This window comes from Macrotis lagotis, chromosome X, assembly GCF_037893015.1.
Source record: "Macrotis lagotis isolate mMagLag1 chromosome X, bilby.v1.9.chrom.fasta, whole genome shotgun sequence".
NCBI classification, from domain to species: domain Eukaryota; kingdom Metazoa; phylum Chordata; class Mammalia; order Peramelemorphia; family Peramelidae; genus Macrotis; species Macrotis lagotis.
Genome location: NC_133666.1, coordinates 337404957 through 337477045, shown reverse-complemented (window position 1 = coordinate 337477045; position 72089 = coordinate 337404957). Strand labels below are relative to the sequence as shown.

The 72089-nt window shown below is 33.5% G+C and overlaps 1 long non-coding RNA gene and 1 pseudogene across 3 annotated transcripts; one reads left to right on the top strand and one right to left on the bottom strand.

Moving 5' to 3' along the window:
• Positions 1–30849: 30849 nt before the first annotated feature.
• On the bottom strand, positions 30850–55305 carry LOC141502736 (uncharacterized). 3 transcript variants are annotated; one of them, XR_012472628.1, is made up of 6 exons: positions 55226–55305; positions 46859–46942; positions 41557–41648; positions 40110–40180; positions 33262–33362; positions 30850–30961 (listed from the first exon to the last, which is right to left on the bottom strand). It is a non-coding gene; the product is annotated as an uncharacterized LOC141502736 (long non-coding RNA). The 3 variants fall into 3 exon arrangements; XR_012472627.1 differs by lacking the exon at positions 41557–41648; XR_012472629.1 differs by lacking the exons at positions 41557–41648; positions 55226–55305 and adding an exon at positions 51933–52014.
• LOC141502857 (elongation factor Tu, mitochondrial pseudogene) lies at positions 34924–36290 on the top strand (annotated as a pseudogene).
• Positions 55306–72089: the final 16784 nt, after the last annotated feature.

Sequence of the window (72089 nt, the reverse complement as noted above, 5' to 3'; positions counted from 1 at the left end):
TGGTTTTTTTTTTAAATGAATCTATTCAACATGGACCCATAGGACTTCACACAGAGGTGATAATGAAGAATAAGGACAGATACCACAATGCTCTCTTGGTCAGTGGACCCTCAATGATTTGTATGGTGTTAGAACAGATTGCTGAAAAAATATCCTATGAACCCTTGAGTAGTCTTTGACTTCAAGGACTAGATGATTAAAAGAGCAAAAAAACTAATAAAAGCAAAAAACAAACAAACTATGTTTAGGATATATCAAAGTGAAATTGAAATTTCACAAATTAGTTTTTACTCTTAATATGCCAATAGATGCTCTGATTCTGGTATATCAGATTCATCATATAAATAACAACAACAACAACAATAATAATAATAATAAATATTATATTATTGATTATGATTAGCTAGCATTTGTATAGGGAATACTATATGCTAGATGTCATGTTAAAAGCTTTTGCAATCACTTTTGCATTTGATCCTCCAAAGAGCCCTGGGAGTAGATGCTACTTTTATTTTCAATTTGTGGATAGGGAAACTGAGAAAAAAGAGGTTCAATGACTTGCCCAAGATCACACAGTCTTCCTGACTGTAAGTCTAGAACTCTATCCACCTCACCACTTAGTTATTTAAGTAGAAACACTCCATGTGTCAATGGAGTTTCAGTTCCAACTGAAACCAGTTTTAGTCTGTTCATGATATTAGCAGGATATTGCACACCATAAACTGAGTTCCAATATATACATACTTTTTCCATCCATGTAGCCCATCTAGAGATTTACAATAGACATAATGGAGAACCTCACAAGAACACTGGCTCCTCAACCCCAAATGTGGATTTTGAGAATGACTGGTGCTTCCCAAGTACCAGTCAAAAGAACAGTTGCAGCAAGAATAAAGATGATCAGCCTATTCTCAGGGAAGGCTTGAATGATATACAAGGTGTGCTTGAGACAAAAAAAACCCACAGGATCCAGTTTAGCAATTCTGACTACTGTGTAGATAATTTAGGAAAATTCCCTTGTCTCCGATGGATAACCTCAGAAACCATGCCAAGGAACAAGACTGATGTGGAGATATAGCTCTGACCCTAAGACCACATAATACCAAAGCTAAATAGAATATGTAAGTAACAAGGCTGCAAGCAATGGAACATTACAGATGAATATGGAAGCTTCTATCAGACATCATGTCCTCTACCATGACCTCAATTCCATGTTTTTTCTCTTAATATACTTTTTTCATACCATTTCTTATACTCTGTATCCTCTTTTCCTCTCCAAATCCCTACCTACCCAAGGAAATGCAACTTAAATGCCATGTTTTTTGAAGCTTTATATTAATTATGCTCTCCCTCTTGGACCTCCCCTCAGACTTCACACAGAACTTAGATTTTCACCTTTTCATCTGTTTATATGTGTGATAATTATCTATGTGCTTCATTGTCCTATTTGTGTATAATTTCCATGAGACCAAGGACTTGACGTATTACAAACCTTTTATTCACCATTCAATGCTCAGTAGTCTATAAACTCCAATAGTTCAGGATTTTTTTGAATGATATCAACATTTTTATGTGAATTAATACTTTTCAATTGTTTATTTTTTTGTAGATATTTCCTTTACCAATATTATGATTAATTTATTTGTTCAGAATTTTATAACATAAAAATTATGATTCAAACAGGACCAGAATTTATCTGACCAGGGATACAAGTCTCATAAGCTTAGAAGCATATTAGTTACCTTTTTCCTTCATTCTACATATTTAGTTTTCATGTCCTCTATTATTCCTATTATGTTCATATTTTTTCTATTCTCATAATAATTGCCCAATTTCAAAGGATCATAGACCTTCAGCTGATGGTCTAATCTAGAACCCTCATTTCATGGAAGAGGAAACTGAAGCACAAACTGGTTCACCCAAGTTCTCTCAATTTCAGGCTCTTACCGCTTTTCCTCATTTTCTTATTCTAGGCATTCATATATTTTTGTCTGACTCTGGGCTCTTGTTGATTGTGCCCCCAAGTATATTATTTCTCTCATCCATCCTTTACAGTATTTCTCTGATCACCTTCCTAGTGCAGCAACAATTATAATTTTTGGCAAAAAATAGATATAGAATTAGAGAATTTTTAATTTGAACTCATAAACAACTGCAACTAAAACTTAATGTAGAACAACACCTCTATTTCACTGTGATATTGTAAGAATTGGCAGAGGGAATGTTATCTCATGTGTGTTCATGAGTAAAAGAGAGCAAGTTTTATAAGGTTTTACAAGATCATCTTGACTTGAGTGTCAGATAAATTGCTAAAGTCTCTTTCCTTTCCTTAGACAATATATCAAGTACATAAAATCAAAGCCAGCTTTACATGTAAATAGGTGAACTAAAGAACAGTTTAGAAGTGTTCATGAAGACACTAATGAAATAAAACAACGGAAGTTGAAGTTTACTCCCTTTTACTTATTCATGTATGATATATGTTAAATAATTTTAATACTTCTGTCTTTTGAGTTCTTTATTGTCTATGAATAATCTAGGCTTCTTGTTTCTTTTCTTCCCTACTGCTGTGTTTTGGGGTCATTTCATTGCTCATTAGCCTCTCTCCAACACAGAATGATGAAGAAAAAAGAAAAATGGGACTCTAACCAGCAATTTACTTTATATTATTGCTCTAATAAAGGCTAGTGTGGGAGTAGATTGAAGCTAATTGAAATGAAGTTTGTGGTTATATTTATACATGCCATTCCTCATTAGTGCTGAGTCTAGTCTTTCCTTTATTTTCTGAAATTTGTATTATTAAGCATTTGCATTTGCAGCACAAGTCCACAATATGGAATAGAATATTGGTGCACATTTCATTTATTATTGCCATCATAAACACTGAAAGTATTCTGTTTTCAAGGTTGCATCTTCTTTTTTTGATGTCAGCTTATTAGACTACTTTTAAGTATAACAAATTTGGGAATAAAAGTATTTGACCTGATTTTTTTTAAGTCCATAATTTTAGAGTAGTCTTTGGATGGGCATTTTCATGATGTTAACTGGAATAACTTTGAATTTTCTTGGGAAAAAAGACAATTATTGAAAATTTTGCTTTGCAATCAAATTTTTTAAGTGTAATAAGCGATAAACAGTGATGTTGATTGAAGCCTATAGTTACTGAGAAGCTTTTTAGGTAGATCTTCATATTCAGAAGTATTTGGGAAGTGTTGATATTACAGCTTTATTTCTTCACAAAACCTTCTTGGATTATTCCATTGTTCTAAGTACTTTGGTTGTTAGGTTTGTTCTGTTTGATTCTATATCTACTTGTATACAACTCTATAATTGTGCTGAATCACTTGCTTTCTCATTTGGGTTGCAAATTCCTAGAATATAATTATTTCTGTTATAGAATCATGAAATATTAATACCTAGATGAAATGTGAAATATCTCTATTTAACTTTATTTATTTTTAAATTTTATTTATTTAAAGCAATGGGGTTGAGTGACTTGCCCAAAGTCACACAGTTAGGCAATTATTAAGTGTTTGAGACAGGATTTGACCCAGGTCCTCCTGACTCCAGGAACAATGCTCTATCTACTGCACCACCTAGATGGCCCTCTATTTAACTTTTAGATATAAAAATAATATGACTCTCTGAGACTAGGTAGCTGGCAGGTCTCTGTTTGTTCTCTGATTAGAAATCACAGTCAGAAATATATCTGTACTGACTTCTAGTGCATTACTCTTTGTTTCCTGGAAGGTATTTTCTCACAAGATGAGAGATCTCTAATATTCTGTACACAATAGGCATAGAATCCCAAGAATTTTATATTTCAAAGATCTGCCAGAGTTTAATTTATCTGCAAGAAAACCCCCACTACAAGATATCTGGCAAGTTGTCATTCACCTACCTGATGATTTCCAATGTGAGAAAACCACCACTTCTTGAAGAAACTCAATTAATTTTTGTACAAAGGTAATTACTATGAATAATATTTTCCTCTTTGAAGATTCCATATATTGCCTCTGTTCTAATTTCTAAGGACAAACTGAACAAGTCCCTATGACAATTTTTCAGGTTTTCCAATCAGTTATTTTATTAAATGTATTCAAGGTCCTTCACTAATATGATTGCTTTCCTTTCGATAATCTTTAGATCCTTCTTAAATTAGAGTGGTCAATAAAGAACTTAATACTCCAAATGTAGCCTGAACAAAAACATATTATTTATTATTCCTTTATTCCTGGAAATACATATGTTTTATTGCAGGACAAAATTACAAGTTTTTTTTTTTTTTTTGGTTTGTTAGTTCATTTATTTGGTTTTTGTACTTCACTTGCCTAACCATATCCCTGATCTACCTTTTTTTTTTTAAAAAAAAAAGGCAAATGAGGTTAAGTGGCTTTCCCAAGGCCACACAGCTAGGTCATTATTAAATGTCTGAGACTGGATTTGAACCCAGGTACTCTTGACTCCAGGGTTGGTGCTTTATCCAATTCACCACCTAGCTGCCCCCTGACCTACATTTTTTGTGAAAATGTTTTGAAACCAAGTGTGGGATTTTCAAATTTATTTCTATTAGATTTATTTTATTTTATTTTCCATAGTGCTATCTAATTTGAAAGATCTTTTTAATCCTGATTTTGTTATTGGATGTTTAGCTGCCACCCTGCAAACGTAATAAGCATGTCTTTATCTATGTTATACTAAATGTTTTAAAAAGTGTAGGATCAAACAGATCTCTGAGAAACTGCCCCAGAGAAATAAGTTTATGTTGCATTACTATTGTCTACTCTTTGATTCTTAATAAGTCAGTTAATTATATAATTACTAACTTGAAATCTAGGTAAAATATATCTACATTTTCCTGCTCTGCTTATTTAATAATCATTAAAAAAGGAAACACTTTCAGCCTTGTATAACGTCTTATTGGATTTTGATAATCACTTCTTGATTTTCTTGTTAAACACTAATGATCTCTTTAATGACCTCTTTTATAATTTGCTCAAATATGAAAATCAATTATTTAGTTTATAGTTTACAAATACTTCTTTCCTTTTTTCCTTTTTTTCCCTTTTTTGCTATTCTCCACTCTAATGGCATCTCTCCTAGTCTTGTTTTTGAATATCACTATATATGAAATATGGTGTCCACTTCATAGCCACCAATTAATTTAGTATCGCAATATTTTCAGGCTTAGTTGACTAGAATTCCTAAAGGGTAACTCGGTACACTTTCCCAATCTCCTTATTTATTAAATTTATTAAATTCTTGTTATCCATTTTGTTTTTTTTCATTTCCAGGTCAAAGATATTTTTTCTTGACTGTGAAAATAGAAGTAAATTAAATATGACTACCAGTCATTATTTAGTTAACATTCTGTTACTATTATTAAATATATTAGTGTTTAAGAAACTGGGATTGAGTATTAAAGAATATCCAAAAAATAACCATAACTGAAATTGTCTCCATTACTAGATTTATTGCCCATAATTAAATTGATTGCACTCCTCTGAGCACTGTTTCCAGCAAAATCGACTGACTTATTGATAATCATAGACAACCTGCCATTTGCACAGGCTGTCTTTAATCTCCCCTGATACTGGGAGGTCCTCCCTCCTCACTTTTGCTTTGAAAAACCTTAATTCATTTCAAATCTCATGTCAAATTCTACCATCTATCTAAGGCCTTTCCTGATGACTCTAGTTACCAGTGCCCTCCCATAAAAAAACAATGAATAATTGGTATTTTCTCTGTGATTGGTTACACACACAAAATCACACCTTCATCTATCATCTTTATCTATGTATATGTATATGTATTTCTATCTATCTCTATCTCTGTCTCTATCTCTCCCTATACCTATACCTATACCTATACCTATACCTATCTATGTCTATATCTATATCTATATCTATATCTATATCTATATCTATATCTATATCTATATCTATATCTATATCTATATCTATATCTATATCTATATCTATATCTATATCTATCTATATCTATATCTATATCTAATCTATATCTATATATCTATATCTATATCATCTCTCTCTCTATCTTTATCTCTATCTCTCTCTATATGTCTATATATGTGTGTGTATGTGATTGTGTGTGTGTATATATATATATACCAATATATAATAACATAAATATTCTATTATATATATTTATGTTATTCCGCACAAAAGGACATACATTTCAGGAGGGTAGGGACATTTTAGTTTTCCTTTTATATCTTTAGCACCTGGCATTTATACATGTGCAACAAATATTTTTTTAACACTTATTTTAGAATTTCAGATTTTGTAGTTCTAAGGACAAGCATCCCTGTAAGCCTTGAAAGCGATTAGAACTATTGTGATCTTTGAGGCAGAAGGCAAAATTGAGTCCCTCCTAGCAGTTTTAAAAAATAGGCAAATGATACTTGAGAGGATAAATCAATATAGTGAAGCTAGAGGTTTATTAACTGAGTAGTGGGGTCACTGTACTCATTCTGTCCCAGATCATAATGAGCTGAGCTAAAGAGAAATGAGGACTCAGGTAACAAGAGGTGAAAAAAAAGTCAGTGAGTCAATAAACATCTATTATACTATTCCATACATTAGAGAAACAAAGAAATGTAAAAGGGCATCCATTTTTAAAGGTACTTGCAGTCTAATAAAGAAGACAATATGTCAATCATTATGTACAATTGAGCTATATATAGGATAAATTTGGACTAAACTATAGAGGAAGAGAAGTAAAAATAAATGGAATTTGGAAAATGGAATTTTAAATGAAATTTGAGGAAAATCAAGGGGCAGAGGTGAGGAGGGAGAGCATTTCAGGCATGGGGATAGCCACTGAAAATTCCCAGTCAGTCAGTTGGTCAATCAATAAACATTTACTAAGTAGCTACTATATGTTGGACATCCTGGCAAGCATTCGGGGTACAAAAAAAGAGGCAAAACACAGTCCATGCCTTACATGGCTTACAATCTAAAGGGCTAAGAACAAGCAAATAAATATGTACAGAGCTTTCCAAGAGTATAATCCCATCCCTCTTATTTCCCTCGCAAAATTATATACCACCTGATGTTTGGTTATACATATCTGTAGTGGACACATTTTTACTTCCTCAGCAAGAAGAGGGAGGCAGTTAAATGGAAGCTATATCATTTAAATATCAATTAAAAGTAGTGCTATTGTTGAATTTAAAATATTGAGGAGTCCTGAACATGGTAAAAATGAGAAAGGAATCAGTAGAGTAGGACATGAAGGATTCATGAGAGAGAGAGAGGCAAAATAGTTTCTGGAGCAAGCATCTAAAAATGGAGGTGGAGGAAGGTATTAGAAAACTGGAGTAGTAATAGGAGTCATATATTAAATGAATATGTATATATATACACACATATACAATATATGAAATATAATTTTATATCTAATATAGCTATAAGACATAATATACAATATATTTTAGTTAGTATATAATTAAATTTAAATTTACTATTCAATAAAAAATATATTCTTGTGTTTCATATAATTATAATTTATCATCATATATCATAAACTGTTTTGTAGTTTATATTATATGATAATGAAGCACTATTATGCATAATTTGTTAATTATACATATATAATTATATTTCAAAATATCCATATATGTTTCTGATAATAGAGATATGGAGGTAAAAATATTGATGCTGCTGAAAACTTTTGAGAATTGAAGTAACAGAGTTGAGCTTAAGCTAATAATGTTCAGTTTCCTCAGTGAATTGGAATGTGAGCCTTTATTTTAAGTATAGAAATTCTAGAGACCTGGATGTCTTGTGAGAAATGCAAAAAAGATTTGGAATAGAGTTACTCAAGGGAGTAAAAATAGATAGATAGGAAAATGTCTTTTCACCTAGAACTTCAGAATTCCTTAACAGATAATAAAATTACTTATCTCATTTTGTTTTTGTTGATAAAAAAGATGTCAAGTACTTTTTAAATACCATTATTTTGATAGATTATTCTAATTATTAATATTAAGCATATTTTGATCTCTTCAGAAGCAAAGTTAACATTTCAAGTAGGTTTGCACAATTTTCTGTCTTTGTATGTACTACTTTCCTTTTTTTTTTTATCAATTTGGTTTCTTAGGTTTTCGCTATATACCCTATTTCAAAGCTGACATTACAATTTTGAGCTTTAATACTGAGATTTATAGATGTTGCAGATAGCTGGTCAGTTCCCCTGTCTATTGAATTTAAAGATATTTTTCAGGTCTCTTTTTTCAGGCTGTTCAGTTTGGTTTAGAATCTCATGAACTTCTGCTGGTTATTTTTTTTTCACCTAATGAGACTATATAAATTCTACAAATTAATTCCAAATTTATGAAAATGTTGATAAATCTCCAATTGGGTTTCTAAATTTCTAAGCATTAAAATTGTTTTATATTTGATAGCTCTTAAGACTGTACCCTCTCCCCAAGAGGCAATTAGTTTTCAAAAAACTAAATTTGAAAAATATATGTGTTCCATCATCTTTTAGCTTTCAATGAACAGTGATGTCCATATGTAATCTTTTTCTGGAAGTGTTGGTGGATAAAGGAAAGACATTTTCTGTTGATTTAACTCACTAGGTTTGGGATTATACCAATAAATTCTAATTTCATAGATAGTCTTTCTTTACTTAGAAAAATAGGTAACATCCCCTCAGGAGGGACTAGTTGGTACTACTTTGTTAGCAATCAGATTTTAAAAGTATTGATCAATCAATTAATCAGATCTAAAAGTTAGTATGTTTCAAAGATATTTGGGCATATCATGGCTTAAAAAAAGATAATTGCTGCTACTTGATACCTTGGTCCTATACATTCTAAAACAAAAACAAAAAGAAAGCAAACATCTTTTTTCTTCTTTGAACTCAAGCAAGAGAATTGTTTAACTTTAAAATATTTCTTTATATCATCCTTATATTTATGAAGGCAATCTTTGCTCTCATTTGTCCTTGTTTTTGTGTTACCCATCTATATTGCTATCAGGTTATTTGGAGCCTTATATGAGTATAGTATAGAACATATTTTTCTACTTCTTAATGATGAAGACAAATGACATACAAAACAGCTCATTACCCTATGATTATTAAATGAACAATATAGATCATTAAGTACTACATAGGAATTCAGAATAAAAATCCACATTTCTACAATTCTTTAAGATTCATAAACCAATTGCTCAACAACCCTTTGAGGCTGGTAATTTTTATAATATGCATTTTATGTTTATGAAAACTGAGGTCCTGAAAAATTAGAGGGTACAGTTGTAACTGGGATTGGAAAATTGGAAATAAAGTTTTCAAACTCCAAATATGTAGTTCTTTCTGTTATTCTATAATCTATCTTATAAAAATAGCAGGTTAACTATAGACTGTAATGATAAAGGCAGGTTTTCATGGAGAAGTTAAGATTTGAGTCAGATGTTGAAAAAGGATTAAATATGACTCTAGAAAGATGGCATATCAAGGGCATATTTTGGAAGGGCATGAAAGTCTTTCAAATTCTATCTAAGCTAACATGGCAAAAGCCTTACCTATTTCTATACAATACTCCCCCACTACCTTACAATAAGAAAATCTAAGACTATATTTTCATTAATTGATACATAAACTAGTTATCTGAAAGAATGTCCTAATTTTTTTGTTTCATTATTTCTAGAATTACAGTATCTTTAAGTGGAAAAAGATCTTTGCAGTAGTTCTGTAATTTTCCCAATATGAGAATCTTATAGAATGTCTTTTAAGAAGTTTATTTAACAAATACTTACCAAAGAAGATGAGAACTTTACATAAAAGTAGAATATAGTTACTTTAAGGGAGGTACATACAAAATTCTCTGAGAATTCAGAGAAGAGACAGACTATTTCTGACTGGGATATTCATTCAACAAAAATTCAATAAATATTTATTCAATATCTAGTATTTACAGCGATCTGGTCTTAGTGATATGCAGAGTTTTGTGAGATGTGGTCCCTTGCCCTTAGACTATCTACAATAGTAGGAAAATATAACACATGTGCAAGTCACTGTAATATACAAATCAGAGAAATTTCCATAGAGAAGACATAGTCTGGACTCAACTTTGAAAGACAGGTAGGATTTGCATAAACAGAAATGAGTATAGGAAGACAGCTGAGCAGGCATAGGGAATGGAGTGGACAAAGACTTAGATGCAGCAAAGTATTCAATATCTTCCAGCCTCTTCCTGAACATTTTAACCAAGTAGTCTTTACTTTTCAGGGCAGCCATTTGGGTACTGGTCAAATTGCACAGGAATTTTTTATATTGAAGCAAAATCTTCCTTCCTTTATGTTTCAGTCATTAGTCCTTGCTCTACCCTTTGGAGTCAAGGATAATTCTTCAAGACATGGGAGACAGTTATGATTTCTCTAATATTAATATATATATATATATATATATATATATATATATGAGAGAGAGAGAGAAATTATCAGTCACTGAACAAACATTTATTAAGTACCTACTATTTTCTACACACTGGGCTTTGCATTAGGGATACAAAGAAAAATAAAAATACAGCAATTCTTATTCTCAAATTGCTACCACCTTTAACTTAGGGGGAAGGCATATATTACAGAGTCAGTACCAAATTTAAAACCATTGATGCTATATTATTAAATGATAGAATATTTTGGTGGATTGTATCTGCATCATTCATATGATGATTGATTTGATACAATGAAATATTGAGTAAAAACTGTAATCCTAAAATATTTACCCCTTAATGTTTTTCTCTTGGTATTCTAAAAATGACTGCCATACTTCTTCATGTTTAAAGCAGTTTAAGCAAGAAATAAGATACTAAGGATTTGACTTGGATTCAATCCCCCTCTATTAATCCTTCAAATTCTTTTATAAAATATTTTGTGTTAATTTTATAAGAATAAAATATGTGATTCTGTGAATATTCACATGGTATGAATTGCATAGGTCATTCTGCTCAGATATGCCACATAAGGTCTTGCATAAGGGCTGGCATTTTCATGTAAATGGCAAGTTTTATATCAATGTCAGATTAGCCAAGAGGTTGTTGAAACAATGAACCTTCCTGGCTGGTTTACAAGACAGGATTTTGTGGAAAAGGCAACATTTCTAAGTCTTCTATAGCTGTGACTATTTTGATGTATTAGCTGATTTTTCCCCTTTAATGAATAAGATATTGTCATTAATAACTGAAAAATAAATATTTGCTGATTTTATTCCACTATTATTAATGCTACTTATATATATATGTATGTGTGTGTGTGTGTGTGTGAGTCTATATATACTTACACACATATAAAATATTTCTTGCCAAATGTTATAATTTGATTTATAAAAATTTGACAACAGGCCTTTTGTTAAAATAATTATTATTGGCATTTATATAACATTAAGATTTTCAAGCTATTTTACACATATTATCACATTTAAGATTTACTTTAGATGATATATCATTTTTCCCCTTTGACAGATAAGAAAAATGAGACTAAAATACTTTAAGTGACATGCCTATGGTCCCATAGCTAAGTGTCAAAAGCACAGTTTTAAGCTTTAGGTTTTTAAATCCACATCATTTTCCCCTATTATCTTATACCACTTCCATGTGAATGTTGAATCCTTTTACCGTTTCATAAGTGATTGATGAAATGTCTTCTAGATTCTACAGAGGACCAGGCTACACGTTCCATGTTCCTAGTCTTTATATCACTTCTTAAACTTAATACAGCATTGTATATACACAGTAAGAGGCAAACCCATATGAGCTATAGTTTAGCGTTGGGTTAAGAACTTTGACTCTGGAGTTAGAAGACCTGAGTTTAACTTTTAGTTTTAATGCTTTATTTTCTGAAAATTTAGGCAGTCTTATAATCTTCATGAAACTGTTCCCTAAAAACTTTAGAGACATGGCCTCTGTGCTTCCTTCTAGTTCTCGATCTATGATTTTATTAAATTACAAAAACAAAGGTGGAGATATAATTATTTAATCATGTCACTGCATAAAACTGGCTTAATAATAAGAAATAACAGTCACTACCTAGACCAAATTCTATGATGTTTCCCAAATTCACTTTAGATAATATTATTTTAGATAGCTCCAAAATTTCTTTAAACAATAACTTTGTATAATTTAGTTGTATTTGAACTAAAAAACCAGGAAATAATGCTATATTTTGTGATTTCTTCAGTGGCATCAATGGGGTTAAAATGAACACCAAGTGTTAGTAGTGAAGCGAATTTGAACAGTAAAAATATTGGAAATGGTTGAAAGGCTGCTGGTGACTGATAATATGGAGTTGACAGTGAGTGTGAGATTGATGAGAAATGTATTTTTAAACCTGAAGTGCTAAGCATTTAAATAAGATTCAAAATTTAAAGGAAATCCAGATATATAACTCAAATAAACACAGACAGAAGGTTTAGATGAAATTTACATGAAAATGCAAGCATTGAGTTTGTAATCAGAATTATTGAGAAAAATATTTTAGCTATACTATCTTTGCTCAAGTGATTATTCCAGCAAATATTCTGAGTCAGTCTTTGAAAGCCATCCTGAATAAATTGTGTTCAGATACGTATTTGCCCTGAATACAAAAGTTGCTTCCATAAATCAACACAAACTGAATACTATAAATTCACAAAAAGCAAAGGAATAAAGCCTATTAATATGAAACTCCAACGCCAATCCATCCTGTTGTTCACTATATTTGCAGTACCTTTCTGTAATATGAAAAATGAAAAGCCTGAATCTGGTTGAATTGTGTACAAGACTTAGTGTTCAAATTTAGGCACTTTATCAAAAATGCCTAAGTTTGTCAAAGTACCCTAGAAGTACAGTATGTTTTTTGAGAACCTTATAGACAAGAGTGGCATTACCTTCTAAGAATGTGTGTTTATATCTATAAAACTCAGAAAATTAATTTTCCTTCTGAATAGATGAGAATATGTATAATTTTAACTGTGCACACTTGGATGTGCATGAATGTATGGAAAGAGAAAGAAAAAATTCATTGATAAATTATAAGATTTGCATTTACTAAGATAAATTATTTTAATTATCTTCATAAAGTAAGCAGGTATGACATATCCTTCCTTATATTTTTCCTTCCTTTTTTCCTCTCATTTGTAATCATTCTACATATTTATTAAATTACTATGTACTAGTCACCAGACTAATCTCCAATCCTAAAAATAAAAAAAAATGAAAAAACAATTACTAAATGCCAGCTACATCCAGTTTAACAGTGTTAGTAAATGAGATAAAAGTAATTCGATTTCAGAAAGTGTTATTTTATATTTCTGATGATGAATCTATGAATACTACCTATAATTGTGTATCATATAGTAAGTGTACAAGGAAGTTTAGAGAAGGCAAGCATATGCAGTGTATGGGCTATCTGAAATGGGGAATTCAACTCATATATGTCTGCACATTTTGAGGTCACATATGAGACTTGCTAATGGATTGGTGAAGGGAGGAGGAAAGGACAGTCCTGGAATGGATTCTTGAGGCAAGGAAGAATGAAATAACTATGAAGCTATACCACTACCATTTCTCTACTGGTTATGGAATTGTAGAAACTGGGCAGTAATTAACAATGGCAACAATTGTGTAATACTGTTTTATTTGTGGAAATGCCATATCAGAGGATTCAAGTAATCATTTGTGTCATCTATACAGAACAACAACGTCCACATGGATTTTTTTAGATTAACTGCAACCACTTAATTTTCTTCAGACTACTTAAGTGATTTCAAATCCGTTGCAAAAGTCATTGCAAATGATTTGAGAAAGAGATACTATCATATAGATACTTAGTCAACTGCCAATATAATGTCTCCCTTATATAAGACTTTCCAGCTATGTATTTGTGAATAATAAATGCAAATTCAATTAAACATGTTTTCTATTCATAGATTCAAAAATGTAGTAAATAAATATATTTATGTTATGGGTTGTTTGACAAAACCTCACTGAACATGATTCCTCAAAGTCAAAAGTTGGGAAACACAAACCTTGCTCTTTATGTCCCATTAATTTGGAATTTGTTTGACAATTTTCATGTTCATTCTGATGGCCCTATTCTGTTACCTGGATGTGAAAGATAAATTAACTTATTTCTATGCCCAAAACCTATTCAGAATCTTAACATGCTGTAGTCTTCAAGACCATTTATTTAGACATGGCAAGGGAGGAATGATGTGTTTGTGAAATATCTTCATTGTATATTGTACACACAGTGAATAATTCAGAGTATATTCTACACTATAGATAACATGTATTTTCAAATATTTAAGGAAACAAGCATTTTAATTGAGTTCATGCTCAGTCATTTCAGTCTTATCTCACTCTTTATGACCATATTTGGGGCTTTCTTGGCAGATAACTGGGAGTGATTTGCCATTCTCTTCCTCATTGTATAAATTAGGAAACTGTGGCAAACAGTATTAAGGACTTGACCAGTGTCACACATCTAATAAATATCTGAGGTCACATCTGAACTCAAGATTTCCTGATTACAGGTCTAGATTTCAAACCTGTATGTCACCTAGTTTGCCCTAAGCATTTAAATTAATTTGTCTAAATAGGTATTATACAAAAGTCAGTTCATTAACTCACTGTATCAAATAGATATTTATTTAGTCCTTGCTTGATTCCTAACACTGTGTTTGACAGAGGCTCAAAATTAAAGCAATGTAAACATTCAGTACTAAGATTATATTAAGGAGAGATAAGCAATCTGATATTGAAATCTGTTAAAAATATGTTTACACATATTACTCAGCAGAATTCACTTTTTTTCAACATTCAAATTCTCTTTCAGCTTTAGGAGATCAGGTTACTGAATTTGTATATTATGTAGAAATCTTCTCTGTCAAGGAAAGCAAAGTGACAATTCAAATATCCATTCTCTTTGATTTGATTTGGCAAGATCAAATAAAGAAATCACTCAGCATCTATTCAGCTAATACTAGGTCTCAGATGCATTGAGAATACAAACACCAAAACTAAACCTTTTTGCCTTCAAGAAACTTACATTCTTCCATGTGAAACTACACACACACACAGACACACACACACACACACACAAACACAGTAATTTTGTGAGGGAAACACTTGCAACTGGGAGATAGGAAAGAAATACAAAGACAGGAGGGAGTTCTTTTGGTGAATTTTGAAGGGATATAAAAATTAGTCTATGTGAAAAATGAGTGCCTTCCAGTCATGTGTCTGTGCAATGACACAGAACCTGAAGATGGGCTGTCATATGTGAGTAAGACGAAATCTCCTTTTTCCTAACCTCTAAAGTCCGTGAAAGAGAGTAATGTATAATCAAGTTAGAAAGATGCCTTTTAGACAGGCATGGTGTCCACTTGCAAGAGGCTTTCAAGAGTAGCTTGTTTCTTTTTCACTGTGAGCATTTTTGTCTCAGAAAACTGCAAATGTTAAGTAGTTTTTGACTGAATGTTCTGCTAATTATGCAGACTTAAGAAAGTGATGTAGAAAATGCTATTAAGAATAAACTTAAAGTGTGTGTGTGTGTGTGTGTGTATGTGTGTGTATTTTGAGACTAGTTGTTAAAATCATTAACATAGTATTTCTGTCAAGTTGTGAAGGTCTCTAAATGTCATCAAGAATTGGTGCTTAAACATGGAAACAAAAGAGAGCATTTAGAGCTTATTAAACAGACAAATGACATGGGGACTCCAAGATGACAATTTTTCGAGGAGTTGTAGAAACACAGGAAAAATAAGGGACTAACAGCAGAGCTGTGAACTGGTCCAAGACTAGCCACTCTGAGAACTAATTAGAGCTATATCCCATAGGTCACTACCCTATTCTTGATTCAAGATTGTACTCAGGTATGTCCATAAACTTAATAAAAGAGAGCAGCATCTTTTGTTGCAGGAAAGAATTGGAAGCAAAATATTTTCCCAATAATGGAGGAATGACTGAACAAATTATTGTTATGTGACTATTATTACATCATTAGAAATGGTAAAAGATGCAGGTTCAGAGAAGACTGAAAATTACATGAAATGAGTAGAGCTAGAAGGAAAAAAAACTTAAAATGACAAAAACATAAAACCACTTTGTTAGATTTAAGAACTATGATCAATGCAGCTAATCCTAATTCCAAGATAATCATGAGGAGACATACTTCCTAATTCTAGAAAGAGAAGCAGTGGACTCTAAATGGTATATACCAAACCCTACTTCATATATATATATATATATATATATATATATATATATATATATATATATATTAACTTTACTTTAAATATAAGGAAGGACTCTTATTTGGGGGTTTTGGTAATTTGGGGGCGAATAGATGGAAACTGATACAGTCACCAAAAAGTAAAGAAAAAAGAAAAAGAGGAGCATCAATGAAATATTTTTAAAATGTACTGAAGAAAATAAAAAGAAGTGCAGTAGGGTACATGTCTAAAGAGGGCAACATTTTTACTACTATGTTTAATTTAATATATAATTAAAGAAGAAACATTATTGCATAATAAAGATTTGTGATTTAATATATAAACTTTTAGTTTCTACTTTAGACATGGAAATTAATATTTAAAAATTTTGTCAGATTCATAATTAAAAAATAAAATATTTGAAAAAATAGTCATAATGGTTGTAGTCTCTAAATTATTACAAAGAATGAGGTAATAATGTGCAAAAAAGTGAAATAAAAGATGCTAAAGATGCACATGCTTGAGAAGTTATATGGACCAAGGATGTAGTAAAATGATTTTTAAAAATTGCTTTAATAAAGATAATATCTGGGGGTGGCTAGGTGGCGCAGTTGATAAAGCACCGGCCCTGGAGTCAGGAGTACCTGGGTTCAAATCCGGTCTCAGACACTTAATAATTAGCTAGCCGTGTGGCCTTGGGCAAGCCACTTAACCCCATTTGCCTTGCAAAAAAAGATAATATCTGGTTAATAAATTGCTCTTTTGTGATGGTAAATGCCATTGTTACATTAGCAGGTGAGAGAAATGTACAATATAATCTTATAGTAATATCTAACTATTAATTTGTGATCATTTTTCTTTTATTTCTGGCATTAGGATTATATATATACTAAAAACTGAGAAGATAAGCAATCAGAGAAATTGAGAGGTTCTATTAGATTATTAGCTTATTACAGGCTAATTTAGGAACTCTAAAATATTTTTTAAAATGAAGGACTTAAAGTTTTAGCATTATATTTATGAGCATAGGGAAAAATCATAAAGCATGAGTACTATCAACATGCATTGGTGAAAGGAATATCTACACTGAAAAATTTATATATACTTTCAAGGTAAAGAAAGGTAATCTTAGTTTAATAAAGTGATATTAAATAGACATAAATTTGCTATCACCTATACCTGGAAAATTATAATGAAGTTCCCAATTATATCATAATTTAGAATGTGCAAAATTGATCCCTTTCTCACAATGTTCTGGTGATAGGTATTAAAAACCTTGTTTTAAAATACCTTTTTTTTTTCAGAAATGTGACCAAAACCAAATCTATTAACTGTAATAAACATTATTTAACAGAAGGAGTGGAATTGGGATTAAGATGTCTCCCCTTCATTAACTAAGATATTTAGTTCTTTTCTTGGTATACTTGTCCTCTTGCATAAAATGGTTAAGCCTATGATCTCATTTCATTTCTAAAATTTAATCTTGAATGATCCTGCTAAGTGATTATTACACTGACCAAAAAAAATTCTCAAAATAACAAAGAAAAAATATCCAAGTTTGAACTGATAGTTTTTATTTTTTAAGTTTTTATTTTTAATCTTTGTAAATTTCCCCTATAAGTAGAAGTAAAATTCATTTAATGATTTTAGAGAAAACACTATATAATAGAAAGCAGAGAGGAATGGATGTAGAGACAAATTCCAGGTCCAGTATTTTATGTACAAGATAATCTTTCTGGTCTTGATTTCTTATCTATAAAATCTGGGCTTAGATGTTAATGCATTGTTGTTGGAGCTGTGAACTAATTCAACTTTTCTGGAGAGCAATTTGGAATTATGCCCAAAGGGCAATAAAAATGTGCATGGCCTTTGATCAGCAACACCACTACTGGATCTGTTCCCTGAAGAGATCATGAAAAAGGGTAAAAGAATTACTTGTACAAAAATATTCATAGCAGCTCTGTTTGTAATGGCAAGGAATTAGAAATTGAGGGGATGTGAATCAATTGGGGAATGGCTAAAATATATTGTGGTATACATATATGTTATGGAACACCATTGTTCTACTAGAAATCAGGAGAGTTGGGATTTCGAAGAAGCCTGGAAAGACTTGTATGACTTGATGTTGAGCAAGATGAGAACCAGAAGAACACTGTTCACCCTAGCAGCAATATAGTGGTGATGATCAACCTTAATGAACCTGCTCATTCCATCAGTGCAATAATCAGGGACAATTTTAGGGTATCTATGATGAAGAATACTATTTGTATCCATAGAAAGAACTATGGAGTTTAAATAAAGACCAAAGATTATTACCTTCATTTTTTTTTTAGATTTTTGCAAGGCAATTGGGTTAAGTGACTTGCCCAAGGCCACATGGCTAGGTAATTATCAAGTGTCTGAGGTTGGACTTGAACCCAGGTACTCCTGACTCCAAGGCCAGTGCTCTATCCACCGCGCCACCTAGCCACCCACCTTCATTTTTTTAAAAAACATTGTCATATGTACTATATAAGTTTGCTATCTCAATATTTTATTTCTTCCTCAAGGATATGCTTCTTCTCTCAACACTTACAATTTTGATCAATGTATAGCATGGAAACAATGTAAAGATTATCAGATTGTCTTCTGAGGGGGAGGGGGAGGGAAGGGAGATTGGGGGAAAATTGAAAAATTCAAAACCTTACAAAAATGATAAGTAGAAACTACTATTGTATATAAATGAAGAACAAAATATTTATTTAAAAAATAAAAAAGGAAATGAAGAACAACAAAAAATGGGCTTAGAGATGCACTCTAAGAGTTTTGTCAGTTCTTTTTTAAACTGATATTTTATTTTTCCAATTACATATTATGAAAATTTTTCAACATTCATTCACTTGTATTTTCATAAAAAACACATTTTTCTACCACTCTCCCTTCCCTCCCTCCCCCTGTTCACTTGACTGTGAACAGCCTGATGAAAGTTGTACATGAACCTTTGTATTTAACATATTTATATATTAATAATTTTGTATATCAGGAATTAGGACTAAAGGAAAAAGAAAGATAATAATGAGAAAGGAAGGAAAAATTAAATAAAGTTTTAAAAAAATGAGCAAATTATTCATTCAGATTGTATTTTGTTGTCATTTTTGTCTGGATGTGGATGGCATTATCCATAACAAGTGTCCCAGAGTTGTCCTAGATATCTTTGTTAGTTCTAACATTCTAAAAGATATATTATATATATATATATATTAATACATGAAAAGTGAGCTGTTATTAAAAAAGCATCTCATCACTGGATAGATGTTTATATTGTCTCATTTGATTTTCAAAGAAAATCACTTTGAACTCTCTCTATACCCTCCCCCACCCATTGAAAAGGCAAAAAATTCGATACTCATTACACATATGGAGTAACAGAAAATGTATTTATGCATCAGATCTTTATCTGGAGATGGATAAATGTTTTTCATTGTCAGCCCTTTGGGATTATGGTGGATCACTGTATTGATTAGAGTTACCAAGTATTTCACTGCTGATTATCTTTGCAATATTGCTTATTAATTATGTAAGTTGCTCTGGCTATACTCACTTTAATTTGCATCAGTTCATATTCAATCATGTTCATATACCATAATTTATTCAGTCATTCTCCAGTTGATAGGCATACTCTTACATTTCAAATATTTGCCACCATGAAAAGATACTTCCCCTGGTTCCTTTTCTCTTTGAGGTTCATGCAAGAGTGGTATTGCTTGGTCAAAGTAACCTGCTTTATAACTTTTGGGGAATAATTTTAAAGTGCACTAGTATATTGATTTCCCCAAATTTCCTCTAATATTTTTAATTTTACTTTTTTTGTTATCTTAGCCAATCTGATATCAGAAAAAACCTCATAATTGCTTTAATTTTAATTTCTCTATTAATAACAAAGAGCATATGACTATTGATACCTTTGATTTCTTCTGAAAATTTCTCTTCATATCACTGGAACAATGACTCTTATTCTTACAAATAGCTCAGTTTGCTATATGTTTGGGAAATGAGATATTTATCTGAACAATTTGCTGTACAGATTTTTCCCAGTTTCCTTCTTTTCTTTTGAATTTGATTGAATTATTTTTGTTTGTGTAAAGATTTCTTATATATAATCAAAATTATCCATTTTGTCTCCTTTGAATCTATGATTTGATTTTTCATAAACTTTAACTCTATAGATCTGATGATTTCTTCCAATTTCCATTAATTTGCTTATTTACTCATTATAAGTTTATTTTAGTATACTGTATTTTAATATTAGCCCATATCTAGTTTCTGCAGAAATACCTTTCAGTTTTCCCAATTTCCCAATGTTAGTGAGGATTTGAACCTGAGAATTTTGGGTCTATTAAACATTAGGTTACGTGTTCATTTGCTTCTATATTGTTTGTGTGTAATCTGGTTCACTGATTACTCACTCTTTCTTTTCCAATACCAAATTGTTTGATGATTATTGTTTTGTATTAGAATTGGGGATCTGGTAATGTTAGGACTCAAAGTTTAGAACCTCTTTTTATTTTTAGTATTACTGGAGGATTCATTATGTAAATCATCTTATTTGCAAAATGCTATAATTTTATTTTCTTGATGCCAATATACATTTCTCCAACTTCTTTTTTTTTGCATATCCATTATAATGCTGAATAATATTGGTGCTAATGTATATCCTAGCCTAATCCAGGATATTAAATCACCTTGATCCAGAATCCACCATGACTTACTGGTATAAATCCATCCTGGTCATAGTGTACATAGTTTTGCAATCCCCCTGAAAGAATTTCATTTACATATTTATATCAATATTTATTAGGTAAATTGGCATTTAATTTTCTTTTTCTGCTCTCCCTAGTTTATGTACCTAAACCATATTTGTGTCATAGAAGGAATTTGGTAGAATTCCTTTTTTATTTTTTTCAAATATATTACATAGTATTGGAATTTTCTGTTCTAGTTTGCTTACAAATTTTTTTGTTACATTTTTTCTTAGTTCATTAATGGTTTATTTAATTTCTTTTTCTAAGACCAAATCATTTAAGTATTCTATGTACTTTTCCATTATTATGGGCAATTTATATTTGTGTAAATATTCATTCATTTTAATAATGATGCTTCATTGGCACATAACTGAGCAAAAATTTTCTTATTGTTTTATTTCATCTCCATTGTCTGGGCATTCAATTTTTAATTTTAAATTGCTTAAAAAGTAAATTAAGTGTTTTATCTGTTTTCTTTTTTCCTTTAGAAACAGATTTTTTCATTTTTTTTAGTTTTTTGCAAGGCAAATGGGATTAAGTGGCTTTCCAAGGCCACATAGCTAGGTAATTATTAAGTGTCTGAGAACTCAGGTACTCCTGACTCCAGGGCTGGTACTCTATCCACTGCACCACCTAGCCATCCCTCATTTATTATTTCAATGGGTTATTTTTAAAAATTCAGTTTCATTATTATTTTTATCATCAGGACTTCTACTTTATTGTTTTTTCTATTTTTTAATTGCATGCCCAGTATGTTGATTTGTTCTTTCCTTTCTGTGTTCACAGACATTCAATTTCCCCCTAAATACTTATTTGGCTTTATCTAAACATTTTGGATAGCTTTTAAACAAAAAATAAGATTCAGTTTTCGACTCACTCATTCTTGTCAATTTGGTTATTTAATGTCCATTTTATTTTAAGCAGTGAACTGACATTTAATTGAATATAGCTTTTATTGTATTATCAGAAAAAAGATGCACTTAATCTGCTTTTCTGTATTTGCAAGATTTTTATATTTTAATACCACCAATTTGTGTGAATGTGCCATGGATATTGAGAATGGATATATTCATTTCTATTATATGTCAATATTTTCCAAAGGTCTATCATATCCAATATTTTTCTAAAATTCCATTCATCTCTTTAATTTAATTTTTCCTTTAATTTATGGACAGATTTATCTAGGTCTGAGGTAGATAAGTTGAGGTCTTCCATCATTATTTTTAATCTCTATATCCTTCTGTAACTTGATCTTTCCCTTCAAAAATTTAGATATTATACATTTGTTGAATACATATACTGACAGTGGTTGCATAAATTTTCATTAACCAAATTGGACTTTATGTGAATAATTTTGAAAGAAATCTATATTTTAAAAAATGCACTTATATTAACTTTACCATAGCATGCTATACTATGGCTATTTTACTCCTGTTCCTTCTCACAGCATCCCATAGCACTCCAAACAAAACAACCACCTTTTTATTAAAAGCCTCTGAGGGAAAAAGAAAAAACCCATAGAACACACATTTGGAGACACTGTAACTACAACTGCCCTCAGATTTGGTGTTTGACTTGAGAGAGGAAACCTTTGCTCTCCATGTGTCCAACTCCCATGTGTCTGTCTTCGACTGTTCATGTGTTGTCTTCTATCTCTTGTCTGTTTCCATGTCCAGCCTCCACATCTGCCCTATCTAGATGTGTTTTCTCTTGTCTCCAGCCAGCCCTCTCTGATTGGCTCTGGCTTTTCTTTGTTCATCCTTTTGCAGTCATTCATTTTCCCCAGCCTTCAATAGTCTTTGAATTTGCCCTCCCTTCATGGGGTATGACCCCTTTTCTATGGCCATTCTGCTATCCCCTCCCCATATCTACAGGCAAAGTCTTTTTCTGTAGGAAATACTTTATGTAAAGATGGTATTTTGTCCTTCATTTTTTTTAGGTTTTTGCAAGGCAAATAGGGTTAAGTAGCTTGCCAAGGTCACACAGCTAGGTAATTATTAAATGTCTGAGGCCAGATTTGAACTCAGGTACTCCTGACTCCAGGGCTGGGGCTCTTATCCACTGAGCCACCTAGCCACCTCTTGTCCTTCATTTTCTTTCTTTTTTTAAAGATTTTATTTATTTTGAGTTTTACAAGTTTTCCCCCAATCTTACTTCCCTCTCCCACCCCACCCACAGAAAGCAATTTGTCAGTCTCTACATCATTTACATGCTGTACATTGATCCAAATTGAGTGTGATGAGAGAGAAATCATATTCTTAAGGAAGAAACATAAAGTATAAGAGATAACAAGATCAGAAAATAAGATATCAGTTTTTGTTCTAAATTAAAGGGAATAGTCCTTGAACTTTTGTTCAAACTCCACAGTTCTTAATCTGGATACAGATGGTATTCTCCATTGCAGACAGTTCAAAATTGTCCCTGATTGTTGCACTGATGAAATGAGTGTGTCCATCAACATTGATCATCATCCCCATGTTGCTGTTATGGTGTACAGTGTTTTTGTGGTTCTGCTTATCTCATTCAGCATCAGTTCATGAAAATCCCTCCAGGCTTCTCTGAATTCCCATCACTCCTGGTTTCTAGTAGAACAATAGTGTTTCATGACATACATATACCACAGTTTGATAAGCCATTTCCCAATTGAAGTAATCCTTCATTTTCAAAGAAGATGATGACATCAGGGAGGTGATGTCTTGACATGCAAGTGAATAGGATTTAGATGAGGGGGTTTTATGCTAAATCACCAGCTTACTTTCTCCTCCAAAGTCATGTGGGGACAGTTGCCAGAAATAAATTTGGATGACTGGAGTTGGCCCTAGAAAGAAGACAATCAAGGTTAAATGACTTACCCAAGGTCACATAGCCAGTAAGTGTCAAGTGTTTGGGACAAGATTTAAACTTAGGTCCTCCTGACTCCAGGTTATATATTTTATCTACTGTGCCACCTGTCTGCATAATGGTCCACTTATATAAACAAATATTAGTTGCATATGTAGATATGTAGATAGATATAGCTATGTAGCTATATGTATATATTCATCATTAATATTAATATGCTGTTTATGATAGTTTAGGAAAATGTGGTTTTCCTGATTATCTCAATTATGAGATAATTTTTTTTTGCTTTTCCACAGATTATTGCTTTGTCTGACATAATGATTGCTACTCCTGTCTTTATTTCTGCTGAAGCATAATAAATTCTGCTCCATCCCCTTATAACTTCAGAATCTAAATCTACTGTCTTTCTTGTAAATGACATGTTGTAGGATTCTGTTCTTTAACCATTCTACTATTCTCTTCTGTTTTGTGAGTTCATTCCATTCACATTCATATTTATTAATGATAATTAAGAATTTATTCCATCATAATTTCTTATATTTATTTTTATATTGTTTTTGTTCTGTTCCTCCTCAAAAGTCTTTTTCTTTGTTTCTGATCCCTGTCTCTTATCTTCTCTCATTCCCCTACCTTTGCATTTGCTTCTTTTCCTCATAATTTCCTCCTAATATTCCTATTGGATAAGTACATTTTTTTATATCCATCTTGGTATATTCTTCCCTTGGACTTGCTCAGATGAGAGTGAAATTCAATTGTCACCCAATTATTCCTTTGCCCTCCATTATATAAGTTCTAATTTGTATTATTCTTGTGGAATAACCCCTCCCATTGTTTTCCTTTTCCATTTTCACAGTGTATAACTCTTTCTAACCTTGTCACTGCTATTTTGAGATGATCTTAACATCAAATGTTCACTCATATGCTCTGTTTATGTAAACTCCCTTCTAATTACCTTAATGATAATGCTTTTAGGGTTAACATGTACCATGTTCCCATATAAGATTGTAAACTATTTAGTTTTGTTCCTTAAATTTTCTCACTCATATTTACATTTTTATTCTTCTATTAATTTTATTTTTTGATGAAAAGAGACAGACAGTATGTGAGAGTAACAAATGCAACATGTGGTGCAGAGTGCTGGACTGATCACAGACTCATCCTTTCTTTTCTTTTTCTTTCTTTCTTTTTTTTTTTTGCAAGGCAATGGTGTTAAGTGGCTTGCCCAAGGCCACATAGCTAGGTAATTATTAAGTGTCTGAGGTCAGATTTGAACTCTGGTATTCCTGACTCCAGGGTAGGTGCTCTATCCATTTCCTGAGCTAAATATTCACATTCAACCAAAGCTGCAGCCCCAAAGTAAAATGAATACTAGAGTAATTAATGTCAAGAGGTTAGAGTGTCTTTCTGAGCAGGAAAAGTTTGTTGCTAACTTGGAGGGAAAACTGAGCCAGCACACAGTTGTCAACAGTGGAGCAGAAAAGAACCAGGCAGCTTTCAGAGATCTGGTATACAGTTTTTGCATTTGCTTATCTGGGTCAGAACACTTACAAATACCAAGACTGATGTGATGAAAATTTGGAAAATACAGAAGTTGTTGAATGAAAACAAGAACTCCACAGGGTTTACCAGCAGGATAGTTCATTCATTTCTAAGTCAGCATTTAATTCTATCAAAAATAATGTACAAGCAAAGCTTAGAGAGATGCAGGGCTCTTACTTCAGTAAGAAGGCAAATGGAATTCAATTTTATACAGATAGTAACAAACCAAAATGTTTTTGATGCCCTGAAGGCTATTTATGGACCAAAGACATATGATACCTCTCAATTACTCAGGGATGATATATCCACATTAATCAATGATAGGGACAGGATCCTAGAGAGATGGGTTGAACACTTCTCTAGTGTTCTTGACAGACCATCATCAATCAATACAGAAGTCATCCATTGTTTACCACAAGTTGAAGTCAATCAGTTCCCAGGTGAGGTTCCAACTAAAGAAGAGATTTTGAATACAATTAGACTCCTTTCAAGTGATAAAACACCTAGTGCTGGTTCAGTTCCAGCTGAGATTTACAAGGTGCAGGGTCCATTATTCATCCAAAAACCCGCTGAAATTTTTGTGGTTATATGGCATGAAGAGGTTATCCCACAAGCATTCAAAGATGCTGCTATTATCCATCTCTGTAGTGGTAAAGGGTATAGATTGTCTTGTGACAATCACAGGAATATTTCTCTTTTAGTCATTGCTGGTGAGATTCTTGCCAGAGTGCTTCTCAATAGGCTGATCTTTCACCTGGAAGATGGTCATTTCCCCAGGAGCCAGTGTAGCTTCAGAAATGGTTGAGGAACAGTGGATATGGTGTTTACTGCCCGATAATTGCAGGAAAAATGCCAGGAACAGAACAGAGGTCTGTATAAAACATTTGTAGATCTGACCAGGGACTTTGATACTGTCAGTTGTGAGGGTTTATGGAAAATTTTGTCAAAATTTGTTTGCCTGGAGAAGTTCATCAGTATTGTATGTCAATTTCATGATGGAATTCATGACCAGGTTCTGGATAATGGACGATGCTCTTGAAATTTCCCAGTCACCAGAGTAAAACAAGGATATGTCCTTGCTCCCATACTTTTTAGCATGATGTTTTCAGTTATGTTATCAAATTCTATCAATGGGGATGAATATGGATGGCCTCAAAGTCAACTACTGCACTGATGGCAAATTCTTCAACTTGAAAAGGCTATAAACCAAGACCAAAGTGGAGGGATTGTTGATGCATGATCTTCTGTTTATAGATGATTGTGCACCTAATACAGCCTCTGAAGCTGAGATACAAAAAAGTATGGATCAATTCCTTGCTGTTTGTGTTAATTTTGGTCTAACAATTTACACCAAGAAAATATAGTTGCTCCATCAGCCAGCACCACACCATCAGCTAGCACCACACCATCCATATGTGTAACCATCGATTACAGCAAATGGAGAAGTTTTGAGTACTGTGTACAAGGTCACTTAACTTGGCAGTGTCCTTTCCAAGGAGGTACACATTGAAAATGAAGTTAAGACAGGAATTAGAAAAAGCTAGATCAGTATTTGGGAGGCTACAAAAGTGTGGGAGAGAAGAGGTGTTTGTTTGAAACCAAACTGAATGTCTACAGAGCCATTGCACTGACCTCATTATGAAACTTGAATGGCTTGTGAGTATCATGTGAGGAAACTGAATTGCTTCCATTTAAATTGTCTGAGGAAGATTCTGAAAGTCACCTGGCAGGAGAAGATTCCAGACACTGAGTTCCTTTCTCAAGGTAAACTGCCTAGTATTTCAATATTACTACAGAGGGTGCAACTATGATGAACTGGACATGTTAGAATGCCAGACATACAGTTGCCAAAAAAATTATTATATGGAAAACTCACTCAGTGCAAGTGCTTACAAGGGGGTCAGAAGAAGCTATACCAAGATACTCTGATGGTCTCATTGAACAACTTTAGAATTGATTGTACATCATGGGAGGCACTGGCACAGGACTGTCCAGTATGGCATACCCTTATCAGTGAGGATGTTTTGTGCTATGAGGATGGCAGAATTGACAGAGCTCAAAGGAAACATGACATAAGTCAGCTTAGTGTACTCACCCCAAGGTTTCCCTTGGACTATTTGTGCCCAAACTGTGACAGAACATTCTGAGTTTGCCATTGGTCTGATCAGCCACTGTTGGACACACTGTAATTTTTTTATACGTAATGATGTCATTTTGGTCTTCGATAATGAAGGATGAAAGCTAACCAATATTTTTTTTCTATTTAGCACTTAGTATAGTAGATACATATAATAATCTAGTACTATTACTGCTATATAGAAGTTACAATATAAACAATTGCTATTACTGCCTACTCTATATGTTACTATATAAATCCTCCCTCTATTACTACATAGGGTCTACGACCTAAATGCTGCTGCTGCTGCTACTACAGCTACTAATACCACTACTACTCTACTACTACTACTACTACTACTACTACTACTACTACTACTACTACTACTACCTCTACTACCAGCACTACTACTCCACTACTACTACTACTACCACCACTATTACTACTACTATCACTACTTAAGAAGTATTATATACATGCTGCTTAATTACTACCACTGCTAATGCAACTACTACTATTACCATGATTACTATTTCATACCTGAGCAGACACACCTAAGAATATTAAGTAATTTGTCCAAGATTACAAAGGTAGTAAACATCAAAATTGGGATAATTCTATGTGCTCTGACTCCAGACTCTTATGTATATGGGATTAAATCCTGACTCTGCTGCTTATTATGTTATCCTTTTCCATTTACTGCAAATAATTATTCTACACAGATCTTTCTAATATCAAGGAAAGATCTGAAACAATATTCTCTGCTACTCTTCTTACATTCTGTGGTCATAGAGATATTTTTATATGACTCCAGCATATTTGTGTATATTAGCAGGATGCCTCCTATAACTTAGTCCAGTGTTCCTGCCATTATGTTACAAGCACCTACAATAGAGGGTATAAGTCTCCTGAATTTCAATGAGGCTTTGTACTACTGGAACACTGAGGCCTTTAATTAAGCAGAATTCATTTCTTTAACTGTCATTGGGATAAATCACTAAGATTAAATACCTTTGTTCTTAAGATGAAAAGAACCGCTGTAATTGTCTTATCTATAAACTCTCAAAGTAATATGTCCCTAAACCTTTCCCTCTGAGATTGCAGGATGATCTAGCAAGTCAAATTTGTGAGAAAATACTTGGAGGAAGAAATAGAATGCACGTGATAATAAAATGTGATTTTTAAAAATTAAATCATTACATACTTGCATTATCTTTTGAAATGCACAAGACTATTACAAAATATTGCTGGAAGTGAAAAAATATTTTTAAGAATTTCTTCTCTCCCCACATGGTCTGGAGTTTCTAGTTATAATTCCTTATTTGCTATTACGACAAAGCTTGAAATAAGTAAGCCTATAAAACTTATAGGATTTTAAGTTTAAAATATATAGTTTTCTCTTTGAAAACTCCTACAAATAATATTTAAATCATAGCAAATTAAATTAAAAAGCAAATGCAAACTGTCTTGAACAATGATTAAAGAAAATAGAAAAAAGAATAATAAACCTGTGACATATGTCCTCTATGTATGTTAATCGTTCAATTGCTTCAGTCATGTTTGGATTCTTTGTGGCCACACTTGAGGGTTTTGTTGTTTTGGGTTTTTTGGGAGCAAAGATACTGGAATGCTTTGTACTTTCCTTCACGAATTCATTTTACAGATGAAGAAACTGAGGCAAGCAAGGTTAATTGATTTGCCCAGTGTTACACAGCTAGTAAGTGTCTGAGGATATTTGAAATCAAGCCTTTCTGACTCTAGGCTTGATGCTTTATCCACCTTGCTGCCCTGTATGTGAATACATTTCTTTATAATCTGATAGACATGTATTTTACATTTAAATTTTGGTATAATACCACTAAAATTAATATATGTTCTAAACAGTTGACACCAAAACCTAAGTATTCTGAATTTTTGGCCTCTCTTCAAACAATACTCTTTTCTCCCCGTTTTTACCAAAATTTAAAGCATTATTGGTCCATTTTCCTTCTGAGTATTGCAAGATAACAAACTTGTGATAAACTAATTCATGATTGTGTTTTAATAGTTGAGAAAAGATTATGAGTTATTTCTATTAGGAATATGTATAGTTATTTCTATTAGCAAATTGATGAAGATGCCTGATTTCTAAACTAATCAGATAGCACAAGAATTAATAGGTATTTGTAGTATTAGAGAGAATAGGGCAATAGCATTTTAGGAGTTAAAAAAAACCTTGCACTGACATTTTTCAAAACAAATCAACTAATTCATTAAGAATTTAAATCTCTTAGGGAAAATTTTCATTGATTGGCATTTTAGTTTTGAATGAAGTTTAAAGACACTATCTCTATTTCTTTTGCCTAGTAATAAGCTGTATTGTGTGATTTTTTTCAAACAAGCATATTCCCAACTCTTTATTTCCTTTTGAAATATCTATTTCTTCTCTATAATTTCCCTTTTAGATTTCCTCTCATACTTTGGAATAAGTAAGGTGATTACTGACTTCAAAAGTACTAGATTTGAAAGCATGTGACAAAGTGAGACTCTGGCATTTATTAGCTGGGAGAGCATGTACACATCACCTCACCTCTCTGAACCTCTGTTTTCTTTTCTGTGAAATGGTATGGATAGTAATACTTGTAACAACTGTATCCAAAGATTCTTATATTTCTCTGATAACATGTAAAATACTCTTCAAGCTTCAAAGTACCATAAAATGTCAGAGTCTGCATCTAGACTATATTTCCCTAGTGAACCATACCTGTGGAATACAATATCAATATTTAAAGGTTCTTTAAAGATCGCTACAGGAAGCTTCATGTCATGGTTTTAAATTCTATGACATTCAATAACTAGTTTAGGCAATATATCTTTTGGAAAAACTCAAATGTTCAAATATGTCTTTATTTTTAATAATTTAATACTAATACATTTTCTTTGGGAGAAACTAAAATTTGCAATAAAACTCTTCATCCTCTCAAAATGATGAGTGTTACTTTGTCTTTTGAGTTGAATCCTCTATCCAAGCAAGTGTCAAGTTCTCTGCTTTCAGAAATGTTTCTTGTTGGTTTATTTCATGGCAGCTATCTCACAATGATCTATCATCCTCTAATAGCATCTTCCTACCAGATGTGATATCATCAATTCAAAAAATCAAACTGAGTGGATGAAGAATATCCTTAAATAAATCCTTTAGACTTTACCAAATTATTGGATTGAAACACTCAAATAGTTCTAAGATAAATATTGTGGCATAGTGTATCCATTGACATATGTATGTCATGTGTTAGTATTTATGATTTCATAAATATAAATAATAACAAATAATTATGAGACATCAAGACTTTTATTATCAAGGATCTCCATAACTCAACTCCCAGTCAATCTTTTGGCCTGTTTTTCTTCAATTCAGTATATCTGTATTCTGTATGCAAATACTCCAGTGAGTGATTTTCCTGTTTTGTAAGCTAGACTGCACCTGGAACATGTGGGATTGAGTTAGAAATGACAAGCAGACAAGCACAAGGCACATTATCTTGACAAACTCGCCCTCCGAAAATTACTCTGGGCCTGAATTATTAAAATAACAAGGGATATTTCACTCAGCTGTGCAGAAATGTCCTAATTGTCCACTTTAGCCAAATCCTTTCAGTCTCTATGATTGGTCAATTTACAGTGGTGGCTTGCAAATTCCAGAACTCCCATTAGAGAAAAGCACAACAGCAGTTCCGTATACCCTCATTTATTTTAATAACCTGCCAAGCATACATGAAAATGTTAAAGTTGGAAGGCTATAACATGACAGGAACCTGACTTGTCAGAGCCACATTATAATCTAGTTAAACTACTTTCTTTCTGCCTTTCATGTCTTTTCAGGTAAGTGGGGAACTAATTGTCAAATTACTAATTTTGTTGGCATTAATATCAATACCAAGACAAGAGTAACATGAGCTGTTAAGTCAGAGGTTTTTCCTCCAAAAACCCTTGCCTAATATATATATATATATATTAAATACACATACATACTTTCATACATATATCTCTATATATTTATATCTATATTTGTCTGTCTGTCTATCTATCTATCTATCTCTGTCTATCTGTCTGTCTATCTATCTATCTATCTATCTATCTATCTATCTATCTATGTTCTAGAAAGAAAGCAAAAATTAAATCCAAATAGCCTAGTATTTTAAGAGCTGGAAAAGTTTGAAAATATTGATATATCATATTTTCCTTGTCTTACTGTGTCAGATCAACAAAAACTCTTTCTTTTGGTCAAATATCAAGGATTAAATTTAATAACAATAAGTTAATTTTGAGGTTCTAAAACATGTTGGAAATGGCATTTTATATATAAATATATATATATATATATATATATATATATATATATATTTGCTTTGGGGATCCTTAGTGTTTCAGGAGCTAATAATTTACATAACACAGGCAACACATGCTTGATAATATATATTTAGGTAGAAAAACATACAAATATGAAAGAAGATTTTTCAAGTGTTTTAATTGATTTGTTTGTTTTGATAGCTTTCATTTTGTATTTTGCTAGTCTCAATACCAGAGATTTGGGAAATGGGACATTACTGGTAGAGAGTAATTATATGGTAGGGGAAATTATTCATGTTCTATTCAGAAGGTCTAGCCTCTTTCAACATTTTGCCTCAGGATGAGAATAGAAAGAAGAATTTTCAATTGCTTTAGGGCAGCATTTTTCATTTAAAAAATACATTACCTCTTTTAAAAATGGCAAGAAGAGTATATAATATTATTGGGATATAAACTCATATTCCAATCAGCTTTCAATGCATCAAATAAAAATTTTTCTTGATAATATAAATTGCAACACAGTGCTAAAAGTAACTGAATTGTTTTAAATAATATATAGTATATGTACATGTTTTCTATTTATATAAACATACATATTTGTAGAATAAAGTGACAAAAGAGGATTTTTTGTTAGCCCTGATATACATTCACACTAGAAAAGTTATCCATTTTCCTGATTTTGTGAGATCTCAAAGACTTGAGTCAAATAATATAAAGCAAATATTTGATTAATTGATCTTATACAAAGATAAGTGCCATTATTAGGTAATGATAGTCTAACTGGAATAAAAGAGTAGAGAAAGATATTTTACAAAGAAAAGCTTGACATGCTAACATTACATTCATAAGCTTTTTCAATCTTTACAGCTCTAATATGGTATACTTGAATGTGTACTAAAGGTCAAGAATAGAAGCAAAAAGAAAATGCTCTATTGGATTATTAGCTTATTGAGAAAAGGAACCCATGCATCATTTGTCTTTGTATCTTCCTCAGTCACTAGGAAATTGTCTTGTGTATAGTAGATACAAATATTTCTTGACATTTTTTGTGAGAAGGGAATTGAAAAGGGAGAAAAGTATGCTCTGAATCAGGATCCAACTCAGTGAATGTAAGATGGCCCAAAAGACACCTTATCCTTAATGAATTGAGTTCATACAAGTAATGAATTGGGCCTAAAAACAAAAGACACAAAAACAAGATGAGAAGTAAACTGAGCAAAGTCAGTTGAACACCACAAAAGGGGAGGAGTAAGGGTGGGAGAGGAAAGGTTGTGATAATTTGTCATTCTAGAATTCAGATCAAGACAGAATCCACTGCCTTTGAAACTACTTACAATTGTGTACATTGCCTTGATCCCTCTGGGTCATTAAAAATGATGTCACAAATCAATTTTTTTTTAGGTTTTTGCAAGTTAATGGGGTTAAGTGACTTACCCAAGTCCACACAGCTAGGTAACTATTATGTGTCTGAGGCTGGATTTCAACTCAGGTACTCCTGACTCCAGGACTGGTGCTCTATACACTGTGCCACCTAGCTGCCCATGAGAAATTAAATTTTTAAAAGAAATTTATTGATACTTATTTTATTGATACTTATTGTTTTTAGGTCAATAATTTTTAAATATACTCTTTCTTGATGAACTCACAATGAAATCAAATGACATTTTGACCATTTTTTGAGTGATCTTTTAAAATATATATTTATTTATCTATTTATTTTTATCTAATATGCATGTGTATATTTTTAAGTTACAAAATTTTCTTCCACTCTCTCTTCCCCCTTCCCTCCCATTTTGGCCATGTTTATAAGTGATTAATATATGAAAAATTCCATACCCACAGTCCCTACTTCTCCAGTTAAAACAGTTCATCTAATCAAATGTTCTCTAAGAATGTCCATTGGAATTACTCAATTTAATTGGATTTTATTGTTCTTTTAATTATTTTGTTGAAGTCAGTATCATAGTGATGTTTTTGGAGGAGGTTATTCTACTTCATTCTGCCTTAGTTCAAATGTTTCTTCTCATGTTTCTCTGAATTCTTCACATTCACTTTCCTACAGTGAAACAATATTGTTTAAATTCATACAGCATTTTATTCAGGCATCCTCTAATTGAAGATACACTTGCTAGTTCTTTGCTACCAAAACAGTGCTGGAACTTTTCTTTTTGTCTTTGACTTTTTAGAGTATATGTTCAATAGTGAATTTTCTCAGTCAAAGCATATGAGTTCTTGTTATTTTTTTCATATAATTTCAGATTATTTTCAAGAAAAACAATTTGCTAATCTATAGTTTTATAGAATGTATATTCTCATTCTACATCCCTACCCCTCACTATTGTTTATTTCAGTCTTCTGACAGGTTTGCAATTTACTGGTAATAACATGAAACCTTATAATTGTTTTGATTTGCACTTTTGTGTTAGCAATTTGAATTAATCTTTGAAATAGTTGTTAGTGATTCCTGTTGCCTTTGAGAATTGTTTATATCATTGACTATTGATCTTAAATGTGTGTGTGCTAATTCTCAATATTACCTGGATTTTAGGCTTTTATCAGTTTTATTTTATGGAAAGATTTCCCCCCCTCCTTTTCAATTTCTTTTTATCTTAGCTGCTTTGATTTTTATTTTCATAATTTAAAAAGGTAATCAAAATTATCCATTTGACATTTTTATTTCATTTATTCCTTATTTAAAAAATTTCCCTTACTCAAAGATGTGAAAAGTACATCCTTTTATTTTTCTCTAATTTGACTTTATGTATATTGTTCTCAATCTTTTGAAACTTTATGGTATAATGCAGAAGATTCTGTTGTGAACAATTTTTTGTTTTTGGCAAAATGATTTCTAGTTCTCCTAGAAATTCTTGCTCAATAGGGAGCAAATATTTCTCTTATAATTCCTGTTCTTGTCTTAAACCAAACAGCAAGCTATGGATGTAAATTGTTCTTGTTTATCTAATCCATTAGAGTGCTCAGCTCTTCTTTAAAAAAGCAAACATCCAGTTGCCCTGCCCGGTGCCGCCCGGGTCCTTTTACCTCTGGCCTTCCTCCTTCATCCCATCCCCTCTCCGCCTACCCCCGGTCCTAGACGCGATGGCTACAACTGTGATGTTCCCCCAGTGTCTTTCAGAGCTGCCAGCTGCTACACAAGTTTTTGAAAAGGGCCCAGCTTTCTAACCCAGGGCAGAAACCATCCCTGCCCCTCATTTTACGGGGCCTTGCTGTCGAGGCCAAGTAGACTTATGTGAGAGACAAACCCCACGTTAATAGTTGGCACTATTGGTCACGTGGATCATGGCAAGACTACACTGACAGCAGCCATCACCAAGATTCTGGCAGAGGGTGGTGGGGTCAAGTTTAAGAAATACGAGGAGATCGACAATGTACCAGAGGAAGGAGCCCGGGGTATCACTATCAATCGAGCTCATTCACGTGGAATATAGTACAGCCACTCAACACTATGCTCACACTGACTGTCCTGGGCATGCTGACTATGTCAAGACCATGATCACTTGCACAGCTCCACTGGATGGTTGTATCCTGGTGGTGGCAGCCAATGATGGCCCCATGCCCCAGACAAGGGAGCACTTGCTGCTTGCTAAACAGATTGGTTCGGAACACATGGTAGTGTTTGTAAACAAAGCAGAGGCTGTCCAGGACAATGAGATGGTGGAGCTAGTAGAGGTAGAAATAGAATCAGGGTGCTGCTCACTGAGTTTGGTTATGATCCAGAAAAGACTCCCATCATAGTTGGTTCAGCCCTCTGTGCCCTAGAGCAATGGCAGCCAGAGTTAGGCGTGAATGCTGTAATGAAACTGTTGGATGCTGTGGACACAGATATCCCTGTGCCCAATTGGGATCTAGAAAAGCCCTTCCTGCTGCCTGTGGAGTCTGTTTACTCCATCCCTGGCCAAAGCACAGTGGTGACAGGGATTCTGGAGAAGAGGAACTGTGAAAAAGGGAGATGAATATAAATTTCTGGGTCATAGTAAGAATATTCACCCTGTGGTCACAAGAATTGAAATGTTTCATCAGAGTCAGGATCAAGCTGAGTCTGAAGATACCCTTGGTGCATTAACTCGGGGGCTGAAGAAGGAGGATGTTCAATGGGGCATGGTGATGGTTAAACCAGGCTCCATTCAACCCCATCAGAAGGTTGAGGCTCAAGTTTACATTCTCAGCAAGGGGGAAGGTGGCTGCCACAAACCATTTGTGTCACACTTCATGCCTGTCATGTTCTCTCTCAAGTGGGACATGGCTGTCGGGTCCTTTTGCCCCCAGAGAAAGAGATGGCCATGCCTGGGGAAGATCTGAAACTAAATTTAATCTTAAGGCAACCCATGGTCTTGGAGAAAGGTCAGCGTTTTACCCTGAGGGATGGTGGCAAAACTATGGGAACTGGCCTGGTCACCAATATATCAGCTCTTACTGAAGGGGATGAAGACAGTAAGTGGAGCTAAGCTCAAATCTAGCCTTTCCAGCCTTGGTACCTCACTGGCCTGAGTCAAGAAGTTCAAGTTTAGGAAGGGAAAAAATAGTACTCAGGATTTTCCTGCCAACTCCCACAAAGGTGTCTCTTGAACTGAGGGAGCCTGAAAGTTGTATAGAAAAATAAAATGTGTGAATGATGGAACACAACATGTGGAGTAATTTAGCTGTTGTACAGATTAAAAGATTGGGTACTAATATTGTGCCTTCAGATAAATGATTCTTCTTGAGGGTATTTTATTTCTGGGACACAGGTACACATTATCATTAACAGTGTATGGATGTAGCAAGACCTGGAATCCCTCAAGCCAGCTAGCTCATTTATTTTCAGAATCAAATACGTATGCTCTTGTTTTGTGTTTTGTAAACAGTGTAGAAATTAAATTTGATGGGATGGGAGCTCAGTGGGCATAGAATTAAAATCAGGATTCTGTAAAGATAGCTCAAGACAGAGAAATGTTGTAGCTAAACTATTCAGTTTGGGATTTTCCTCTAATTTGTCCATTACATCTAAAGGAGCAGTGCTAGTCTCCTTTTACTAGTACTGTACATCCTTGAGCATAAGAATTACCAATTCTTAAATTTGTGATACTGTATTTATCTTTCATAATTTTGAAAATTGCTTAAAATTGTGTTTATAGTAAACAAAAATAGTGTTGATTGTAAGGAATTTAACCTTAATAAAAACACATTAAGAGCCAAAAAAATAAAAACATCAAACATTAATAGCTTTAATTATTGCATTACAATATAGTTCAAGATTTAATAGTATTATCAATCTTTACCCCTTCCCCCATTGAACTCTTTGTTCTCCTATAGATACATTTTTGGATAATTGTTTTTAGCATTGCAAATAAATTGCCATTGATATAATACTGAATCTGTAAATCAATACAAATAGCACATTTATTATGTTGACATTTAACCAAGAACAAGGACCATCAAATTATTTTTCCTTTTATTTCTTGAAATTTCTTTTATTTCTTATCCTTAAATTTTTTCATTAAAATGTCCTTATTTTTATTTATATTTTTATATTAACTCTTTTATATAGTGATTGCAAGATCTTTTAATCATATTATTTGTATTTAAATGAATGGAATTTATCTAAAACTTTCCTTCATGGAAATTAACATGGTAAAAAGTTGAAGTATTTTTGAATTTATTTTGCTGTCATTTTTTGATTATCTCAATTATTTTCTTTCTGTTTCTCTGTTGTTTTCTTTTTTTTAGATTTTTTTTCCAAGGCAACGGGGTTAAGTGGCTTGCCCAAAGCCACTTGGCTAGGTAATTAAGTGTCTGAGGTCAGATTTGAACCCAGGTACTCCTGACCCCCAAGGCTGGTGTTCTATTCACTGCACCACCTAGCCACCCCTCTCTGTTGTTTTCTAAGTGATCATGTTATCTGAGTAGGGGATAATTATATTTCTTCTTTGATAGTGTACATTCCTCATTTCTTTTTATTGTCTTATTTTTATTACTAACCTTTGAAAGAATTATGTCATATCTTAGATTTTTAGGTTTGTAGGTGTTATACCTGCTATGGATACTCAGAAAAAAAAATAGATATTTCAGGAAGATTCACCAAAAATAAATAAAAGTAAAGTTTATGAAATGCATGATAGAAAAATCTACTGTGAATTAAATTAAATAAAAATTTCCACAAGAAAAGATATTTTGAACTAATGGTATCTTTAGAAAAAAACAGAAAAATCTCAAGAATAATAAAAATGAATAAAAGCAAAATGAAATAATTACAGATAGAAATGAAATTCAGCATGAGAAACAAAAAGAAACAGAGACAAAATAAGGAATCTTCAGGTAAAAGGCTTAAAATTAAACGATATTGTTATATTTATAGAAAATAGAAATAAAAATTAATAGAAAGAAATTAGAATTATTTTGCTGGAGCACAGAAATAAGAGCAGAAAATAAAATAAAAATAAAAATAAGACATCTGGAGAATACTACACAGAGAGAAAAATGTAAGGTTTACAAACTTCCCAAAGAATGGAGAAAATAAAATTATCAATATATTTCAGCAATTATAAAAAAATTCAGAAATGTTGAAAATAGTTCAATAGAAATCAGAGAAAGCAAGAGATCTATAAATATTAACAAAGAAAAGTTATTGTATAAATATTGCATATGAAATTGAGCACAATTTTTTGTCTGTAAGATCGGAATTGAAATATAAAAAGATTAAAAATATTATGATCCCACAGTTATCAAGAGACAGTAACAGAATTTAAAGCATAGGGATAAAGTATATAAATGGTACAAAGAATATATGCACATTTTGTGTAGTATATATGAAAATATATATATATGTGCATAAATTATGAATAAATATATCAGTATAAAGTATAAATTGAAAAATATAAAGAATGTATTATTTTATTTTACTTTTAAATATGTTTTGAATTTCTTGTTAATGATTGTTATATTAAGAACTTTAGACTAATTTGAAATGTGGTATTCTTTCAAATATCGTATTCCTTTAGCAAAGGAATATGGATGAATAGAAGTCTGAAAAGGATGTATTAATCAGTATTCTAAATAATCCTTTGATCATTGTTATAAAGGGCAATAATTTCTTAATTTAAAGAACTGACAGATAAAAAAATAATTTTCTCATTCTGTACTTGACAAAGACCAATTTTGAATTCATAGAGTACAAAGAGTTGTAGTTAATCTCTATTACAACTTAGCTTTTTAAAATTCATATATTTAATTTAAATATATATTTATAATTTAATAATATATGATTGCATACATCATATATAATAAATATATAATTTAAAATGTATTATAAAACAGAATTTAAAATCTTTATCTGTGCTTTCTTTAAAACTCTATTTGTTTTTGTTAATTATTTTTTAAAGGTTTCAATGACTCTCTTTTTTTATATTATCTTTCACTCTCCTCATCCTAATGGCCCCCCAAACATCATTTCACTAAAGCATAAAACATATATCTATAGATATAGTGAAATGTTTGGGGGGGCATTAGGATGAGGAGAGTGAAAGATAATATATATATATATATATATATACATATATATGTATATATATATGTATATATATATATATATATGTATAGGCAAGAAACTGGGTCTATCTTTCTACCTCTCCATCTACACATACATCTATCCATACATAGGAATAAATACACACACATATCTATAATACATACATATATACACACATACAGACATGCATACACATTTCAATATATACATATTTATACACACTCTGTTGTAACAAGGATAGGAAATATGCATATTCTCACACATTTAGCCATATTATGCTAATTCTCATTTGGAATCTCTTCATATCACCTCTGACAGAAGATGAATAATTGCTTTGTCAAAGGTTTTCTGGATTTCTAACTGGACCTTGCATTGAATAGTTTTTAAAACTTTCAAAGCTTCTTTTTTTTACAATACTGTAGTCATTGTATGTATATTATTCTGCTGATTCTGTTCATATAGTTCTCCATGTATATATGAATACATCATTCTTATCATTTCCTACAGCACATCAGTATTCTACGATATCATCATAATTTACTCAAGCATCCCCTAATTTATTGAGTAATTTTGCAATTGTTATAAGACTTTATTTTTGGATAAGTCCTTTCTTTTGTCTTTGATTTTGTTAGAATAAGTATAGTAGCAGTATTGCAGGGTCAAAATATAATTATAATTTGATACATTTTTGGCTCCAATTCCAAATTATCCTCCAGAATAGTTAGAACATATAATAGGTCCCTCATATGAATTACTGTACCTGTTAGCTGGCATTCCTTTCAACAATCCTCATTTTCTTTTTTGTTGTATGACTGGTTTTCTTTGTCAATGCTATGGGAATAAGATGGAAATTAAATTTTTTAAAATTTATATCTTCTCTTATTATTCTGATTTAGAACAATTTATCATATGGTTACTTTTAGTTTTCATTTTTTGCTTGAAAACCACCTGTCATATACTTGGACTTTTAATTGGGGAATGCCTTCTTTTTCTTCTTGAATTAATTCTTTATATTGTATCTTGTATGCCAGATTTGGCACGTTTTATTTCTTGTTATTTTCTTTCTACAATAGTGTTATGATGTGGTATTTGGTTCATCAATTTTTTTAAAGATTAGATGACTTACTGACTAAAGTTTCTTCCCTTCTCCAAAAACTTATTAAATTGAAAATTGATATCCCATTTTATTTTACATCATTTATTAATGATTGAGAATTATATCAAATTTCTGGAATCAGTATTTACAAATCAGTTTGAAAAGATAGTTTGACTTAATATAAAAGTCTATAAGATAGTTTGACTTCTTCATAAGAGATTAACTTCCATATTCTCTGAGCAGCCTAGATTCAAACTATGAGATGATATTTCTTTTTTGTAAAATTATTTTCATCCATATGCACATGGATATTTTTAAGTTAAAAATGTCCTTCTACTCTCTCTTCCCACCCCTCTCCCCTCCACAGGGAACAGTCAGATTAGCATTGTATATACATACTTTTGATAAACATATTTACAGAGTAGTTATTTTCAATATGAAGAATTAGGATTAAAGTAAAGAGATATATAAGAGATAATTTTAATAAAGTGATCAACAAATTCTGAAAGGTTTTTTGTGTGTGTGTGTTTTGTTTTGTTTTGTTTTTCTTCCTCTGGATGGGGATAGCATTGTCCATAGACAGTCTAAAACCATTGTCCTAGCTCTCTGAACTGCTGAGAGGAGCTGCTTCCATCAATGTTATTCATCTTGCAATATTGTTGTTAATATGCACATTGTTCTTTTGATTCTGCTCCCTTTGCTCAGCATTAGATCCCATAAGTCATTCCATACTTTTCTAGAGTCCAACCACTTATGGTTTCTTATAGAAAAATAATTCCATAGTATTCATTTATCATAATATTTTTAGCCATTATCCAATTCTGTGTAAAACATTTTAAATTGGTAAATGTAGGAATCAATTGAAACAAAGACCTAAAACTTAGTACCACCTGAAATATTAATTTTTAAAGTACCTTAAAATATTTAGGGTGAACACAATAATATCTAACACTTAAAACTGCCTAAAATAATTTAGTTTTCCCAGATGGATCTAATTATACTCCATAAAGACAAATCTGTGGCTAATAAAATGTATTTGATTATTAAAAATTAAAGCTGGGGTGGCTAGGTGGTGTGGTGGATAGAGTACCAGCCCTGGAGTCAGGAGTACCTGAGTTCAAATCCAGCCTCAGACACTTAGTAATGATTATGTAGCTGCGTGGCCTTGGGCAAGCCATTTAATCCTGTCTGCCCTGCAAAAACCTAAAAAAAAAAAATTAAAACCAATTACAACAATGACCTAAACTTAATTACACTGGAAATAGTAATTTCCTTGTAAATTAAAACTTCTCTGAGATACCACCTCACACCTCTCAGACTGGCCAGTATGATCAGAAAGGGTAATGATTGTTGTTGGAAGGGTTGTGGGAAATCTGGGACACTACTACATAGTTGGTGGAGCTGTGAACTCATCCAACCTTTCTGGAGAGAAATTTGGAACTATGCCCAAAGGGCAACAAAAATGTGAATACCCTTTGATCCAGCAATGACACTACTGGGTCTATACCCTGAAAAGAGGATGAAAAAGGATAAAACCATCACTTTACAAAAATATTCATAGCGGTCCTGTTTGTGGTGGAAAAGAATTGGAAATCAAGTAAATGTCCTTCAAATTGGGGAATGGCTTAGCAAACTGTGGTATATGTATGTCATGGAATACTATTGTTCTATTAGAAATCAGGAGGGATGGGAATTCAGAGAAGCCTGGAGGGATTTGCATGAACTGATGCTGAGTGAGATGAGCAGAACCATGGGGGTGATGATCAACCTTGATGGAATTGCTCATTCCATCAATGCAGCAATCAGGGAAAATTTGGGGCTGTCCGCAACGGAGAATACCATGTGTATCCAGATAAAGAACTGTGGAGTTTGAACAAAGTCCAAGGACTATTCTCCTTAATTTAGGAAAAAAATTGATATCTTATTGACTGATCTTGTTATCTCTTATACTTTATGTTTCTTCCTTGAGGATATGATTTCTCTCTCATCACACTCAATTTGGATCTATGTACAACATGGAAACAATGTAAAGACTGACAAATTGTTTTCTGTGGGGGGTGGGGGGAGGGAAGTGAGATTGGCTGAAAAATTGTAAAACTCAAAATAAATGAAATCTTTAATTAAAAAATAATAATTTCCTAAATGACTTTAAAATATTTAGGGTAAACACCTTAGCACCTAACACTTAAAATATTTTAAAATGCTCTTCTATATAAGACTTTGGCAGAATAAGTCCTGATTAGTATTTTCCTAAAATGATTACTCTAGGAAGCATTTCATGGTCCAGCTGAGTAGAGTAGCACCTTCTGCCTGTCTTGTTTTCCTATCAATGAGTCACTCTTCAAGAGGTCCCTGAGTAAGTGGACATTTTGCTTGCCCAGTAAATGGGAGGAAATAGCTTATCCATATGTTCTTTTCAGAAACCTTAGTTGTCTTGTTCATCTTGCTGCTGATCCAGATAACTGAAGGAATATTTTCCAAAATCCCATAGCAGGGACAAATGCTTAACAAAACTCTGTAATGTTTATTGAGCTTGACTTTTATGAAAATTCTTGAATCCTGGGTCTTTTTGAACAAAAATAGAAGAATATCCTTCATCTGAGTCAGGCACAGGTAGTTAATTCACAGATATTAAAGTCTGGGAAGTTGGAAATTCATGCTTTGCTGTGATAATTGCAACACCTTTCTTTAATTCCTTATAGGTCGGAATGGCTTCTTTGTGGGTCAGTCCCTATAGACATTGTTCATTCACTTTGAGGATGTCATCACTTTTCAGTGTTCCATCAGCCTCAACTGCTTTATTTGGGCCCCTCATCTCCCACAGTACAGAAGTCAAGCCCTTGCCTCTTCCTCTCATCAACTGGATTTGCAAGAGGATTCCACCTGAGAAGTGCTCAAGGACTGGGTTGACTTTTTCACAATATGGTGTTCCAGTCTTTCCACTGGAGAGTCAAGTTGCTGTGAAAGGGAATGTTTTGAGTCCCTCAGAGAAATCTTCCTGAAAATCTCCAGAGGGAGATCACCAATTTTTATTTTTAATTTTTGACTTGTCATCTACTTACTATGAATTAGTTCATTTGTCTTTTCTTTCTTCTCTCAATTCTTCATGGTTTATCATTTCTTTTATAGTACAGTAATGTTGTTGGGAAAATGGAGCTTGGGAAAAAAGTAGGGCTTAAGGATAGATTTGAGTTAATTCACCAATCTCCCAGACTTAGGGAAATAAAAATGGTTTGACTGTTAAATCAAAGGTTGCATGAACAATTTACTATGTACCACAAAACTTCATAGGTTAGGATTTTTGGAGAAGCAGCAAGATAGTGAGTTTCAATAGAAGTAAGAAAAGGGCAGGGTGGCGGAACCAAGATGGTGACAGGAGAAGAGACTCTTAGGTGTTCTCTCTATAAGATTTCATAAATCATAAAATTATGACTAAATTTTTGAGAGACAGAACCCATAGAAAAATCCAGTGAGGCAGTTGTCCAGACCAAGTTAACTTGGAAAATAGTGGAAAAATCCCACTCCATGGGATTAGAGGGGCAGCCTGCCAGAATGAAGTAACTTCAGCCTCCTGGAGTCAGCCCCAGGGAACTTGGGAGCCTGGGTTCACAGCAGCAGGGGCAGTTTCCTCATCTACACCCCAGGGAGCACTGGGCACAACTTGGGGGGGTTACCTCTGCCATAGTGAGTATGTGAAGCCCAGCCCTCAGGGCACTCAGCAAGCAGTTGTGGCTGCAGCAGCTCAGATCCAGGAAATGCAAGCAGGGCAAGACGGTAACCAGGAGCCCCCAGACAGCTGAGCCTTGAGTGCTCAGCCTACCAAAGGTAGGGGAATGGAGAGAGAGACTTGCGAGGTCTGTGCTCTGTACCTAGAAAAGGACTATGGGGCTCTGACCACATTCAGATCCTGATCACAGTCTAGGCCTCACATAGAACAACAGGTCCCCCCCCCCCCCCAAACTCAGCCCTGTGGCATTTTGGTCATTCCCTGTGGTCATTCACAGACCAGGAGGAAAGACAGAGCTTCACACACTTAGACCCTTGGGGGTGGGGTGTCCCAATAACACTCAAAAGCTCAGGAAGCACCACAAAACCAGTCACAGGATGGAGAAATGAGTAAACAGAGAAAAAAGTGGAACACTATTGAGAAATACATTGTCTATGACCCCAAGAAGGATCAAATTACTCAATCTGAAGATGAGGAAATACAAGCTTCTGCATCTAAAGACTCCAAGAAAAAAATAGAAATTGGGCTCAAGCTATGACAGTACTTAGAAAAGATTTTGAAAATCAAGTAAGGGAGATAGAAGAAAAACTGGGAAAAGAAATGAGAGAGATGCAGGTAAAACATGAAAAAGAAATCAGAAGTTTAGTCAAGGAGATCCAAAAAAAGTCCCGAAGAAAATAACATAAGTCAAATGGATAAAAACAGTTCAAAAAGTTATTGATGAGAAGAATGCTTTAAAAAGAGGGAACTAGCCAGATGGATAACAAGATAAGAAAGCTCTCTGAGGAAAACAAATCCTTCAGATGTAGAAGGGAATGAAAGGAAGCTGTTGACTTAACAAGAAGTCAAGACACAATACAAATTTGATCATTATCATACACACACACACACACATATATATATATATATATATATATACATATATATATATATATATATATATATATATATATATAGAGAGAGAGAGAGAGAGAGAGAGAGAGAGAGAGAGAGTGATTCCATGGAGACTTGTATCCATAGAGAATCAGAGTAGGGAATGTGATATTGAAAATCTATACCCCACCTTATTCTGTATTATTTGCTAATTATTGAGAATTGTATCTAACTACTGGAATCAGTACTATAACATAGTATGCCTTCTTTGTAAATGTTCAATTTCCTTCTTTATAGATGTTTAATTTCTTGGGGCTATAGCTTGGACTCCATCTATGTGACCCAGGAAGGGAGGAGGGAACATCAGTTGACATGGTTATAAGATATTCTGGCTGGTCATAAGCCTAGTAACTGGATTACATTGTTGTAGGAAGTTGTCAAAGATTTCCAGAGAATACTGACAAACCCTGTTTTTCCCCATTGCCACTGAGTCCTGGAGATCCCCTAACATGATCAGGTTATGTATAAATCCACATTGACCACTGATATAGGCCAAATATTTAATTTAAATTTTTATCCCAGCACAATTTTTAGTAGCTCATATTTTTTTAATTATATTAAAACAGACTGGTCTTGCTGTCAAAGGTGTCTTTAATAATTGAGGAGGTCATTGACCTCTATTATTGGTAACTGTCAGGCTTATTAACACATTAAATATGCTCAGAGCTTTGTGCTTCAGATTCCCTTCATTGCAGGTTTTTATTGCTTATACCTTTTTTTTTAGATTTTCATCAGTAAATGATATTTAATATTTCTGATTTTCTTTGTTTTTGAATTTTTATATATTATGATCTAGTCATACTAAATGAGGGGGCCTGCTTAACTGAAAAACATGTATGATTCTTCATTTACATATTAATTAATTAAGTGTAGCCTTTTAGTCTATACTTAAAAAATATTTATTGATTATCTATCTAGCTATTCAAAAACTCTGTCCAAGTCATTAAATTATTACTTAAACATTTTATTAAAAATTTGTCTAATTCTGAAATGGGCAAAGGATAATTATCATAGGATGATATATCCTTTTCTCTGTGTTTCTGTGAAACTACTTTTTCTAGGTTATCCTCTTACCCTACTGACTGTTCTTTCTATATCACATTTGTTTAATCCAGATGAAGCACATTAATCATTGGTCACTCCAAAGACATGGTCTGGACCTTGTCTATACTATGGCATTCAGTAATCTCATTTGCTTCCATAATTTAAACTATCATCTCTATGTAGATGACTCTCAAATCTCCTTATCAAGCCCTAATTTTTCTCTCTACCTCTTGTATTTCTAACTACCTATGGGCTATCTCAAATTAGATAAACTCATTGCTTTTTATTTTTTCATTTATTTTCTTGTGAAGTAAGGCAAAACATTTACATATTAGTCATGTTACAACAGAAAATGTATTTAAGTCACCAAGAACAATAAAGACAATAAAAAAATGCTTCAATCTATACCAGTTCATTAGTTCTCTCTCTGGAGGGAAATTTTTCATCATGGATCCTTTGGAACTGCCTTGTATAAATGTCTTGAACAAAGTACCCAAGTCTTTCATAGTTGCTCAACTTTTAATATTTCTGTTAATGGGTACAATGTTATTCTGCTTCTGCTTACTTCACTTTGTATCTTATTTCACTTTGGCCTAACTATTAACATGAAGAAAACATAGGTGCTCTATCAACCAGTTCCACACCAACCATATGTTGGGCCATCAATTACAGCAAATAGAGAAACTTTGAAAACTATGGATTCACTTACCTTGGCAGAGTTCTTTACAAAGAGGTACACATTGACAATGAGGTTGACAAATGAGTTTCCAGAGCTGGCTCAGTATTTAGGAGTCTCCAAAAGAAAAGAAGAAAAAATTATTAGACTGACTACCAAACTGAAGGTCCACAGAGTTGTTGTGCTGAACTCATTGTTAAATGCCTGTGAAACCTGAACAGTCTAGCAGCACCATGTCAGGAAATTGAATCACTTCCATGTAAATTGTCTTAGGAAGATTCTGAAGATCACCTGGCAGGAGAAGATACCAGATACTAAGGTTTTTTCTGGAACTAAACTTCCTTCAATTCCAGTGTTACTGCAGAGAGTACAACTATGTTGGCCTGGTTATGTTATTTGAATGCCAGATTTCCCAAAAAATACTATTTAATGGAGGACATACACAGGGCAAGTGCTCACAAGGGGGTCAGAAGAAGTGATGCTGGGACACCCTGAAGGGCTCCTTTTAAGAACTTTAGAACTTAAGAATTTTTTGGACAGTATAGGAGACACTGGCACGGGACCACTCAACATGGCATGCCCTCATCAGAGAGGGTGCTATACTCTTTGAGAAAGGCAGAATTGAAGCAGCTGAAAGGAAATGTGATACAATTTTAGAGTACCCACCCCAAGTATTCACATGGACTATTTGTGCCCAACCTGTGGCAGAGCATTCAAAGCTTGTATTGGTCTGATCAGCCCCAGTCAGATGAATTGTAATTTGTCTCAAATATAGTGATGTCATTTTTTTCTTCCAAAATGAAGGGCAAGAACCATTGCTGTTACTGGGTACAATGGCATCATACTTTTGCTTACTTCATTTTGCATGACTTCATATGTCTTCTTATGTTTTTCTGAAACCAAACCTGCTTATTATATCTTATAGTAAAGCATTATTCTATTGCAATCATATATCTTCATTTTTTTCAGTCATCTCCCAATTGGTGAATATTCTTTCAATTTCCAATTCTCTGTAACCACAAAAAGGGCTACTATGAATATTAGTTTTACAAATAGATCATTTTCCCTTTTATCTCTTTGGGAGTGGTATTGCTGAACTAAAGTTCATGCATAGTTTTATAACCATTTGAGCAGTTACAAATTGTTCTCCAGAATGGTTAGACTATAAATTCATTATTTTTATCCCTAAATCAAACTTTCTCACTTTGACTGGAGGAACAAGTTTTTGTCAGCTTCTGAAAATACCTGGGAGGCAAAGTGGACAAGGGGAAAGGTGATATAACTGAATTCATTATCCATCAACTCAAGTCCTTCCTTCTTAATTTTACTTATATTGTTGAGATACTGCTGTCTTTCCAGTAATCTAGGTTCACAAGTGCTACAAGCTCAAAAAATATGCCTATCCTCAAACTACTCACTTTCACTCTCTATACCAAAGCCATAATCAGAGTAGTCTCAATTCTTCTTTGGTGCATCTGTCATATGTGTCCCCATCTCTCCTGACACTGCATTAGTCTAATTAAACACTCTCCTTGCCTCACAACCAGATTACAGCAAAAGTATGCTGATTGGTGTGCCTGCCTCAAATCTCTTTTCACTTCAATCCACCATCCACTCAGTTTTCAAATTTCAATTCCAAACATGTCACCACCCTACTTAATAAGCTCTAGGGAGGTCCTATTAAATTCAGGATCAAATCTAAAGTCCTTTGTTTGGATTTTAAAATTTTCAAAATATAACCTCTTCCAAACTCTCTAGAGTCCATTTTGCTTATGAATAATCATACTCTTCTTTCACTCTCCCTCTCATTTCTCTTTCCCCCAACCTTTTCTTCATGTATTCTATATTCAAATTCTTTAATTAGTTCAGATGAAAGATAGGTTCAGGTGTTCCCTACGTCCCTTGTCTTTTTCCTAGACTTCTTGGTAGGTAGAAATGGCAGTGAATCCAATAGAACAAAGGAGGATCAATTTTCTGGGTTAAGCACAAAGTGAAAATGAGTGCTTAAAAGTTATCCACTGCACTCGTAGAAAAAGAAGAGATGGAAGTGTCTGATGCAAGGTCAAAACAGTTAACTACAAGGAAAAAAAGTCACAAGGAAGAAAGACCACCCAGGCATATAGGGAAGCAGGTTCTAGGGAAATCAAAAGAGTGGCAAGGAGGACAAATGTGAAGATCAAGAGATCTAGGAAAATAAAGGAGCTAGAACAATTTGCACTGGACTGAAGATCTACCACTCTAGTACCTCTGCTCTATTTTTTCCAGATGCTGAAGATATACAATAAGGCAGCTCTAGAACTTTTTGTTTTACTTGTTTTTCCTTAACTTTGTGTTTACAGTGTCTTTATTGATGTTCTAGAGAGGCCACAATTTCATCGAATTCATATTTATGTTAATTTCTCTATAAGATACTTGCTTTTAGGAGAGCTGGTGAACTCACAAGTAAAACTCTCATTCATTATCTTCTCCCTAGAAACTGGCTATTACTCCCTTGAGGCACTTCCTTATCCCTTGAGGAGAATTTTCCCTTCAAATGTGGATAGGAATAATGAATTACCAGTGCATGATTAGGAATCTGAATATATTTACCTGCCTGAATGGTGACCCTTTTATGGCCAGTATGGAGAAACTCCACTGAAAATATTCTCTTTCATTCTATGCTGAATACAAGTGTCAAGGCAGAAATCAAGTAGTGTCATCTTGGTGTTTTTTGCAATAAGTCCTCAATAAGCACAGTTCTCTTCTTTCTTTCTTTTTTGCCCAATCAGCCCCATTTGTTCTACAACCAGCATTAGCTTACTTATTTTACCAATCATGGTTTTTGGGAGTATAGAAATTAAAGGAAATGGGAATAAAAAATTAAAAAAACAAACAAAGATGAGTACCTATTACTGAAAGTTATTTTCTCTTCAGAGGAGCTAGTACAGAAATGACAAAGTTAGGGAAATCTTTGTACTGTAGTGTTGAGGTTACTGCCCCAACTCATTGTTGGCCTCTGAAGTTTGCCACCCAGTGTCATGGCATAAAGTAGGCTCTTGGTCCTATTAACCATATTTCACTAAATCAGAAGATGCTTGAGTTCCTCTCAGTATGGCATCTGAGATCCAATTCACTGGGATGTCATCATGATATCTTTGTCCTTTTCAAAAAACACAGGACAAAAACAAACAAAAAAAACCCCACAATCCACTTGGAACCTCTACCCTATTGTCTCTTGTCTACAGTGACCTATACTATCATTCAAATCATACTCTCCTTTGTTCCTCTAATGTTCTTGAAAGCCACCTGAGCCAGAAATTGTCAATTTTTATTCATCAAATGCATACTGTTTTTTCAGGCATTGCACTAAGCTTTGAGATTCAAGGAAAGGTTAAAAAAATATGCTTGAAAGGAGATTAGTCTAATGAGGGAGAAAACATGAAAACAACTATATACAAACACTATATAAACAGGACAGTTGGAAGAAGTCTCAGAAGAAAAAAAGGTTTCTTGAAGGATCCGGGACCTAAATGAAGTCCAGAAACTGGAAAGCTGAGACGAGGGAGAGAGCCTTTACAGGCATGGTGGATAGCGAGTGAAAATCCTTCATATTCAAGAAAAGGAGTGTGTACAGTTCAAGGAACAGCAAGGTCATTGTCACTGGCTATAAGAATGTGTAAAAGTCTCACAAAGTAGGAAGGGGTGCATTATGAAAGACTACAAAAAGGGGGTACTAGATGGCACAGTGAATAAGAAGACCAGTCCGGGGGTCAGGAGGACCTGAGTTCAAATCTGACCTCAGATACTAATTGCTTATTTGTGTGACCCTGGGCAAGTTATTTAATCCCATTGCCTTGCAAAAAAAATCCCTATGACCATCCAACAGAAGATTTTATATTTGATCTTGGGACAACATATGTTCTCTTAAGCATATTGAAAAAGAAGATTATAAATTCATTCCTGAATTTTAGGAAGATCATTTTGACAGTTGAGCTGAAGATGGATTGGAATGAGGAAAGCCCTGAGAAAGGGCTTTCTTTTAAAAAAAAAGTATTCTTTTCAAAGATTTATTATATTGTCTATATTCTTTGACCCAGCAATAACATTACTAAGTCAATTTCCAAGGATGATTAGGGAAAAAGGAAAAGAACCAGTTTTGCTATAGCAATTCCCTTTGTGGTCACAAAGAACTAGAAATTGGAAGCTGCTCATCAATTGGGGAATGGTAAACATGTGATAAATGATCATGTTAGGATTCTATTGTGCTAGAGGACATGATCTCAGAAAAAAAAAACATGGATTGACTCAAAGAAGTAATGAAGAGTAAAATGAGTAGAACTAAGAGAACATTGTATAAAACAGCATATTTTTTTTTAATAATTTATTTTGTCTATTATAAGTACCTAAATTGACTACAAAAGACATATGAAGAAAGACAGTATCTACATCTCCTGAAAGAACTGATAAATGTAAGTATGCAAAAATGATTTTACATATATATGTATATTTGTATTTAATGGTAGGTATCTCTAGGTTGGGAGAGTGGGAAAAATTACGTGATTACTTTATTATATATATATTTTAAAAATATCAAGTTGTACATAATAGATTTGCAATTTCAGACTTTTTTACTGTTACAGAAATCATTGTTTTATTTCACAAATTAAAAACAAAATAAAATTTTAAAAATATAAAATGAATATATCTAAGATAATGAGAGTCTTTGCCTAAAGTGCTGGCAGTATCAGAAGGAGATAATTATAAGATAGGATTTGACCACTGATTAAATTTGGGGCAAATTGAGACAAAATGAGGAATAGAAGATGACATCTGTATTTTAAGTCTACGTGGCTGGGAGAATGATGGTATCCTAGAATGTATTTGTGAAGTTAAGAGAAGAATAATGAGTTTAGATGAGTGGATTGGACCCCTGTTTATTCTATCTTCAACCTGTATCTGGTAATACTTTTTCCCTCTAGTCAATCCATAGTTAGCTTTACTATATCAGGTTTACAGAGACAATTTGGATAAAAATTACTGCAAAGGGGTGTGACATACTTTTATCAAAAAATACATAGCATAGGAAAAAAATGAATTCAAGCTTAAAGAACCCATAGCTTCAGCTTACTAGAAATTCCTTTCTCTCCTTGTGAAGAAGTTCCTCTTAAGCAGTGACATTTCTTTTCCTTTCTTAAATTTTCTTTTCCTTCCTTTCCTTTCCCTTTTTCTTTCCCTTTCTTTTCTTTTCTCTTTTCTTTCCTTTCCCCTTTCCTTTCCCTTCTCCTTTCCTTTCTCCATTCCTTTCCCTTTCCTTTTCCTTTTCCTTTTCCTTTTCCTTTCCTTTCCTTTCCCTTTCTTTTCCTTTCCTTTTCCCTTTACCTTTTCCTTTTCCTTTTTTCCTTTTTTCCTTTTTTCCTCCCCTCCCCTCCCCTTTTTCCTCCCCTCCCCTTCTCTCCCCTCTCCTTCCCTTCCCTCCCCTTCCCCCTTCCCCTTCCCTTCCCTCTTCTCTTCTCTTCCTCTCTTCCCTTCTCTTCTCTTCTTCTCTTGTTCGGCATTGGCTATCAGTATTTAATTTTTACAAACTTATCTGTGATATTGGTTTTGTCATTTGGTGACATGTATCAGTCTCTGTTTAGAGAAATGGTTTTTAATGATTTAAGCAAATGTTAAATTTCAATTAGTGGTTAATGAAAATAAATTTTTTAAATTTAAATTTTAAAATTCCAAGCTCATGGAATCCCCCACTAAATCTAATCCCACTTGATCTAAGTTTATTGGTAATTAAAACTTGTCCTCATCTTGTTAAGGTATCTGGTACTCTAATTACTTAAGTGAGATGGAATGCCTTGATTGATTATAATCATTCCATCATATACTTATACAACATACAATCTGACTGTAGACCAATAGAAATGTCTTATATTGACATATTGATCAAGAAACAGAATTTTAATATAAATGAACTATTATGTAAGTATGATTTTTATTTTTTACTTTAATAGCTCTTTGCTAAGTGCCATGAGGCATGCAAATTGATTTAAGACATAGTGCCTTCCTTGTAAACAGTATTTAGCAAGTATATGTTAATCTGATTTGATATGGTTCCTGTCTGCAAATTACATGTATCTCATGGGGAAATAATAGATATACATATCATGAAATTATAGAGCAATCTAAGGCAGTAGAGGAGGATTGCTCAATTTGAGTATTCCTCATTTACAAGTGAATATATGAGATGTGTTCTCCACATTCTCTTTTGATGATACCTTGGTCTGATTCCTACTAAAGTTTAATTTATTCTTCAGGCAAAGAAGTTATTACTTTCCAAGTTACTTTGGCAAAGTTTTCTTATTCCTACAATAATCTGAATAATTGCAGCGAAAGTATCAAATGATCAATCAGCAAACATTTATTGCCTATTGATATGCCAGGCTCTATGTTAAGTAATGAAGTTACAAATACAATGAATAAAACGATTCCTCCTACGAAGAAGCTTACATATGAAGGGGGCACACAGCAAGGCCATATCTAATTATATAAAGCATTATCTAAACACATTTTTAAATGATCATAAAGAATTTAAATACAAGGTGTTTTGGGAAGGATGGCACTAGCAGTTGAGAATATAAGGAAAATATTGACAAAGTGGACACCAAATCTTCATAGTATTTTTCTTTACTTTACCCTACATTTCCTTCCTCAGTGTTTTTCCTGAACAGGGCAGTCATTCTCTTTACTTTCATATAACAATTTTTTTTAGGATATTTCTGGTAAAATAAATGGATAAATCCTTACAAACCATGGGGTCAAAATTGGTGTAGTAGAGAAGAGGTAGGGCTAATGAATGAGATGAGAAAAAGATATTACATAAAAGGAATTTGCTTTGAATTCCTCAGAGCATAGGAGAAACAACTCTATTTTGCAAATTTGATCAATTACAGTTTTTCTCTTATGGGGAGGGAGAAGGAAGGACAAGGAAATATAGTGATAACTTCAAATATGTGTTTGTGTGTGTGTGTGTGTGTGTGTGTGTCTGTATCACATATGAGTTGAGATGCTCAACTCTGATTTCTTTCCTTTCTTTCCCACAATTCCTGAAAACAAATTAATCTAAGAACTAATTCTAGCAAGGACTAGAATAGTCTCAGTACTATTCTAGCAAGTCTGGGAAAGTGTAAGTAGACATTTACTCAACTAGGAAAAAGGGATAAGATTTTGTGAAAGTGAATTCGGTTTTGGAGATATTTAATGTAATAGAAAAATCCAAGTTCTAGTAGTAATTGACAATAATAGACTAGAATTTGATTAAAACAAACAAGAGATAACAAAGTGTGATTATGATTAATCAGTGCAACATGTGGCAGCACCCCAACTACTGAACTTAAAAAATTTTGATTCAACATTTGGATTGTCCCTAAAAAAATCTAATTTTGTTCGCTTGTTTTTCCTTTAGGATCAACTATAAAGTCTACTCTTTTGCTTTTAAAGACCTTTCTACCCTGGCTCCAACATATCTTTTCAAGTTTAACATATATTTCTTTCCTAAACAAACTGCAATCCAACTAAACATTTTGTTACTCTTTTTCATATTCTTTTCACTCAATTCATGCTGAGCATTTTTAACAACCAATTCTCCCAAAAAAGTAACATTTTAATGCTTTTTATTGATGTTTGAATTCAATTTAAATTTCAATGATAGTTAAATTTGTAAAAATTATTATTGTATGTGTATTATATTACCAGATATAATATAATCTGATGTTGTTTTATATATTATAAATACAATACTAAATCATATTTTATGTTTAAATAAAATAAAAATTTTAATCAATAGCACATATTACTAATATTATTATTATTTCCCCATCACTCTCTTAAGACTATATGATCAACAAAATAAAAAATCAATCCCTGATTTGTAGAATCAAACATTTTATGTGGTATAAATGTTCACAATGAAAATTTAATAGTTGGCTGACACCAGTCAGGTTAAAATGGCATCAGCTCAGCCTTGCTTATATCTAATATTCTGTCTTAATTTTTCATGCCTAGGCCAAGGACTCCTAATAATTTCTAGTTTTCTTCAAAACTGAGCTTAACTGTTACTTTTGCATGATGTTTTCGTTGTTTCCCTCCCCCTGAAACTATAATTATCTAAATATACTTGTTTTTATTCTAAATATACTTCATATAGTTATGTTATTTTCTGTCTAGTCATTCTTAAAATGGAAGTTGCTTGATAGCATTGTTTTTATTTTAAATTTTAATTTTTTTGGTCTCTTTAACTAATAAAATGCTTGGAAAATAGAATGGGTTTAATAAATGCTATACTATTGAATGATTAATTATCCTCTCCTCAAAAGAGATGATTCTGGTTAGGCTTTCTATAATTTCATTCAATAGTTAAGAAGCTTGCTCTACCTTGCTGGGCCTCTTAGCCAATAGCTAGGAAGCTTTATTCTCTTCAACTAGGATGGGGAGGGATGACTTTGGCAAAGGTCAGGACTGACCTCTGACTTCTTCTTAGAACTTTTCTGTTAACAGTTTCTCCTGAACTCTTCTCTGAACTGAACTCAACTGCCTGCTGTCCTTTGAGTCTCTCATTTCGACTGTCAATTCAATTTGGGGTCAGAAAGACCATTTGGTTTTTAAGATCTGTCATATCCTTTGGGTGAGATAAACCACTCTAAAGATTGGCTTTCTCAAAAAAAAAAGAAATGATATGTGACAAGTAAACTTCTTGAACCTTTCTCCAGGAGTTTATTTTATGTAAAAAAAATCAACAGCTATAGGGGAATGGGAATCTGTAGGGTTTAAGAATTTGGAAAGGCTGCTGATATTTTACTTTAACTAGCACCATGGATCACAATATAATCATTCTCTCTAAACTTTTTCTACAAATGGGTACAATTTTCTTTCAAGGAAACTGCTCCCTAGTGTCCTCTATGCTACTCCCAGAATACTCTCCTTGATGGTTTGGACTCCTCTATGGAGGGAAATTAATATTGGACTGACATGTCCTTTCCCCTCAACAAATCTGGAGTCCTCTTTCACCACAGGGATGGTTACAGTCCTTCAGCTTTATGGTACTACCCTGAGGAATTAGATTCCACCTAGAAGAAAAATGATTCAGACAGTGTTGTCAGAGAAGCAAAGCCCCTTTCCAACATACCTGTACTGCCAGAATAACTGGCTTAATAGAGGACCTCAAAGTCTTAAGTTTTTTACTTTGTCAGATAATGTAGTCCCTTGTTCCTCTTTTAGCAGTGGGACTATATTTACGACTCTCTTCTTTCTAAGAAGCTGGTGCTACCCAGGATCTCCCTCTCTCTCACTAGAAGGTGGGCTCCTAAAATTTTATAGGATCTCCATAAATGTCTAGGAAATCTACTTTTTCCTGCCTAGTAGACTATGAATCAGCAATTCCTACCACTGAATGGCTGACTGCCTCAGGGAGAAAGGTCCTCACAAAGACATGGGATCTCAAGATTTCTCATAAGGAGGACATATAAGAAACTGATCCTCTTACTCATGTTGTAGATGGGTATTCCCTAAGTCCTACCTAGGGGAATAGTAACTTCCAAATCTATCAAAAGGTCACTACCCTGTGAACTCAATTTGATAAAAAAAAAATTACACTGATCAATAACACACATGAGTATAGAGCTCATAACTGAAGGCCTTGGGTTGAAAGTTATCTTAGGAGAGAGTGCTTAGTGAGATAAACTAATGGGTTTAGACTTAATTTTCTTAAATCTTTGTTTTAGAGCAAAGCTCTAAAGTTAGCGTGGAAGAAAAGATGAACCATCAAAAGAGATAAAAGAAGTGGAGAGTTAGGAGAACTAGGAAAAAATACAAAGGAAAAGAAAATTTTAAAAAAGGAGTTGATGATTAGATGCTGCAGAGATTATAAAATTGTTGCTCCTGAATTAGAAAAAGTGGATCCAAATTGAGTCTATCTCTTTACATCCTCAGAAATGGTCATCACACTTCTACTAGATGACCTCTGGTACTGGGGGATTGGTGGGGGAGACATTACTTCCTGAGTTCCTTTCCCCTTTTGGACAGCTCTAATGTGTCAAAAGTTCATGCTTGGGTGGATATGAAATCTCATATTTTATAACTTTCAAGAGGCTCAGCAGTCAGAGTCCTTGTAGCAGCACACTCATAGGTTTCTGCTTTGTCTTTATTTTGGCCATCTTTTTGACCAGACAAAGCCAAAACCCAAATGGGTTATTTGATCATACAATGCAATCCTCAGTGCCATTGACTGGGGAATCTGGGGTTTTGCCTGGTTGACTGGGCATATTCTAATGGCATATCACTAACATTGTTGATGAGAATAGCTGATGAATTTTGACATTTTTTTTGCTCTTACTCCTTCTGACCACAGATCTCCCCAAAATTTGTGCCAAGAATACTTAGCTCTTTTTTTCTGATTTCTGAAAAGTACCTGGCACTAACTCTTGTTTCAGTAAATCTTTATTGTTGGTTTACTGCTAGCGTTGTTCAGCCCTGAATAAGTATCCCAGTTTCCCTTTCTCAATTAAGAATCTTTCACAAGCATATTGGGATTAGTCATTACCCAATGCCAGTCAAGTCCTGAAAAACCAGGAAAGATTTAGAAAAGAAATTAAGAGATTGAGAGATACTGGATATTTTTCTAATATTTGAGGGAAGCTTCAAAGACTAAATGTGAATATAGGAATATATTGAGGGTAGAAAGAGCGAGGGAAATAAGAGATTTTCCCTTATACCAGAACTTGCTACTGTAGTTATGAGACATGGGGACCTGGGGAATCAAATCTCTTATTGTGATCTCATTTTATATTTGGTTTAAAGAAAAGTTACTAACCTTTTGCTCTTGGAGTGATAGGTCAGAGGGGAGACTTTAAAGGGTCTTAGGCTGTTCTTTTAAAGAACAGCTTGGCTTTACTGTATGCTGAAGTAATGGAAAAGTATATATATATATATATATAGTATAATTTGAAGCCAATCTGATACTAAGTGACCTCTGCACTCATCTTATGTAGCATATATTAATTCTACAGGCTTCCTAGATGTTGGGGGAAGCATTGCTTTCTCCAGACTCTCTATATATTTGTAATGTGTGATTGCAAAAACAAGGTCTATTGTGTGCCCTTCTCAAAGTCATGTTTTTCAAGTGGAAAAAAAAATTTTCCCTACGTTTTACAAGATAACTTCTCAAGGTTTGCTGCTCACTAAAGAGAAGACCCTATTCTGCATGTGAAAGCAAAAGGATAAAAGGGGGACAAATCCCCACCTTTAGAAATTGGTAGGAAATTGTTAAATGTGAATTAGTAGAAAAGGAGGACCAATACTTTCCTCTAGCCCTGAAGTCTTTCTTAGACACTATTGTAGAAATCAAAGTTAACTGAATATTAAGGCATATTTTCTCTTACTTTACCAGTTCCTATATAAATTTCCTTTTAAAAAAAAGTCAATTTTCTCTTAAATTTCCTAAAAAAAGCTATTTCTTCCTAAGCAGTCCTTTATCACATATTATTTACACCAGTCCTATATTTTTTGAGGTAGTAAAAATCTGGTTTGTAGAACTTGTGTAAAGGGTGATTAGTGTCTTCCACCTTTGAGAACTGCATGCCACTATATACATACCTCTTGGTGTAAATAGTTTATTAATGGGTTATTATCAATGGATCTAGTACCATTTTCATTTAGTAATACTTAAGTGCTCTTATTATGCAACAGGCTGATCCTGTCACTATGAAATAAGGCTGGTTTGGGTTTCTGATAATGTCACTTCATTCTCCCAAAGGGAATGTCTCTTAAGGCCTGTGTTGTTGCACATAAACATAAGACAACATGTTCAATAGTAGAGAGGGCAGAGGATGATTATCTCTCTCAGTTATTTTATATTTTCTTCTGTAATACCCTCCCTGATATCATTTTCTCATTCTCTGCTTTGAACTTTCTGGGATTTTGAGACAAGTTGCTATCTATGTTACCGGTTTTAAGACCTTTGTTTTGAGATATCTGGTTCATTTAATTGGTAATAGTAATTGTATATACATATTTGCAGGAATTTTGTACCTGTCAGAGCCATAACTAGGGTTCTTCCCCTAGGTGTGATACATTCCTCCCTCCCCACCCTGCCCCATAGTACACTGACCTGCTTTTCACTAACAATTACATTTTTTTTTCAGTAATCTATTGGCCTATGCCCCTGTGTAATTGCACCTGCATATAGGTTGCCTTCCCCAAGATTTCGATATGATTGCTCTCTTCCCGGGCCTATTGTATATATTACTGCTATAGTCCCTGCTATCCCACTATTGCCTGTTATATTCTCTCTACCTCCCTTGAATGAGGTTAGAAGTTGAGTTACACCACAATAAGAGCTAGATTCAAAGTGGGGGAAACATGATCCTGTCTTGCTGTACAAGTACACTCAATTATTAAAGGCTGATTAAATTTGCCCCAGGTATAACAATTCCTAGTTATTCCTCTAGTTCCTATGTTCCAAATTAGAAATTTCTAAGGTCTACTTTAGATGACCTTTTTAAAGTGAATTAAAAGTTAAGTGAAATAATGGTTATTTGTTATATACTGTTTTCCCTAAATTTCATTTTTGTTCTGACTAAATCTGCCATTATGCCAATTATATTGTCATCAGGTTCTTTTCAGGCAAGAATCCACCAAGAAAAAAAAAATCATTTTCACCTGCTTTTTTACATACGTATTCATTGAAATTCATGTTGACACCTATAAATAAGCACCCTTGTTAGGATTCATTTCATCTCCATTCTGTCAAACAGAGGAAGAGTGGTGGGGGTATACAAATCCCTCTACTCTCAATACAGGATTTACAGCCCCATCAAATTTGATCCAGGACTTTCTGGCAAATAGGAGTGCTGATAGGTTTATCCAAAAAAAATGACTCTTTTTATGAAAGAGCTTAGTACCATAATACTTCAGTAGTCTACAAAACAGGACCTGGTTGTGTTTCAGAGAAGGGGTAGCTGCTGGAAATTAGAGGTCAAGACCAATCTTAGGACTATTCATATTCTACAAGATGGTATACCTTCTTATGATAATATATAATTTTACTGAAGGTTTCACTTTGTTGGGAAGATACATTAGTATCTTGGATCTACTATTTAAAATGTGAGAGTAGGGTGGGTCATGTAGTTTGTCATTGTGTTACAGGGAGATATATATATATATATATATATATATATATATATATATATACACACACACACAGCTCTCTCTCTCTCTCTCTCTCTCTCTCTCTCTCTCTATATATATATATATATATATATATATATATACTTTATTTCTCCCATATATAAAATAAAGGAAACAACAAAAAACCTTTGACATTGAGGACTGCATATGCTTCTAGAACTTAGAACTAATAGGCATAGAAGATAGTTATATAACAGGAACCTTTTGTCATTTCATTTTTAGATTTCCCTAAAACACACTGATGACCCATTATTTGGGTAAATTATCAGTTCACTGCATTTTTGATTGCCCAATTAATAAGTTATCCACCACTTTTTAAATTCTTAACAAGGAAAGAAAATTAAGAATTAGGCTCAAAGTTAATAAAATAAGCATATTTTCCTGAAAATATGCTCTTTTCAAATATGCAGGTTAACTTAAGCCACAGTATTGAATTTTAGTGGACAGACATGCTACAAATGTATTGAGCTATATAACTTGTCTTTTTCATAGGCATAGTCAATGAATAGTTCTAACAATATTTTATTCTGAGATACCAACAACTTCCTGTTCATGTATGGGGAAAGAGAAAGCTGCTAATAATTATTTTTGGTGCAAATAGTTGATTGTTTTATTTTTTCAAGGAAGAGAATAAATACATCTCCCAACAACTAACTAAAGCTGTGCCAAAGTACTTACTGGATTTAAAATTAAAAAGGAAAAAAAAAGTCTTGGATATGGACAAATACACAATCTAATCCCACTCTAGCTCAAGTAAACCAGTACTACTTTAATTGAGCTACAGTTTTTGCCTTTAGGTTACTCTGTTCTGTTAACACCTATCTGTCAGCACTAATACCATGTAAATGAGCCACTCTGAGCTTTTTTTTACTTGCATCTTTCCTAATCCTCCACCATTCTTCTAATCATGCTACACACAGAATTCAATATCTATTTTCATCAGGCAAGATAGTATCTCTTAAGGAATTAAAGAGGTTTTCCACTTAGTTCCATGGTAGGCAAGGGCTGGGCTGTGATCTTAGGCTTCAGGGATTTCTCATTATGCATTGGTGCTTGCTGGATGGAAGAATTGAGTTCTGGCTACTGGATTTTTAATCCTCTTGTGACCTGCCTTAGAAGCTCCAGTTATTTAAGATCTTTGATTTCTTAGCTTTTGGCTTTTTGATTGAATGAACTTCTGAAGACTGTACAGGACTGTGATTTCAAGTTAGTAGTTTTAAAGTAACTACTGGAAAAAATAGATAGCAAAAGCCCCGTGATTAAGCTATGCTGTCTCCCCTTTTAATTGACTTTCTGAATCTATCAGATTTTTAACTGTAGACATGCCAGAGCAAAAAGAAATGAATAAAAAACCCCTCAAAATTGTTTTAATCTTTTTTTTTAATGTGGGGAAAAAATTGACTTGAACAATTACTTATTTTCAGGGATACCCAGTGATGGTTTGGATCCTTAAGGAAAATCTGAGAAAACAGTCAGAAAAGGACCTGTGGAAATTGATTTGTCATGTTAGGGCAACAGAAATTTGGCTTTGATCAAGGAAATATAGCAACTATTCCCAAATCTAGTTAGGATATTAAAACTGTTAAGCTACTAAAATGTTTATGGCCAGTCCAGTATCCTCAGCTAAGAAAATGGTTTCTTGCATATATTGGGAAAGATATGGCTGAAATCTGGGAAAATGTTTGAATTAATAAATAAAAAATGATCTGAAATGGATAGAGCTTTAGGATTTATTTCTTCAACTCCTGTGACAACTCTCTATAATTGCTAAAAGACTTCCCCCCCCACTCTGTAGCTTTTTTTTTTCATTATAATAAATTCTCTGTATTGTTACTGAGGAAGTATAGGCGAAAGTGGTCCCCTCTGATGCCTGGGAGGTGGAGGACAGCAAGAAGAGGCATTGTGAAATTGCCATCTCCATAGTTTACCCTCCATCTCTCCCTAGCCAGTGTCGATTCCTCTTGCATTCTAATTCTTGGCCTGGTTCTCTGCTTCTGAAACCTTTAGCTCTCATGGCTGGGGCCACGTGGCACTACGTACATTTCAGCCATTTCCCTAAGATTTAAAATTAATTCTGCTCATAGAGAGAGGCAACATATGGCATAAGAACCCATAAGTTCTCTGCTGTATGTCTGACAACCTGGTGTAGGGGGAGAAAGAGATCGAAGTCCTTACCTCTTACTTTTCATTTCCTTACTGAGTAGTCTCTGGCAAGTTATTTAACCTTTATGGCTTTGGACTGGATGATTTCTCAGGTACATTCAAATCTACCAGTCTTTGATTATATGGATTATAACTCAGGGTAGGTCTCCATCTCCAATTAAGGCTGCTACCCAGTTTCAAGAATCACCTGAGCATAGAACAGTGGTTTAATACACATAATTACCATGTCTTATATCACAAGTCAAATGACTAGTCCAACAACAGATGTATAAAATTCTTAGTACTAAAGAACATATATAGGGAGAATCCAGAGACTCTTATTGAAAACTATCCCTGGGTCTGCATTACCCAAACTGAGTAGTCTCCATTTTGAGTCCCATCCTGAGGTAAGCTTTTCAGAATGATTGTCCCACCCAAAAATTGTTGTTGGAAGAAAAAAGGTAACAATATCCCACAAATGGAGTGAGAGTGGAGTCAGAAAACAGAATGGTGAAAATAAGCACAGAATCTAGATGAGAAAAGTCAGGGGAAAAAAGCATTGAGGATTGAAAAGCATGGTGCTTTGTTGACTGAAAGGTTGTCTATTTATGCAAGGTGTCAGCCAATGTGCCTCTATGGTAGGATGTTAAACTTTCTCAAGGATTCTCTTCCTATGGTTACATAACTCTGGAACCAAATAAGTTTCTAAGTCAATGTAAGTCCACATAGAACCCACCCTGAAGGAGCTAACTCATTCAAAGGTGACTTTCATCCTAAGATAAAACTACGAAATATATCTTTGCATCAGTCTAAGTTTAGGTGAATTCAACTTAGTTGTCATAAACAAAATATGCTTATTCCCCTGGGGTAGGGAGAGATAAAGGAAGAGGCCCAGGAGAGGCTCTGGGGAGGCTCTCTGCTCTGAACCCAAACCTGACACAATAAGGAAAATTTTTGCTCATCTTCCATACTGGAAAATAGTAAATTTAAATTCCTGATCTGAGAAACTAAAGAAGTTGAAACTATTGGTTTAATTACTTTTTATATAAGGTGATGGAATTAAACATATAGGAATTATACTCAGCACCAGTCATAATTCTTCAAAATATCATGAAAAGGCAGGGGGTTTCTTCTATGATACCATTATTTGGAATTCTTCATTTGTATTTGCATCCTGGTGGCTAGTATGGCTGCCTGGTACATATTTGACCTTTAATAAATACTACCTAATTAATTGATTGCTAAATAGAATGCATCAAGGTCAGAATCTATCCTTTAACTCAGTACTATGGAACTTTGTTCCAAGTATTGATAACAACAGTGTGTGTGTGTGTGTGTGTGTGTGTGTGTGTGTGTGTGTGTGTGTATGTGTGTGTGTGTGTTTGTGTGTGTATTCAGCTTTGGAAGGCTTAACCATATATTTCAAACATAACTATTCACATATTCATATATCTTTTCTAGAAAAAAAAATTATTGGGATTTACCCAAAATACTGAGGAGTCTTCCCTTCAGTCTCTAGAATATTGTGATATTAATGGAACATAAGGACTGTGCATTATTTGGTGACTTGACTGATCTGCATCTTTTTGTGTTTTAATTCTAACTACCCCTGCCCACAAACAGCCCTCTCATAACACCCTACCCACCCCCTCATCCTCTCTCATCTCCTTCCTTTCTTCCTTTGCTCTGTGGTAAGATAATTTCTGTCAATTTGAGTATGTATATTATTACCTCTAAGTCAATTTTGAAGGTTCATTCACTTTCCCCTTATTGTAAAAAAGTTACTCCTTTCTCCTTAGTGTAAAAGGGTTACTCCTTTCCCCTTAGTGTAAAAAGGTTATTCCTTTCCCCTTATTGTAAAAACATTTTCCTTGCCTTTATGTGAAATAATTTACCCCATTCTTCTCCTTTCCCTTTCTCCCAGGACATTTACTCTTTTACCCAGTATATTTCTCTTTCTCACCCTGTTAATTTTATTTTTAAGATATCATTCCTTCATTTTCCACTCTATCCTGCTCAACTGTTAGAAACGTCTTAGGAAATAAACAATAGCATCTTCTCATGTAGGTGCAAAAACAGCCCAGCTCCATTAAGTCCATTAGATTTATCCCTCCTGTTCACTTTTTCATAGTACTCCTGAGTCCTAAATTGGAAGATCAAATTCTCCATTTAGCTTTCATCAGGAAAATTTGAAAGACATTCATTTCACTGGATGTCCATCCTTTTACCTGCAAGATTGTTCAGTTTTTACTTGGCTAAGTGATTATTGGCTGGCTTTCCAAGCTCCTCCCTTGCCTTCCAGAATTATCACTGTAAAAATTGCTAAATTTTGTTATCTTGACTGTGGCTCCATGATACCTGAACTGTATTTTTTGCAAATTTCTGACTACTTGCAGTACCCTCTCCTTGATCTAGAAGTTCTGGAATTTGCCTATAGTATTCCTGAGTTTTCATTTTAGGATCTATAATTTTATGAGCTGATAGGTGAATTCTGTCGATTTCTATTTTAATTTTTGTTTCTGGAATATTGGGTCAGTTTTCCTTCATGATTTCTTGAGTGACAATGTCTAGGTTCTTTTTCTGATCATTAAATTATCTCTTCTGGATCTATTTCCCAGTTTATTTTGATATGAGATATTCACAATGTCTATTTTTTATTTTGGTTTAGTTTATTTCTTGATAAGTTATTAACTTCCATTTACTCAATTCTAATTTTTAAATTAATTTTCTTCAGTTAGCTTTTGTAACTCCTTTTCCATTTCATCAATTGTACTTTTTAAGGAAGTTTTTCTTCAGTAAATTTTTTCCCCTCTTTTCAAATTTGACCAACTCTACTGTTTAAGGCACTCTTTTCACTGGATTTTTGTACTTCTTTTAATATTTGTTTTAATCTGCTTTCTAAGGTGTTTTCTTCAGTTTTTTTGTTTCTCCTTTATCAAGTTTTTGATTTATTTTATGATTTTATTTCATCAATCTTATTTCTCTGCCCAATTTTTCCTCTTGCTCACTTGATTTTCAAAATCCTTTTTGACCTCTTCCATGCTCTGACACTAATTCATATATATATATATATATATATATATATATATATATATATATACATATATATTTTGGAGGCTTTGGATGTAGGAGTTTTAACTTTATCATTTTGCATATGTTTTGATCTTCCTTGTCACCATAGTAATTTTCTATGGTCAGATTATTTTATTTTTTCTGTTATTTACTCATTTCCCAGTCTCTTATTTGACTTTTAACTCTTAGTTAAAATAGGACTCTGCTTCCAAAGAGGAGGCTTTTTGTGCACTTATTTTTAAAGGTAATTCTAGAGACTGCTGAGTTTTCAGTTTCCAAGGGAGGTATTTATCATTCTCTTGGCCTGTGTTCTTGTCTTTTCTGTGAATGACCACAAGTACTCTTTTTTTTTTTTTTAGCTGGAGCTGTGAGGGAGAGGTTCCTGCTCCATTATGAGCTCTCCTATGCCACTGCTGCTCCTAGCCCTGGAACAGCCACCTAAGAGTGTGACTTAGATCTGAGTATGGACAAAGCATAAGAGTCTTGGCTCTAGAAAAAGAGATCCTCATGTCATCTCCATCTCACTGGATATTTGACCCCTTACAGTCTGAGGGGTCTGGAAGCAGCAGCTGCTTTTACTGATAAATTGGCTCTCAGGAAATGAGATTAGCTGTGTTTCCCTCTTCTCCCAGTGTGATGGACTTTTCCTGCTGACCTATTAAGCTTTCTTTGGCACCTCTGGAACTGAGAGGTCTGAAAAGAGCCTTTGCTGCCCTGAGGAAGATGTCATGAGGTCTTTTCTTAGTTTTCTGTGGCCCCGTCTGGACTGGCAGGGCTGTGCTGAAATAAGTTCTTCTGGTGTCACAGTCTTTCATGTCAACCTACTAGGCTGTCTTAGGCTGGAAAATTGCTTTTCTCAATCTTTTTGTGGGTTCTGCTGCTCTAGAATTTATTTAAGTCTGGGAAGGTTATTTAGAAGGGTTGAGGGGAGCACTCAGGTGAGCTCTCAGCCTTTACTCTGCAGGTGTTCTTGGATACAAGTAATTTGGAAACAAATTCATTGAATGGGGTATAGCTCAGCAAATTGAAATACACTGAACAGATGCAGATAAATAAGCAGAATGAATAAAGTGATATGCATAATTACAACAATGCAAAGGGAAAGAAAATGTTGTAAAAATGAAATATTAGAAAATTTTAATAATCATAGCATAAGAAAATTCTACTTAAAAAAAGAATGAATAAAAAGAAAATTATATGTATCTTTAACCAAAGCAAATCACCTATAAAAAGGGCAATGGCACCTAATTATTGGGTTACCTAAAAACTATAACCAGTTACAAAATCAAGGTACTAGATTTCAAGAACACACAAAATGTAAAATACTTTGATTTCTTTAAAATAGAAATTTGTAAAAGAAGGAAAAATCCATATGCCATTCATTTCCTGAAAGAAAATTCAATATATATATAAGTTCAATACCTTGAAAAAGTCTGAAAATATATAGGTATTGGTCAGTAGTCTCCTTTGTTTCCTCTTTTTTTTATTTTGGTCTGTAAAGATTATTCCCTCTCTGAAAAGAAGCAGATAGTATAGTGGGTGGAATTATAGTAATATATCATCTATAAAAACATTGAACAAGTCAAGGGGGGTCAAGGAACATAAGAATTATTGGGCTACTTAAAAACTGTAAAACAAAACAAGCCACTAGATTTCAAGAAAGCCCAAATATTTTTAAAAAATCTAGATTTGTTTAGAAACATTGAGAAATTTAAAAATTTGGGGGAAAATATGATTTCCTGAAAGAAAATAAGATATGTTTCTAGAAATTCCATAGCAAAGATGCTCAGCTTAAGAAAAAAGAAAGTTATTTAGAATGAAGTTTCCTAGTATGAGTTTAAATAACCAAAAATTGGGGCAGCTAGGTGACACACTGGTTAGAGTACTGGCCCTGGAGTCAAGAGGACCTGAGTTCAAATCCACTCTCAAACACATAATTTACCTAGCTGTGTGACCTTGGGCAAGTCACTTAACCCCACTGTCTTGAGAAAAAAAAAAGAATCTGAGTTAAGATCACACAAGATTATCCTGCAACTGCTTAAAAGAAAAATCACATTTTGGAATATCACAAACCTAAAAGACAAAATAAATGTCAAAAACTAAAAAAATAACATTTTAAAAACTAGAAAGGAAATATTTTAGATGACTTTTTAACATTGATAAAAAAGACAGCTTATTAGACTTTGAAATGTGACCATAATGATAAAGAGAAACTTAGGTGAATCCAGTTGAAAAATTGAAAGTAGATAAAGAAAATGCTCATATTTTAATGAAGAAAAAAAATGTCCCTTTTGTCAATGTCTTTAAAAAACAGAGTAATTAGGATGTTTTGTTCTGTATTCATGATAAAGGAAAAATAAGAGAAAAAAGGAATGAATAGAAAGAAATGAGAAAGATTTCTCTTAATTTAGGTAAGTGAAAAGAATGGTATACAATCATGGAAGAAGGAATGGGGGAAATGACATAACATGAGCCTTACCTTTATCTTAATTGATGATCCACACATATGTAAAGACATGCATTAAACTAAAAAAAATAGCAAGGATTGAGAGAGTGGCTTAATAGGGAGGATAACATATAGATTAAAATTCAGCTTCAAATTTGGAAGGTAGATCACAAACGGTACTTTAAAAAGGAATAAAGAAAATAGAAGAGTGAAATGCAAGCAGTTCCATCCCCACAATTTTAAAATGGTAGTGGTGTTGATCACTTTTTCCCTATCACCACTATCTTCTTTTTAACAAGCATGCAGAGAAAGAAATGTAAAGGGATGTAAAAGGTGTAAAAATGGAATAGTAGAACACATTCCAAGTAATCATAACCATGAATTTTACTTGGAGGAATATCCATAAAACAAAAATATAAAAGTAGTAGAGACTTCGGGCCCAGATGTCAGAGAGAAGCCAGGCATTATTTTAGTTAAGCCCTCCTGACTTTCTGTCATAACAGATATGAATCAAGCCTCTTAACAGATTTTGGATCCACAGAACCCACAGAAGAACAGAGGGAAACATCTCCCAGCAGGGTCATCGGGATCAAGGACATGCCTAGGGCTGAGATGACAGGGTGAGGCAGGGGGGTTAACCTGAGAAATGTGGAAATGAATAACTTCATGGTACACCAAGAAAGGAAAGTCAAAAAAGTGAAAAAATAGAAGAAAATGTGAAATAGGTAAAACAACTAACCTGCAAAATAGAACTAGGACCAAGAATTTAAGAATCAAAGGATTATTTGGAAACCCTGAACAAAAAGTCTGGGCTACATAGTTAAGGATACAGTTAAGGAGAATTGCCTTGATATCCTGGAAACAAAGAGGGCAAAATAAGTCATTGAAAGAATACATCAGTCCCTTCCTGAAAGGGGACCCAAAAAATAAGCAACAAGAAATAGTTTGCCAAAATCTAGAAATAGCAGATCAAGGAGAAAATTCACAGTGAAGAGTACACAAAACCTGACTATGTTAACATTAAGGGATATGAATGACCTGAAATATCATATTCTGCAGAGCAAGGTAACTTGGAATGAAACCAAGAATTCACTATCCAACATAACTGAGATTCTCTTTCAGGGGAAAAGATGCACATTTAATGAAATAGGTGGCTTTCAATCTTTCCTGATGGAAAGAGAAACAGAAAATTTAATCTCCAAACAGGAGGTTCAAGAGATACATGAAAAGTTAAACAGAAGAAAAGAAAAAGACATCTCCATAAGATTAAACTCGTTACATCCCCACTGGGAGGAAGAGTTTCATAACTCTTGAGAATAGTAACTTTATTACTTAGGCTGATGGGATGGAAACTAATGGTATGTTCATGATTTTAATGGAATGATTTTATATATATATATATATGTAATTTCACCAAGAACAGGAAAAGTGAAGAGAAGAAGGGGGAGGTTGAATAGGCTAAACAACATTGCATGAAGAGGTGCAAAGGGACTATTTCAATAAAGGGGAAGAAAGAGATAAAATGAGAACCATATGACTATTGCTGTCATTAGATTTGGTTCAAAAAGGGATTAAAAACTCGGATGAGTTTATAAATTTATCTTACCTTCAAGTATTGGGAAAGGGGAAGGGGGAAGGGAGAAGGGGGGAAGCTGATAGGAGGGAAGGAAGAAGGGAAAGAAAAGGGAGGGGATGGATAGCTGGTGGTAAATTTACATTGAGGGTCTTGATAGTGGTATTCAGAAGCAGAATACCTTGGAGAAAGGATAAGGAATAAAATACAAATGGAGGGGAGATAACATGGAGGAAAATAAAAGTGATTATAACTTTACATGTGAATAGGATGAACTCTCCCATAAAGCAGAAGTGGAAAGCACAGTATAATCAAAACTACAAAATGCTGCTTTTAAGATCTATTTGCAGCAGAGAGATACATAGAGAGTAAAGGTAAAAGGTTGGAGCAGAATATATTATGCCTCAGCTGAAGTGAAAAAGACAGGGGTATCAATCCTTCTCTCAAAGCAACTGCAAAAAATAGATCTCATTAAAAGAAATAAGGAAGGAAACTATATCCTTCCAAAGGTAGCATAGACAATGAAGCAATTTTAATACTAAATATGTATGCACCAAGTGGTTTTACATACAAATTCTGAAAAGAGAAGCTGAATGAGTTACAGGAAAACTATACTGGGGGGAGATCTCAAGCCTCCCTCTCTCAGAAATAAATTTAACCATAAAATAAGGAAGTTAAGGAGTTAAATAGAATGTTAGAAAACCTAGACATGTAGACCTTTGGAGAAAATTAACAGGGATAGAAAGGAATATTACCTTTTTTTTTTTTTTGGTAATACATGGCACCTACACAAAAATTGACCATGTATTGGGGCAATAAAACCTCATAATCAGATTCGGAAAGGCAGATATATGACTACTTCCTTCTCAGGCCATAATGTGCCATAGAGAGACCTAAAACTAAAACTCATTTTAAAGAATGGGTGGATCAAACAAATTATAGAATTAATTATTTCATCATAGACAATGGCAATAATGAGACAATATACCAAAATATATGGGATATAGCCAAGGCATTATTGGGGGATATATCTAAATGCTTACATTAATAAAATAGGAAATCAAGGAATTAAAAAGTGAACCATAAAAAATTAAAGAACATATTAAGCCCCCAATTAAATACCAAATTAGAAATTCTAGAAATGAATAAAATTGAAAGCAAGAAAAATATTGATATAATAAAATACAAGAGTTGGTTTTATAAAAACATAGGATAAACTTTTGGTGAATTTGATTTAAAGAGAGAAAGAAGAAACTAATGAGGAAATTGAAGCAATAATTTGGAACTATGTTGTCCAACTATATGCCAATAAATATAATCTAAATGAAATGGATGAATATTTACAATAATATCTAAATTGCCAGATTAAATGATAACCCTATCTCAGAAAAAAGGAATTCAACAAGCTATAATTGAACTCCATAAGAAAACATCTCCAGGGCCAGATAGATTCACAAGTGAATTCTATGAAGCATTTAAGGAAGATTTGGTTTAAAGCTACTGCAGTTATTTGCCATTTTCTTCTCCATTTTATTTTACAAATGAGGAATCTTAGGCAAATTGTTAACTTGAGTTGGCCATTGTTACATAGCTAGTGTCTGAGGTCATATTTGAACTCAAAAGTCTGATTCCCCTCTTTAGCTGCCTTTATGTTGCTCTCTACACCTAGAATGAACATCTCCATTTCTGCTTATTGACATTCTAACCAGGCTTCCAGATTAGGCACCACCTTCTTTGGAAAGCCTTTTCTACCTTCTCCCTCTTTGCATCCTTCAGACATTACAGCCCTTGGTAGCTCACGTAGATACTCTCTTAGGCAGAATTTTATCTTCACTTATTTTTCCTAACACCTCCTATGACACAATATGGTGCTGAATCCCTAAAAAAGAAGAATCAAAACAGAGAAAGAAAATTATAGATCAATTTCCCTACTGAATAAGGATGCAAAATCTTAAATAAAATTTAAACAAAGTGATTACACTAAGTTATCACTATGATAATGCACTATGACCAAGCAGGATTTATTCCAGGAATACAGGGTTGCTTCAATATTAGGAAAACAGTGAGGTTAATTGACTATATCAATAACATATCTAATGGGAATTATATGATTATCTCAATAGATGCTGAAAAATTGTTTGATAAAATACAGCACCCATCCCTACTAGAACATTAGAGAGATAGGAATAAATGGATTGTTCCTTCGAATTATAATCTATCTGAATGATAGACTGATAGAATTAATAGCTTGATGATATCTCTCTTTTTTTTAGGTTTTATTTTTGCAAGGTAAACGAGGTTAAGTGGCTTGCCCAAGGCCACACAGCTAGGTAATTATTAAGTGTCTGAGACCAGATTTGAACTCAGGTACTCCTGACTCTAGGGCCAGTGCTTTATCCACTGTGCCACCTAGCCACCTAGCCACTCCCCCAATGATATCTATCTTAAACCATTAAAAAGCATTATACGCAATGGGGGATGAGCTAGAGGCATTTCCAATAAGATCAGGGGTGAAACAAGGATGCCTATTATCACCACCACTATTCAATATTGTAGCAGAACTTCCAGGGTGGAGCCATGATGGTGGCCCAAAGCTGCTCCTGGAGCCTTTCCCCTATGAAGATAAATGAAGCTTCTACTCTGACATTCACACTATAGATCCCAACAACAAAAAGAGAAGATTCAAAGAAATTTTCAATTGATTTTCTGTGAAGGTCTGTTTATTTGGGGCAAAAAGGGGAAGTAAAGTCCAAGAGACAGATCAGTGGGAAAGCCAGCAGGAGGATTTTAGCCACAGGGCAATCCATGTCCCCATACCTCAA